Raw genomic sequence first — 71,865 nt, 5'->3', positions numbered from 1 at the left:
TTGACAAAGGTGAGCATGAAGAGGCACCGGAGATACCGGAGATCAATCCGACTGCTGCAGATGTGAAAGAGTTCAAGGATTGGAACCAAGGAGCCAGAAAAGTTATGTATTGACTCTCTATCAGTATACAAGACACCATGATTGGGCACATACAGGATGGCAAGTCTCCCAAGGAGGCGTGGGACATGTCATTAATGCCATGTCTGAAAATGTTGAAGCAGCACATAAAGATGATGTATGGTACGTTGATTGAGGTGCTTCGAACCACATGACAAGTCATGGTTCAAGGAGATGAAAAAACTTGAAAGACTAGGTTTTGTGAAAACAGGGGATGACACTACTCATCCAATTGCCCATGTTGGAGATGTACCATTGTCTATGCAAGATGGCAAAGTGAAGTACCTTGCAGATGTACTTTATATTCCGAACATAACAAAGAATCTGGTTTTTCAGTTGGCCAGATGATTGAGCAGGGTTTGCAGGTTCGGTTTAACCCTGTGATGGTTGTTATGTTGAAGACTTTAAAGACAAGTGCAGGTTGGTTGCAAAAGGCAACAGAGTGGGCAGAATGTTTACGTTGAATGTAAACATGCCTGAAGTGAGAGCTACGATAAGTGCAAATGGTTCAGGAATTGTTGCAGACACAAACATTTGGCATAAAAGAATTGGACATGTGAATGTGCAGAGAATGAAGTCTATGCAGACTAAAGGAATTATGACAGGGCTGCCAAAATTTAAAGTTGAAGATATGCAGAGAATATGTGAAGCATGCCAATTTGGAAAGCAAACAAAGCATGTATTTTCATGTAACAGAAATGTGAGCAGAAATGCACTAGATGTTGTGCCATTCAGATGTATGGAGTCCTACAAAGACCATGTCTATGGGAGGCTGCAGGTATTATGTGACATTTATTGATGACCACACAAGTAAAGTGTGGGTATACTTCATGAAGGAGAAGGGTGAGGTGTTCACTCACTTTCAGAATTTCAGAGTTATGTGGTTGAAAAGCAAACAGGGAAATATGTAAAGTGCCTAAGGTCAGATGGAGGGGGAGAGTACTTCTCCAATGAGTTCTCTGAATTTCTGAAGAAAAATGGTATTCAGAGACAGTTTACATGCAAATACACTCCGCAGCAAAATGGAGTTGCTGAGCGAAAAAACAAGCACATTGTTGAGATTGCGCGAGCATTGATGGAAGAGAAGAATATGCCGCTATTGGATATTCCCTTGAGCAAAAGGGATACAGGTGTTATAACCCTGCTACATGTGAGTTGAGGGTAAGCAGGGATGTTGTCTTTGATGAGATGAGCAGCTAGTATGCTGCTGAAAAAGAAACTGTTGGGGGCTGATGTGAGTGGAAATGTGGTTGCACAGAATGCAAGTCAGCAATCACAGTCTTTGAGTGGACCAAGAGAGTGCTCATCTAGTGGTTCAGTTGATAGACCATGGAGTGGCAAGCTGCGTCATAATACCAGTCCTGCAAATGTGATTAGTACATCACATAAAGGCAAAGAGAAAGTGGTTGAGCCCCTTAGTATGCCTGACATTTCTGCAAGGCATTCTCATGTTGATGGAGAGTCTAGTGGCTCAGAGATGAGCCGTGATGAGGAGCTTGGGATCCCAGCTATGAGAACACCTAGTGTAAAGAAGGCTATGGAAGCCATGAATGCAAAGCTACGAAGATCTGGGAGAGTGAAGAATCATGTGCAAAGGTTTACCTATGATGGTTATGTAGCACATCACTATGCATACATGGCAAAGGTTGTGCAGGTTGGAGAGCCCACATGCATTGATGAGGCTGTTAGAAACGTGTGTTGGGAGAAAGCTATGGATGAGGAGATGGATGCACTATATGGAAATGTGTGTTGGAAGAAAGCTATGGATGAGGAGATGGATGCACTATATGGAAATGAGACTTGGGATTTAGTGCAATTGCCTGAAGGCAAGAAAGCCATTGGATGCAAGTGGGTGTACAAAGTAAAACATAACAGTGATGGAAGCTTTAACAGATACAAGGCTAGATTGGTAGCCAAAGTTATGCGGAGACATATGGCATTGATTTTGAGGAAACTTTCAGCCCAGTTGCCAAGATGGCAAGAGTGAGAGTTGTGATAGCAGTGGTGCGTCAAAGCAATGGTCTTTACATCAGATGGATGTAAAGAATGCATTCTTGCATGGGGATTTGTAGGAAGAGGTGTATATGTTGCAGCCACCTGGTTATGAGGATGTAAGTCACCCCGAGCATATTTGCAAGTTGAAGAAAGCCTTGTATGGCTTAAAACAAGCACCAAGAGCATGGTCTGACAAGATTTTTGAATATCTTGTCACTATTGGCTTTCATGTAGCCAAGGCAGATTTCTCGCTGTATGTGAGATGCAGTGATAGAGGGGTTGTGCTTGTTGTCATCTATGTAGATGACTTGATCATTACGGGGGACCATGATGCAGAGATCTTTGATGTAAAGATCTTGCTTAGACAGAAATTTGAGATGAAGGATCTGGGGGAGCTCAGATATTTCTTGGGCATTGAGGTGATTAGGTCACCACATGGTATTGGATTACTGCAGAGACAGTATGGCTTGGACATGTTGTCCAAGTATGGTATGACAGGCTCTAAGCCTATCTCAGTGCCATTGGATCAGAATGGCAAGTTGAGTGTAGATTCAGGAGAGATTTTGGAGGATCCCACTATGTATAGGCGCATAGTAGGAAGCTTGATCTACATGATGATCACCAGGCCAGATTTGAGCTATGCTATTGGGTTGGTGAGTCAGTTTATGCAGGTTCCTCGGAAGCCGCATTTGGATGCATTGAGATGCATACTGAGGTATGTGAGGTCTACTTTGCATTGTGGACTATTTTATGAAACTGGGACAGATGCTGATTGGGCTCGTAGTATCTCATATAGAAGATCTACTAGTGGCTTCATGTTTTCTTTGGGGAGTGCTGCTGTGACTTGGAGCAACAAGAAGCAGCCTACGGTTACTCTATCCAGTACATACAGAGGCCGAGTACAAAGGTGCTGCTATGGCAACATGTGAGGTAGCTTGGTTAAGAAAGCTACTTGCAAATTTGGGTCTATCAGTGGATAGACAAGTCATTTTCTGTGACAACATTAGCAGTATACAGTTGGCTAGGAACCCAGTTTTTCATGCTCGCACGAAGCATATAGAGGTCCACTACCATTTTGTCAGAGAGAAGGTTTTGTCAGAGAGAAGGTTTTGGCAGGAGACGTTGACCTTGTTTATGTTAGCACACAAGATCAGGTAGCTGACATCTTCACCAAAGCATTGGGTACAGAGAAGCTCCGCAGATTCAGGGCTTCGCTTGGTGTACATGAGATGGAGTTGAGCTCGAGGGGGAGTGTTGAGATATCGAGCTCATCTAGCAAGGCGGTGGACACTGATGACCCGCCTGAGGGATAGGCCCCACACTTACACCAGTGGCATGGTTGGTGAGATCATGGGTGATATGCGGCTAGTGGGATGACAGGCTGTGTGACAGCCATTCTAGAGACTGGCATAGTTATAGTGCCAGCTCATTTAGTTAGGTTCACACTTTAGAGAACCCTAGTATGTATTTGGTTGAGTACCTTTCATATGGTGTGTACTCTTATCTTTGTATATGGAGTGTTGTGTTGAGTGAAGAAGAAGAAGATTTTCACCCTCTCACCTTGTGTGTTCTCTCTTAGGGTTTTGTGAGTGTGTGTGTGTGTGCTTGCAAGAGCTCAAGCTCTCTTCTCCCCTGCATCTTTTCATGTATATTTGCAAAGGTTGACGGATGGAACTTAGGATAGTTACAGTCGGATTAAAGGGTTGGTGTTCATTTGTGTCATCCGTCGGAGGTCATAGGTTAGTCAAAGTTGATTGATGCCTTTTCTGATCCTTTTACAGTTTCTTCTTGTGTGTCTGTTGGTGGTGTTATAGAGGCCATCACCCAATCACCACACATGCTTTGCTGCCCCAATGAGGACCAAAAAGCTCTTAAGGCTTTGATTTGGATATTGGAAACCGTTTGTAGATCAACTCAAGACTTACAAGCTAATTCTGCATATGATGTCTTCAGAGGAGAGAGGGGAGAAGATATCTCTTAGTTCTAAGGAGGGTTGAGTTGATAGCATTGAGAAATAATAGGGATAATGATGTGTATAAAGCTCAGATGATAGGACTGATTCTAGGGCCTTTAATTCTTGAGGGGCTGCTAGGGAATGGTTTGAAGATGTGCTGTGTGACAGAGGAACAGAGGGGTAATTGGGATTATCTGAGAAATGCATTAAGGAGGAAATATGGGAGGATGGAAAGTCCAAAGGAGCTTTGGAAGGAGCTCAGTAGACTGTAGATCAACTCAATACTTATGGTTGATTCTGCATATGATGTCTTCAGAGTAGAGAGAGGGGAGAAGATATCTCTTGGTTCTTAAGGAGGGTTGCGTTGATAGCATTGAGAAATAATAGGGATTCTGATGCGTATGCAGTTCGGATGATAGGGCTACTTCTGGAGGGAGCAACCAAGGAATGGTATGAAGATTTGCTGATAGAGGAACAGAGGGGTAATTGGGATCATCTGAGAAATGTGTTAAGGAGGAAATATAGGAGGACAAAAATTCCAGAGGAGCTTTGGAAGGAGCTCAGTACACTGTATAAAGGGGAGGAAGAGGAAATTGTTGCTTTTGTAAACAGATTTGAAGGAGTTTGGAGGAAAACCGTGAGGATATTAGGGGGGAGAGTTAGATACCTCCCAATTTATTGAAGAAGGATAGATTTATAGGACTGCTGCACGGGATTATCAAGCATAAAGATGAACTGAAAGACCCTGATACCTGTGCTGAGGCAGCTAGCTTGCATATCAGAACAATGGAAGAAGAGTGTGTGGAGGCAGGAGTTGGCTCATAAAGAAAGGGAGGCAGGTTTGTCAACCAAATATGAACCTGGTACTTGTGGACATGTTATTGAGCAGTTGATGGTTGAAGTTCATGTAGAAAGAGACCGTCGTGCGTCGAGATTCCCAAGGCAGTAGAGATCGAAGATAGAGGTCAGGAGGACTGTGTCAAGAAATCCAGAGGCTAACTGAGCAAATTGGGAATTTGAACCTTATTGTACAGGGTATTCAGAATCAGGTCCAGAGACCATAGGGTGAAAGACCACTAAGAAATAGAATGGAGAACTTCTAGTGTGGGGAGAGGGGGCATATTACTCCACAGTGTACCCAGCCAAGGAGGGAGCTAGAAGGAGTATACCCAATAATTCAAAGTCTTGAAGGGAACAAAGGAGTAGGAAATAGGAAGATGAATAATGGGAACCACGGGCCAGTACAAGGGCAGGTACCACCTCAAGGCCCTTTAGGAAATGTACAAATGCTTAATACCGTTGAAGAAGAGGAGGAGGAAGATGAAGCTGACCTGGTAAGGAAACAAGGGCAAAAAAGAAAAGAGAAAAAGGGAAGGCACCCACGGAGAAGCCAGAGTCCAGTAAGAAAGGAAGAGTTAAATCCAGAAAGAGGAAAATTTGGATGGATGTCTTTCAACTAGGAGAAGGGGAACCCCCTTACAGTCTCTTGCCAGATATGAAGAATAAGAAGGCAAACATTACTTATGGTCAGCTTCTTTTGCAGTTGAACTCAAGCATAAGAAGACAGTGGCATGAAGGGTCAAGGTTAAGACACCTCAAGCTAATGTAGTTCAGTTAAGCAGAGTGTCTAACATTCTGTTTATAGTAGATGTCTGGATTCATCGCAAAGAAGTAAGTAAAGTGTATATAGATGGTGGAGCCCAAGTGTGTGTTATAACAGAGGAAACAGTTCATGACTTAGGTTTTAAAGTGACACAGAAATCCATATTCAGTGTTAAGATGACCAACAGTTCTAAAGTCAAATTACATGGGTGTGATTGAGGCCATGGAGTTGAATGTACTTCGGTAGAAGGTAGTGATTGACATGCATGTAATTCCAGCCAGGGTGGTTGGGGCATATCCTATCATACTAGGAAGGCCCTAGCTTATTGCAATGAGGTCCATACAAGATTGGAACAGAGGGCGTATAGACTTTTTTGTTGACAGATCCAAGGGAAAAAGGATAAGGTATGATCTGAAAACAGGTAAAATTTTGGAGATTGGAGAGAAGTTGGAAACAGAGAGAGGAGCTGATTCAACTTTAGTTGATAGCTGTGATGACTATTATACTAGTTCATTTGAGAAAGATGGGGAATCAGAATTGGACCAAAGCTTGTTAGTGTTGGAGGTAGACATTTGTGGTGTGCATATGATTAACCATACAATAGAGTCAATTTGTGCTCAAGCTCTTCCAAAAGATGAATTGATGCAAATGCTAGAAAAGGATTTGACCAAAGAGGAAAAGGAGCAATATGAAGAACTGCTAGATAGGTATCCTAAGTTGTTTGCTAAGGATTATACTCAGATGAGGGGTACCACTAGTGTTGTTCATGAAATTAAGTTGAAGGAAGGTTCTAAGACAGTAGTTCAAAAACGAAAGAGATTAGGAACAATTCAAAGGAAAATTTTAGAGACAAACGTTACCAAGCTGCTACAAGATGGCTTTATCTATCCATCTTGATGATGATGAGTGTGTGTCTCCTATTGTAATTTTTCCTAAGAAGGGGAATAAGTGGAGAATATATGTAGACTATAAACCGCTGAATGCGGCTACCAAGAGACGTCACTACCCTCTTCCCTTTCAAGATGAGATTCTGGATAAGGTAGCAAGGCATGAAAGGTACTCAGTATGTGATGGATACTATCAAATTAGAATAGCTCATGAGGACCAAAAGAAGACCAGTTTCATTACTCCATGGTGAGTGTTCTACTACAAAGTGATGCTTTTTGGATTGCTTAATGCATATGCTAGTTTTCAGAGTTGGGTGGACAAGATCATTGCCCCATATCTAGGAACTTCTGTGATAATATTCATGGATGATTTATGTGTATATAGTGATAGGTTGTTGCATGTAGAGAAGCTTGATGTTGTCTTTAAACATCTTGATGATGATGGAGCTCAGTTGAACCCAGCCAAATGCAAAATAGCAAGGGCTAGAGTAGTGCTTATTGGACATGAAGTGAGTGAGAATGGAATAGCCCTAGACTCATCAAAGGTAGAGAGTTTGATGCAGATGGAAAGCCCCAAGTTAGCTAAAGAATTGATGAGCTTTGTTCAAAAGCTCAAATATCTATCCATATCTTTCTGTATGCTAGCTGAATTTGTTTACCCTTTGCAAAAGGCTAGTCAGCAAGATCCATTTAAATGGAGCCAGGGTGAAGAGGATGCTTTTGAGAGCCTTAAAGATGAGATGTCTACCCTGCCAACAATAATGTCCCCAGATTAAGTCAACCCTTTTATCTAAGTCTCAATGTTGGGAAACATGCAGTAAGGGCAATGTTTATGCAGAAAAGAACCAAGCAGTCATATATGAGACCTATTTTTTACATCAGCAGGATGACAAAGGGTGAGATTGAGAAGGTCTAGCATGAGTTTGAGCTGCTGGTCTCTCTGGACACTTGTATATGCTACAAAAAGGCTGAAATCCTACTTAATTTATAGACCTTTTGTTGTGCTTACTTCTTGTAATCTTTTACCTCATATCTTAGGGATAACCCAAAGATACAGAAGTGGATCATGGCACTGCAAGAGTTTGATATGAGCTTTATTAAGGAAGACAGTGTGAGGGCCCAATATGGTAGACATGTTAACCTACAAAGAGATACAAGTGAGGCCCAAACAAATTAAGGAAATTGAAAAGCATGTGGTTCCTAATCATAGGTTGCATGAAGAATTGCAGGATGATGTAGATGGGACTCTATACTTGCTTTTGCGTTCCGCATATGTCATGTGATCATTATTATCCATTTGATGTGGTTGGGTGGGTTCTGAAGAGTTTTGTCTCCCAAGATGAAATTCTAGATTGTCTGAAAGCTTGTCATGAAGAGGGATGTGGTGGCCACTATGGGGTTGACATTATAAAGAGAAAGCTATTGACATCAAAGCTTATGTGGCCAAGCATGAAAAGAGACATCCACCATTAGTGTAGGAGCTATCATGAATGCCAAGCTTTTCAAAAGAAGATTCTAGTTCTTGGTCCCATGCATCACATTATGAGTTATGGGCTTTTGAGAAGTGGGGAATAGATGTAATAGGGCCTCTTCTAGGAAGTATAAGTAGAAAGTTATACATCATCACTGCTGTGGACTATTTGACAAGCCAGAGGAGGCTAGGGCAACCAACAATGCTACTACATAGCAGGTCTACAGGTTTGTCTATGAAATGATTTGTTGTAGGTTTGGTGTTCCTTTGGTACTGGTCAGTGATCAAGGGAGGGAGTTCAGAGCTAATTTAGTCAAGGATCTAACCAAGAAATTGGGAATTAAGCACAGGTTTGCCACACCATACCATCCCCAATAATGCAATGGGTTGGTAGAAAGCTTTAATGGAGTTCTACAGAGGTTGTTATTCAAACTAGTGGAAAATCATCCCAGTGATTGGAACATGTACCTCAACAGAGCAATATGGGCATTTAGGGTATCTAAGAAGAATGCAACTAGGTATACCCCATATCACTTTTGTTGAAATATACAAGTGAATAGGGTGTGTGCGAGAACAAGCCCTTAGTCGTAGTAGCAAGAGGCTATAAAAGAGAATCTGTAAATGTGAGAGAACCTGTGAAAAAGTGAGAACTATCTACTGGGAGAGAATAAAGGGTAGCATGAGTAGATTTAGGAGGTGTGGAGATATTATGGGAGAGGTGGAGAGAATCAAGCAAAAGAGGTGGAGTGAATCAAGGAGAAATCAGTGGGATTGAATGCTTGGATGTAAACTCTATAAATTGAGCCATTGGCCTAATGAGAATTTGCTGGTTTTTTATTATCCATGCCTACATTAAACTATCAATTAATTTCTCACTAATCACATCTTAATTATCATCTAATCTCTTTGTTAATGATGTTGATTCTAGCATTTGATCCACCATAGCTCATCACATTGCTGCAAATTTAACATGGTATCAGAGCCTAGCCTAGAATCCATCAATTTGTGAGCCCATTATCTTGCTAATCACCTAGCTAATTAGGATTAGTAGATAATTAAGATTTTTACCTCTTTTCAACTAGCTCTCTGCACCCCTAGCCATAGCTCACTAATCATGTCTTAATTATCATCTAATCTCTTTGTTAATGATGTTGATTCTAGCATTTGATCCACCATAGCTCATCACATTGCTGCAAATTTAACATGGTATCAGAGCCTAGCCTAGAATCCATCAATTTGTGAGCCCATTATCTTGCTAATTACCTGGCTAATTAGGATTAGTAGATAATTAAGATTTCAACTAGCTCTCTGCACCCCCAGCCAGTGGAGGGGCTTGATCTCCCTCCAGGAGCAACATTAGGGCAAGTCCTTCTAGGCAAGCATAGCCAGTCTCTCCCCACAGTCCATCCCATTCAAACAAAATCGCAAACCGCCAAGCATAGCTGCCAATTTTCACTAAATCATTGGCACCACATTTCTAAGGAGAAATGAGATCTCTGCTGCTCCAGATCAAATTGCTCTAATTCATCTTGGCCCTAGGGGTTTTCAAGGGTGCTCTACAAGCTGGTGAAGACAGATTTTGATTTGATCAAGTCTACAGTGAGATCCAAGCTCTTCATCTCAAATCTACAGGTGACTTTGGTAAATCAAAGATTAAGCATTCAATGTTTGGTCAAATCTTATGTTTCTTGGCTTGATCCTCTACTAGACTAATTGCTATTGATGGCTTTGAAAGGATTTGAGCTCATTTAAACTCTAAGGCCTCAGATCTGGACTCCCGCCATACTCTGTTTTTTGCACACAAAATAGAGAATTAATTTACTAATCAATGATTAATCAGTACTAATCACTATATTTTGGTGCAATTGAGGTTTAAATTAACCATCAGGTATCTGATACAGATCCTTATAACTTCATATTGCAATTCGGAGATGGTTTGATACTCCAACCATTCCGTACAAATTTGTTACCCTTGGTTTAATGTAGATTCTGGTAAAATTATGGTGATAAATTTGTGGTAATCATCATCTTGCATTTACCCCTTAGTTAATGCCTGGAAATCACACTCAAATTCAAGATTATTCATAGCCAAAGTTGCATTTGGGAATGTGCATAAGAATGAATGCTATATGCATTATGTATTGGGCACACATGAATGATTACATCATTATAAAAATGGGATCAAACACTGCCCTTATCCAGAATAAGGCAAGAGGTAAGACCTCCTGCATAGATTTGGGTTTGCATTTGCAGAATGACACAGAATGACACAAGATAAACATCAAAAGCCCAAAAGAACTGTCAACAATACATTAAAACATGTTGTTCACATGGAGCAAGAACTGACAGCCGAGGACAAGCTCATGGCCCCCAGCCATGAAAGAAGAAGAAGATCTCTTTCCAAGAGGAGGATCAACACCGAGAAGAAGAGCTAGAGGAAGCATTAAAGGAAGACATTGACGTGTGAAGAGAAGCTGCCACAACAAGAAGACTGAAAGAAGAGGAAGACATGGACGCGTGAAGAGAAGCTGCCCCCCACGACAAGAAGACTGATGAAGACAAAAGAAGATGTGAGGCTCCAAGAAGTGAGGAGCCATGTGAAAATCTCTGAGAGAGAGAGAGAGAGAGAGAGAGAGAAACCCCACAACCCAATGTAACCTGCCCCAACAGAGTAAAACCACCTCTGAGCCACCAATGATGTAGGTCATGTGGTAGATGTATGTGTGAGCACTTTAGTCAAGGTCACGGGCACTTGTAGTAGCCTTGGACACAGAGAGAGAGAGTGTGTGTGTCAAGGACTATGAGTTTACGGACTTGAGGCACTGGTCGTGGACTATCAAGTAAGAAGGAAACTTGGTATAGGGTCTAGGTGTGCTAGGATTATTCACTTGAGGGGAGGGGTGCTAGGCACTGGTCGCGGACTATCAAGTAAGAGGAAAACTTGGTATAGGGTCCAAGTTTGCTAGGAGTATTCACTTGAGGGGAGGTGTTGAAATATACAAGTGAATAGGGTGTGTGCGCGGGAACAAGCCCTTAGCAAGAGGCTGTAAAAGAGAATCTATAAATGTGAGAGAACCTGTGAAAAGGTGAGAAGTATCTACTGGGAGAGAATAAAGGGTAGCGTGAGGAGATTTAGGAGGTGTGGAGATATTTTGGGAGAGGTGGAGAGAATCAAGCAAAAGAGATGGAGTGAATCAAGGAGAAATCAGTGGGATTGGATGCTTGGATGTAAACTCTATAAATTGAGCCATTGGCCTAATGAGAATTTATTGGTTTTTTATTATCCATGCCTATATTAAGCTATCAGTTAATTGCTCACTAATCACATCTTAATTATTATCTAATCTCTTTGTTAATGATGTTGATTCTAGCATTTGATCCACCATAGCTCATCACATTGTTGCAAATTTAACAACTTTGCTGTATGGAGAAGACTGTATGTTGCCAGTGAATGTGATGCTACCACACTTGATTATTTGTTTACAACATAACATGACCCAAGAAGAGCAAGAGAAAAAGAGATTGACTAGTTTATATTCTTTACAAAGAGGAAGAAATTAAATAGTATGAAATGGTCAGTCAGAAAAGAGAATTGAAACGTTTAATGATAAGTTGGGAAACAAAGACCTGAAGAAGGGAATGTTGGTCCTCAGATACAATAATGCTATGGATACTACATTTCAAATCAAGTTTAGAGTCAGGTGGGAAGGGCCTTTTGTTATACATGAATTTTTTCCTAATGGGACTTTTTGTACTTGCCCAATTAGATATTTCCAAGTCGCTTCGCCATGACTCACCGTGAGAAATTGCCACTGCTATTCTAACCGACAAGCTCCCCGTAGCTAAGAAGCAACGAACCTCTTTTGTAATTAGTATTCCCAAATCCCACATGTAAATTTTTAGATCAATACAATGCTGAAAGTTGCTTTTAATACAAGTGATTGATTTGTAATGTAAAAAAGAGGAGGGCTACAAGGGTGTGAGAAAGGGCTGTGTCCGGGGACCCCGCAAGCAGCATAGGGCATTTTTGCACCCTTCTGGCCATCATGAAAAAATATGTACCATTTAATTTTTGTTGGTTTTCAAGTGAAATAAACATGTTTTCCCTTGACGACATGGCCGCAGAATGTGTGTGGTATTTGTAATTGACTCGTGGAGAGAATCTTCAAAACATGGAAATCAAACAAAATGTTAAGTCGTTCCCCATGAATAATAACAGAACTAATGCGTGCAATGTTCCAGAAGGTAGCCCATAGAACAATATCATTAACTTTTGTAGCTTTCGCATTTCAACAAAAATGTTATTGAACTCATTGAATTCGAATGAAATATTACCATCTGTAGTCTTCTTGTTTCCCCATGCTGCAATGCAAAGTGTATCGTTGATGTGGTGGCAATCCCCAATCCTCCATTTTACATCTTCATTGCTCGCTCCTTTGCTACACGATGTACATTTTCCTAAATCCATGTAAATTTTTATATCAATACAATGCTGAAAGTGGATTAAGTACATGTGATTGATTTGTAATCTAGAAAAGAAGAGGGCCAGAAGGGTGCGCATAAGGGCTATCCGGGGGCCCCGCATAGGGCATTTTCGTACCCTTTTGGCCATCATGAAGAAATATGAGCCATTTAATTTTCATTGGGTTGAGTTATACCACGTCAGATTTTAAGGGATTTGAGTTTTAATTTTGATCAAAAAAACCTTCAAATTTTAGGAAAAAACCTACAAAAATTTGAGTACGTGATTGATTTGTAATCTAGAAAAGAGGAGGGCCAGAAGGGTGCAAAGAAGGGATGTCCACAAGTCCCGCATAGGGCATTTTCGCACCCTTCTGGCCATCATGAAGAAATATGTGCCATTTAATTTTTATTGGCTTGAGTTATACCACGTCAGATTTTAAGGGATTTGAGTTTTAATTTTGATAAAAACCTTCAAATTTTAGGAAAAAACCTACAAAAAATCTCAACGTAAACCCCCATGCACTACTTATACCGAGGTTTAATGCTATGAAGCTAGAAGGAACGGTGGGTCTCTAAGCTATTCCAAGCACTCCAAGGTTCATGTTCTATGAGATAGCCAAGCCAAAAGCTGTAGATGTAACCGTTTTGTTAGCAACCATTCCAGTTTTGGTTCTAGAAAGAATTACTCCATCTTCCAGGTTGATGCTTCTCGTTTCGAGAGAGACTGGTTAAGATACATATCACGAGCAAAGGCCTCCGTGCTTAGTTTTTCTAGCGGGCGTTCGCTCACTTGTTGTTGAATAGTTTGATGAGTCTTAGACTCCCACTTCTCGGTTGGTCCGCATGTGTAATAACGTCTACAAAACTCCTTTGAGTAGTTGTAGTAGGGAAGTCAAACTCTCCAACTTCTTGGTCCATATATGTCTCTTAAGAAATGGATTCCTAGGAATAGGCCTCACTCAAGCTAGCATCCTCGCTATAGCTCAAATGCTCGGTTTCTAGGATTGCTTGGCTCTTATGAGGTCTCAGGGATTGTGAAAAGCGTGCAAAGATTTCTCTTAAGAAGGTGCTCTTGATTCAGTGCCGTTCAAGGTACTCTTCTCAAGCATGGGATTGAGTCCGAAAATCCTTCTTGACCTCGTGTTTATGTAAAAGTGGTCAGCTTAGGCCACTGACACAAGTCAAGCAGTGGTCTTGGATATTCTGGATTTAGTTGAATTTTTTAAGATTTTGTGTCTGTTGGACTTGTGAACGTGCGTTCCGAGTAGGTACGCACGTGGCTAAGTAAGTTGGGAACGTGTGTGGCCAAGTTAGACTTGTGAACATACATTCACAACAACGATAGGAACATGTGTGAGGAACTGAGAACATGCATGGTCAGGTGAAATCAATGGATTTGTGAACGTACATTCCGAGATAGGAATATACATGGCTAGGAAAGTTAGGAACGTGTGTGGCCAAGTTAGACTTGTGAACATACATTCACAACAACGATAGGAACATGTGTGAGGAACTGAGAACATGCATGGCCAGGTGAAATCAATGGATTTGTGAACGTACATTCCGAGATAGGAATATACATGGCTAGGAAAGTTAGGAACATGCATGGCCAAGACTTATGAACGTACGTTCATATGTGAGAACATGCATTTTCACTTTGGCACGTACATATGGAATTCTAACACGTGTGCCACTTGCAGTGGTGGAAATCAGGACCACGTAATAGTCAATTTTAACCGTTTTTTTTATTATGAGCATTTATGTAAAGAATAATTTCTAACCCTTCCTTAATGAAAATATTATACAAATTTTCACTGTCAGACTTGTGAATGTGCATTTGGACTTGCGAACATGCCCACATCCATGTCAAGCACGTATGTAGGCAAAACTAGAGAGAAAATTTTTGTGTTTTGGTCTAAAAATCCAGATTTTGCGCAATGATTCATCCTCAATGGAACATATTTTTGGATTTTTGATTTGATAGCATGCTTTGGCTTTCCCTAACCTATCTGATGATGTGCACTATGTAACCTAATATTTTTTATACAAAAATTAATGGTGAGATTAAATCCTAAGATAAACAAAAACTCAAAAAATTAAAAATATAAGAAGAAATCAACCGAAATCAAAGGAAATAGAACTAAACACTAACTTATAACTATGCAACTCAAGCCCGAAGGGTTGCTCCATTTCATCAAGGTGAACAAAATAAACCATTAAACATCAACAAACAGAAGTTAAAAACTAGTGGATTTTACACTCCAATCGAGCTATATCAGTACTCCAAATGCAAAGTATAGCAAGAGATTCCTAAGCAAAGGCACTCCCTTGGCAACGACACCAAAGATGTTCATGGACTCAAGCCTTGCAAGATAGGGAGAAGGAGAGGAGAATGCAAAGGTCATACCGACTTGCACCTTAAGCCATTCTTGGTGGAGTAACTCTCTTGTGGAGAGCTAGGGTCCTCAACCTTGCCCCTTTGTTGTTACCACAAAAGAACTTTGCAAATGGATGGGAAGCAAAGAGAGAGAGAACTATGAGGACCTTGCCCCTTTGTTGTTACCACAAAAGAACTTTGCAAATGGATGGGAAGCAAAGAGAGAGAGAACTATAGAAAACTCAATCTCTACTTCGATACCGCGATGAGTGAAAGCATGAGAGAGTAAACAAGAGAAGGAGAGAGGGAGAAGAGGACATACATCAATACCATCACTCACCACACAATCCCCAAGCATGCATGCAACAAGGAAGAAGAGAAACCTAGCTCAAGCTCAATGCTGATTGGAACTGGTTTAGAGCCATAGTAAGTCTTCTTACAAGTAGTTAGCAGGAGGTTTCTCTCTCTCTTCTCTATCCGTAGGTAGTGCAAAAACCTTCTCTCAAAGTCCATAGGTGGTGCAACAAAGACCTCACTCCCTCTCTCTCTCTCTCTCTCTCTCTCTCTCTCTCTCTCTCTCTCTCTACAACAAGCAAGTATGAGGTTCTAGTAGCACACAATCACACTATGTTGACTTACTATTTATGTCATCTATACCAATTTTTCCAAGTTCTTTTTGTTTCCTAGGAGAGCTACTTGTCCGATAATAGCAACATGTGAATCAAGTTGGTGCCAAGAGACTCTACAAGAACGATGACAACCTACTATGTAAATACCATTCATATGTGCAAGAGGCAAATAAACCCATGGTTGGGTAACCATGAAGTCGTCTCTCCTTGTATAACATGATATATTGCATTGATGGACAACTCTTGTTAAAGATGATGGAAAGCCTATGGGAATCCAATTACACAAATCAAACTCACAAATCTATGGTAATATATTTACAAGAACAAAAGTATTCTTCCAAAGGACATGTTCCTTAGTCTTATAATTATAATTTTTGAAGACGAAGTGTGCTAATTCTCCACTCACATGCATACATATTTATCCATATACATACATATAATCTGCATATTACATAGCTCTAAAAAAATCAATTTTGAAAAAAAAAATCTGAGATTACACCACTAAACTAAATCCAATGACTCCACATTTCTTGTTTTTTCCTTTTAAAAATGCAATTTATATGGTGATGAACATCAGGTATTTTAAATGTAAAAAACTTACCTTACTTAAGGTTATCAATAACTACAAACTTTTTCATTGATAGCACATAATAAGTTTGTGTGTGTGTGTGTAGTGTGTGTGTGTGTGTGTGCGTGTGTGTGAGAGAGAGAGAGAGAGAGAGAGAGAGAGAGAGTATATAGGCATTCCAATCTCCCTCCCTAACAACAGTTTTGTATGATCCTATCCCCTCAGACTGTCCATCCTTGCACAACTTTAGTAGAAACTGTGGCTATAGCTTCAATCGTCCTTAATGTGAATATGGGATGCTTCACCTCAATCTCGCCTACTTTGTGATGGCCATCTCCCCTCAAATTCTCCCTCCTTGCATGATTTAGTTGGAACTGTCTGGCTATGGGTGCGCCAAATAACCAACCAGGCATGGAACCTCCCAACTCAACTGCAATCTCCAAATGTTGTGCACCAGCAAACTGATAACTAGGATGTCCTACAATAAAGATGGACAACGAACAGCCCCCAAAAAGATGCAGCTACACAACAAACGGCCATGTAGATGACAAACATCCATGGACCTGGCAATTGGGGCAAACACAAACGGCCATGCAGATGACAACCATCCATGGACCTGGCAGTTGGGGCAAACATACAGGAGCTCATTTCTCCCTGAGAAAAAAAGTGGCAGTACATATGCAAGAGGGATGGAGTACTTCTACTCAGCTCAGATGAGGCAATACAAGCAAGTAGGGCCATCGAAATCCAACACCACCTCCACATCTTCTCAACCAGGTCCTCCCTTCTAGTACAACTAAAATAGAACAATGCATGTTAATCTACAAGGAGGATATGGTGATCTCTACATTGCCTGGTGGATATCTTGCTGGCCACTATTGCACTACCTTCAACTTACCTTGAACCTCATAATGCTCATTTAATATCTTCATCCTAATAATCAATGTCTTGCTGGCCACTACTGCACTAGCTTCGATTTACCTTGAACCTCATATTGCTCGTTTAATATCTTCATCCTAATAATTACTCGTTTGAGCGCCTCCCTCATGTGTCGTGATGTTTTGAGAGTACAGCCAACAACACAATAATCTGTGACTCAAGTTGTTCAAAAAGCTTCTAACAATAGTATGTGGAAAGCAACAAAAAGGAGAAAAAAACCCGCATAATGCAATGAGGACACACATAGCAAGAGGTATAAAGAAAAATCAGCCTTGAAACAAACATGTGTTGTACTTCAACCTTCTTAGATCCGATGGACCATTGCTGATTTGCAATTTCACTATCATACTTTGTATAAAGTAAGAGATCACATCAAGTCAACTTGGGGCTCACACTTCATCAAAACTGAAAGTTGAAATTGCACAAAAGATTGGCACTGACATGCCTAAGTCGACTTAACAACTTCAACAAAATAGCAATGTATCGTGCCATTGCACTTTCAAACTCAATAGCCATAAAAACTTAAATTGACATATAAATAAAGGAAGCAGATGGATTCGAGGTGGTGGTTCTCTTGCATGCGATCGGAAGACAGACAAAAACTGTACACAGGTATTACCACTGTGCTCACCTTAGCATTATTAGCTAGAGCTGCTCAAAATTATGCAGGGAACTCATTACACAAGACACCTCTATAAACTAGCAACATGAACAGCAAGCAGCACCAACTACAAAAGGAAATGTTAGTCGATCAAGGACATAATCAATCAACCTTGCATGTTTGTATTGAGTGAACTGATGCAAAACGCACATAATATTTCTTTTACAATGCTGCAATTCAGCGTACATCAGAGAATAATGTGCAACAAGAATAACACTGATACTTCTTTCAAGTTAGAAATAACCAACCCAAATTCATAAACGGAAACGTGCTTCTGCATTCAAAATGATTTGATTGCTTATCAAAGATTTTCTATCACACTTCTCTGAGGAAGCCAGAGATCTTACAAAACCTCAAACTTTGCAAAGGCAGCTTCGGATCCCACCAATGAGGGATCATGTGCCTTGTGGAATAGTCTTCCTTCCAAACTGATGGTAATCTCTCTCTCTCTCTCTCTCTCTCTCTCTCTCTCTCTCTCTCTCTCTCTCCCCCCCCCCCCCCACAATCTCCTTACCTTGAAAGTGGTATATCAAAATTCAACAGATAACAGCCATATGCAATGCCCACACCAGCAACCAACGTTGCCATTGTTTTGAAGCAAGGACCTGTTCGTGCCAACCTTTTCTTCAATACCTTCAAATGCTTCTCTGCAGTTTTCAACATCAATTCCAGCTTTGGATCTGCCTTTGCATTTTCCAACGCTGCATGATTCTGACAAAACAGGTTTTATAGGTGTAGAAGGTATCAACATCACAAGCCTAGAAAATCGCCAAGGATTACAGCAGCCTCCCAACTTTGAAGAAGCTTTACAAAGTTATTTAAAGCACGATACAAAAACTTCAAAATTATATTATATTCTATTGAATAGGGGGGGGGGGGGGGGGTCAGCCAGCTTCGACCCCAGTGGCGGTGTTGGTCTTGGTATTTTGTGGCAATTCATTTGTGTCATTGTTGAAGTTATTAGTTAAGTGCTCCAACCTTGATTGGATATTATATTATATTATATTGAAAATGGGGGGGTCAGCCAGCTTCGACCCCAGTGTGGTGGTGTTGGTCTCGGTATTTTGTGGCATTTCATTTGCTTGGATATTATAATATAGTGAATGGGGGGGGGGTCGGGGGATTGGCCATCTTCAATCCCAATGTGGTGTTATTGGTCTTGGTATTTTATGGCATTTCATTTGTGGTTTGATTGTGTTATTGATGGCGTTATTAGTTAAGTGCTCCAAGATCGGTGCTCTTTCTTACACCTTGCTTGGAAATTTACTTGGTACAAGCTTTGGAAGTTAAAATTACAAATTTCCTAAGATTAGAAAAAATAACTAAGAGAAATTAATATTATTAATTAATGATCCGATTATCTTTGTAGGTTAACCTATATCAACACCATGGTTTGTAGATTATCCATAGTCTAGGAAAAAATAACACCATGGTTTCCTAAGATTAGAAAAAATAACTAAGACATTAATATTATTAATTAATGATCTGATTATTTTTGTAGGTTAACCTATATCAACACCACGGTTTGTAGATTATCCATAGTCTAGGAAAAAAAAAGGTTTACCTTCAATCTTATGATGTTGACATTATTCTTTAAATCATCAAGTAGATTGAATCGGTCAACAACGGCTCTCCATTCATTGCACATAAAGCTCAACACTTTGATACTCCCTTTCAGTTTCTCCAAGTGAAGCTTTTCCTGCAATGTCATAAAAGCTAAGTACTCAATATATGTAAAATTCAAAGAAGTAGGCCATCGAGCATGTAGATAGTTCTCTATGTTTACATTACTAGCTAAATGTTGAATATAATGCCCCAAAAAAATAAGACATAGCTGTAAGGGTGCTTTTCTCTAACCCATTGCTTGAAACAATCCGTGTTCTCTGATAAGCACCAGATAAACATATCGCATGCTTCATGAATCAAGGCAGGTACATCTGAACATAATAAAACATCTCAAAGTTAGGCACAACTCTCTCTCTCTCTCTCTGACCTTCCAGTTCCAGTTTCATTTTCTAGGTCATCTTTATTTTTCATTTTCTGGGTTTTTTTATCCAGACATTGTATCAGATCCACCATGATGTAACTTTTGGTCTCATAGGTCATTATGGCCTTTTGAAGACATTAATATAACATTTCATTTCATTTCATTTCTCGCATTGATTGTGAGAGGCTATTTTCTAGACAGTGACATACTGGCACAGATTATGGGTGCTCCCACCAGCCAAATACCCCAGGCTCACCCTAGAGTCCTCGAGACAAGTGGAATTGTTACGACCTTGTGTTTTTCCCTCTGGACAACAAGCAGGTGGGCACAGGCACGGGCATGGGATGGACAGTGTGAACAGGCATCAGTTGGATATGAAAAGGAAACTCATGTGTGTGGCCAACCCAAGTGTGAAAGGGGACAAAAGGGAGTTTTGAGTTTATAACGTTTTTAAACCTTAGATGACTTAAATATTATTATAATTATAAGCATGCATTTTGTTATTTTGCTTTTGGCGTTTTTGAGAAAGCGAATCGGATCCTTATAAAAAGGCAAAAGGTGGCGCATGGAGTATGGTGCATCCCCTTGATCGAGATCTGGCACGTGGTATAACGGGTGCTGCTGCGCGTATGTGTGGTACTGGCGGCTGCATGTACGTGTGGTACAGGTGAGCGCTGCTGCGCGCATGGGCTACAGCCAGGCGGGCTGCAGCCAGCAAAGGGGCACCAGGCGGCTGGGCTACAGCCAGCAACTTGCGACCAGGCAGGCAGCAACGGGCGCCAGACAGTTGCAGCCAGTTGGGCAGATTGCAGGCGAAACAGGGGGGGGGGGGGGGGGGGGGAGGCGCTGCTGGACAGAGACAGCCGACCACTGTATAACCTCTCTCTTTCATCATAAGAGCCCGGTGTGTTTTCTCTTTTGTGTACCATGGAAGTACGAGAGACTTTGAACAGGAGAACAAGCTATAGATGCACAGGACAATGTTCATGGGAGAGATGGTGCGATTTCTCTTCGTGTCGAACTTATATGTGCTCAGGGATTTGCTTACAGGTTCTCTATTTTTTCTCTCACCTAGTGCTATGGAAAACAACCCTGGGTTTTTGGCACCGTGATTGGATGGTGCATATGTGGGTTTATCTGTCATGGAAACAGGACATTGGTTTTCGAGAGGAAACAGGACTTTGGTATCGAGGAAACAGGTCTATGGTTTATCGGATACAGGTCTTTGGTTTCATGTGGAAAGCATGTCTCTGCATTCATATGAACAGAATCTGGTTTTCTCGAGGTTACATGCAAGCTGTGACTATAGGGAAGAACATATGGTTTGGTATAGCCCTATTGCTGGCTGCGAAAGGGTTTGAGGGATCCATGGTAGCGAGCAAGGAGGCGTTGTACAAGTGTGCCTTCTTTATGGAATGCTTTGTTGTAATAACAAGAGTTCATATTTGGAAGTCCTAGGTGACAGCTTCAAGGGATCCTATTGGTGGAGGATTCTACAAGTTGTACTTTGTACTCAAATTTTGATCAAGTAAAGAAATACCGCAAGGGACGCCACTGCGTTTTGGGACCAATCAGTGTCCTTGTACTATTTGCAAGAGCACTCTAGCTCCCCCTATTTGTTTCCTTTTCCAAGTTCCCATGGGTGATGAAGTGTTTTATGCGCGGACGTTTGTTTCACCGCCCGTCAGATTTCTGAAGGCCGGCTTCATGGTTCCATTCCCGGGATATCGTCGACTTTCTCAAGGAGGCGAGCCCGTGGTTGTCACATCAAAAGCTTCAACATGTGGAAAGTGGAAAGGAAGTACACGAGACAGTGCAGGATTGTGTGTCTTTGCCTATATGAGGTGAAGAGCAAAAGCTAAAGATGAAGCTCAGGAGAAAAGACACCAAGGACAGGAAGTAGTCAACCAAGAACAAGACAGCAATTGAAGTGTTATGGTGCGAGAGATGGGTTAAAGGCTATGGCTTTCGATAGTTTGTCACCGGTGGTATCTTCACGAAGGCTTCATGGGTTCGGAAGGCAGCTTCTTTCTATGTTTATCAGTGGTGATCTACTATGCTTCGTTGGGACTTGTGCTTACCACGTGGGTGGAGTGCAAGCAGGTTTTGGGTGCCTGTCATGTACACAGTGTGTATCTACCGTGTGCTACACGCACACAAGACTAGCTTTGAGGTTTGGGAAAGCTTGGAACTATGCAGGCTAATCGGCGAGCTGAGTTAGGGATAGACTAACGGACGGGCCCCAAGTGTGGACGCCTGATGACTGGCCAAGAGCCTATAAAAGTGTGGCCAAGGTTAGTCATTAGTCACATAGAGTCTCACGTGCCTTTGTGAGAGCTCTATGGTCAGGAGCTTGGATCTAGTGCAGACGTGCAAGCAACAGTCTCGAGGCCCGCAAGGGTAGCTTCGTGGCGGTATGGGACGTCATGAGGTAGAGATTGGTCGGTACGTTCATCTAGTTAGCTCAGCTCGTGGCTTGGTGGGGACAACCAAGACTTGTGGGCTTGCCCACGGCTGTCAAGGTTGGGAGGTGAGTCAGGCCTACACTCCCTTCACATTTGTTTGGTTTGTTTGCAGGTTTCGAGTCTTGTACCAAGAGCGTTCTACGAGGTGATCCTATGGGGATTTGACAGTGGTATCAGAGCAAGCCTCGTGAACAAGCAAGTCCGTAGGTAGAGAAGATGAGGTCTAAGAAAAGGTATGAGTTCATGAAGATTGCTGTTTTTCTGAGTATACTGCTGTTTTTTCAATTTCAGCATGTTATTTTGGAACCCATGTTAGGGTTTGGTCTCATAAGGGTTATTTGCTTTGCAAAGAAGAACGGCTAGATGTGTTCTTGCAACTGTATGAACAGTTTGAAGAGAAAGAGAAAAAGAAAAAGCCTGTCGGCTATGTTCGTAAAAGAGAGAGAGAGAGAGAGAGAGAAAGAGAGAGAGAGAGAGAAGTGACGTCAGGGTGTTGTAGCGCAGCCCTGAAGCTTTTGTGCGCAGCCAGGGCAGGTGGTACACGCAAGCAGTCGCTGGCGGGCTGGTACTCGCAACCAAGTAGGCGCATAAAGCTCAAGCGGCCCGTTGTATTCGCAATAGGCGCAAGCGTGCAAGTTTGTGCGCTGGTGGCCGGTTCTATCCGTACTAGGCGCAGGCGCGCAAGGTTGTGCGCTGGCGACAACCGTATGCAGGCGGCAAGTTCGTGCGTAAGCAGCAGCAGCGCTGGCGAGTGGATGGACGGGTGGCAGGTCGGCAGCACTACGTGCTGCAAAAAAACGCGCGCGCGCACACACACACACAAAGCCAAGGGTACCGGTGGTTTTTTTTTAGCTTTTGTTTTTTTTTTTTTAATCACCTATACTTTTAGCGTTTTCACCTGCACCTAAGGGTTTTATTTAATCCACACTTTAGAAGAGGGGTTTTAAAAACCCACTTATTGCTTTGTAAGTGTTTTTTTTTTAAACCAAAAAATATTTTTTTTTATTTTTTTATTTTTTTTCAAAACAAAAAAACACGAAAGCAAAAGCTAAGTTAGCTTTTGGGGAAGCCTATATATTCCTATCAAGAAGGCTTCTTGCCACACATCTCTCAAGCTCTCAAGCTCTCTAGCACTCTTATTTGTGCAAGATCAAACTTTTCTCTCACCTTGCCCTCTTCAAGATGTCGACCCAAGAATCCGAGTTGGAGCCCATTCCCAAACGTGAAGACATGCCAGCTCTACGAAAGCCACCGATGGCGATCTTTTCGACGATTTTGTTTCAAAATCAGATTTCCAAGAGTTTAAAGTTGCTCTCGAAGCTTCTTCCTCAGAACGTCAAGCACAAATCGCCGCGCAGATGCAGGCTTTACAGAACTCCATCTCTTTGTTGACCACTACCCTATCTACTCTTTCGGGTATGGATACTTTGGCATCTGCTTTAGGCTCCAATATTACTCCGAAACAGTTTGGGGCAAGCAAAAGCAGCGTACCAAGGAGATAGTGGACACTAGGCTACATAAGTGGCAAGTCCATTTTCAGTTTCATCCGTATGATGATGGAATTCAACTTCGACCCCAGCGAAAAAAAAATGTCTCCTTAAGGCTTTGAAGCTCAAGAAGAAGGGACGTTGCTTCATCTGCGAAGAAAAAGACATATGCGTAACGAGTGCCCGAAGCAAAAGGGTGCAAAGAACAACGCAAGATATATGCGTAACGAGTGTCCGAAGCAAAAGGGTGCAAAGAACAACGCAGGACCCAAGCCAAAGACAGCTAACTAGTTGTCTTTGACAGGTACGTCAATTACTGTACTTTCTCGCCCTAGTTCATGTTCTAATTGTCTGTTCAACTCTAAAGTTTTTGGCGTGCATGATCTTCTCTGAGTTTATGGAGAAGTGAATGGCCATAGAATCCACATTCTTCTATACCCTGGCAGCTCACACAACTTTGTTAATTACAAACTTGTGTAGAAATTGAGTCTTGACACAACGCCCAACAATCATACCTGCCTACTTGCGGGTCGGCAAGCATGGGATCCAAAGGTGGAGACGCTACCGATCCGGATTCAAGACTACAAAGATACTCTAGAATGCTATATTATGCATCTAGAGCATGTAGACTTGTTATTAGGGATTGAGTGGATTAAGACTCTTCAAGTCCAGATAGATTGGTCTCGTCATACTTTTTCTTTTAAACATAAGAACACCCAGTATAGTATCTTAGGTGATTGTATACATCCCTCTCAAGGACCTCTTGTACATACAGTTGATTTTGAAAATATAATGGATTCTTCCTTGTATACTGCTTTCCATTGTGTCTTTGTTGGGGTAAAGGCATAATGCCCACCCTTATAGTGTGTACAAGCCCATAAGTTATAGTACATAGTACACTTAGTACTTTTAATGTACTAAGTGCACTATGTGTACTAGTGCAATATACATGTGTGATAGGGGAGTCACACACTCATGCCTCATGAGTTGACTTATCCCCACAACTCTCTCTCTCTCTCTCCCTTGTTCTCTCTGTGTATGTCTCCCACATGAATCTCTAACCTAACCCTAATTCCTGTTTCTCCCACACAACTGGTATCAGAGCTTGAGGGAGGTTTGCCCAGCCAATCAGGCGCATACCCAAAAGCTCCTCGTTGAAGAAAGCACGGTGACCAGCTTCTGTCAAGTTGCACTAGAGGGAGGTTTGCCCAGCCAATCAGGTGAATCTTCGTAGAAGGTCAGCCCACACAAGGCGAAGTCGTCGGCTGGCTACTTGAGTCGGCGGCAGCTAGGCGATTCGGCTGGCGAAAACGCGTATTAGCGCTGGGCGTTACACACGTAAGCCAAGGACACGGAGACGGCAACATTGAGTCGCCAGAAGCAGCACCGGCTCACCTTCGCTTATGTAGACCCCACGCCTGCTAAGCTCGACTACAAAGCAAGGCAGCATACGCGTATCAGCTGCTGCAGCACAGCAGGCGCTTCTCCATCAACAAAAGCAGCCATCCGTACATCAGCTACAGCTACAGCTACAGCAGCATCAACAGCAAAAATCGACGCCTCCTTTTCTGCAACAGCATCAACAGAAATTCAGCCTGCAAATTGAAGAAAAATCAAAAAATTACAAGGTATTTTCCTCAATTTTTTTTTGGGATTTGCAATTGAGCAAGTACAATCAACAATTGAGCAGGTACAGGTGTCGAATTGCTCAATTTTGAGCAAAATTGGCAAAATTGGGTGACATTGGTCACAATCAGGATCAATTTGCAGGAAATTGGTCACAATCAGGATCAATTTGCAGGAAATTGGATGTCGAAATTTGGGGCTTTTGATGTAATTGTGCAATTAAGCATTCATACATGCAGTATGATGTGAAAAATCGCACATTTGGGCAAAATTGCAGCAAATTGCAGTGCAAATCAAGGGGCTTTTGTGCCGATTTGGTTGATTTGCATGCAGGCAATCGCATTTGATGCTGTGGATAATGTGTTGATTCCTTACAAGCACTCAATGTGCCTGTAAATCAAGGGGGTTTCATGTATTTGATGTAATTGTGGCCAGGGGGAAGCATCGTGAACACTCTGGATGCCTTCATGTGCGTCGATGTACCATGTATGATCAGAAATTGATCTTAAATCAAGGGGCTTTTCAAGTTTGTATGCTTGTTGAGCTTGGCAAAGCAGCAGGCAAGACATTTATGCCTTGAATCCTCAGAAATCAGCTTGCAGTCAAGGGGCTTTTGCCCAATTTCTGTTCGGGACTGTTGTATGCAGTGTACGGGACTGTAAAAGTCTGATTTTCACTCATCTGGACAGCCAGGAGAGCATTTATTGCTATTGTACCTGCTGGTACAGATTTGGCACAGCTTTGTGCAAGTTTTGGCATGGCTGTACACTGTTTTGAGTGACCAAAAGGTTCAATTTCAGCTGCTGTACTTGCCGGTACAGGTTTGGTACATCATTTGTAAGCACTTGGTACTGTCGTACAGTACTTTGGAAGGGCAATAGAGCACATTTAAGGTGCTGTCCAAAATCTGCAGCAACCAGATTTTGGTGATTTCATCACATAAAGTGGGAGAAAAGTTGCAGTTGTGCTTCCGCAGTGGGAGATAAAGCTTGGGAGAAAAAACTGTGAGCACTTTGTGTGCTTTTGGTGCAGTGTTTGCACATTTTGCAGGGAGTCAGGCATTGACAGGTTGCATTTTGCTATGGCAACCACAGGTGAGAGCTCTTCATTGCTTCACATCAAGAAGCTTGAAGGCTCGCATAATTATGATATTTGGCAAACCCAGTGCTACAATGTGTTGCTCCAGAAAAAGCAGCACAAGCCTATCAAAGAAAGGGGTGTGATGCCCGATTCTCTTACTGCTGAAGAGTGGGAAGATATGGATGAGCTGGCAAGATCTACTATCATGTTGTCTGTGTCAGACTCATTACTTTTCAGCATTCGTGAAGAGAAGACAGCTTGGGGAATGTGGCAGAGATTGCAGGACTTGTATGCCCAACAAAGTGCCTCAAGCAAAGTGTATTGGTTGAAGAAACTCATAGGTCTTCAGATGAAGGAAGATTTGGGTGATAACCATGCATGCAAGATACTTGGCAGAGGTGATGTGAGGCTTGTGTTTTCAGATGGCTCACAGCTTATGCTCCATGATGTCAGGCATGTGCCTGAGATCAAGAAGAATCTGCTTTCTACTGGACAGCTTGATGATGCTGATTATGTTACCACATTTGGTCGTGGAAAGTGGAAAATTAGTAAGGGCTCACTGGTTGTTGCCAGAGGCTCTAAGGTGGACACTCTTTATTTCATGCATGCAGGTGTTTGTCACCATGCTAATGTAAATGCAACCGAGCTGCCGGAAATCTCTATGTGGCATAGCCGGTTGGGACACACGAGTGTCAAAGGAATGGAGCAATTGTCTCGTTTGGGTTACTTGCCTTCTCTAAAGTTTTCAAGTTTTCAATTTTGTGAGCATTGTATATATGGTAGGCAACTACAGTGCCCCCACAAGAAAGCTCTTGGACAGAAAGATGCTCAGTTAGAGCTTGTGCATACAGATGTATGTGAGATGCCTCAGCTTTCTTTGGGAGGGGCAAAATACTTTGTGTCTTTTATTGATGATGCCACACGCAAGGTGTGGGTTTATCCTCTTCGTTTGAAGAGTGATACATTCTCAGTGTTTGAGAAGTTTGTTGCTCTTGTTGAGAATCAAACTGGCAAAACACTGAAGGCTTTGCGTTCCGACAATGGTGGAGAGTATATGTCCAAACAGTTTCAGGACTTTTGTGATGCTAAAGGCATCAAGAGGGAGCTCTCTACTCCTTATGATCCTCCACAAAACGGGACAGCAGAGAGGATGAACAGGACCATTCAGGAGAAGGTCCGTTCTATGTTGTCACATGCTGCATTACCTCATGGTTTTTGGGCTGAAGCTGTTATGACAGCCGTTCACCTTATAAATAGGCCACCTAACACGAGGCTTGGTGGGAAAGTGCCAGAGGAAGTATGGACAAGGAAGCCTCCGTCATACAAGCACTTGAGAGTGTTTGGTTGCGTTGCGTACGTGCACATACGCAGGGAAATGCGCACCAAACTTGATCCTAAGTCTCACAAATGCATATTCCTAGGATATGGTGACAGAGGTGAAATGGGGTATAGACTTTGGGATCCCATGAATAGAAAGATCATACGCAGCAATGATGTCATTTTTGATGAAACATGCATGTATAAGGAGCCTGCAAGGCAACAGGAGCCTGGCAGAGTCATCTTTGATGATGATGGACATCATGGACAACAACAAAGGGCTGTAAATCAGCCATTACAGCAGGAAAACCAGCCCTTAAATGGTGCTGAAAATGGTCCAAATGGACAGCCAGAGATGGCAGAAGATATCCCTATGGATATACCACAGTTAGAGAATATACCGGGCATGATTTTTCATGCCTTATGGCATGGAACAGGAGCCACCAATGGGTGATATGCAGGCTGGACAGCAACCTGCAAATGATGGTCATTGGGTACGGAGGTCCACTAGACCCTCCAGAGCCCCTGACAGGTTTGTTCCAGGGGTTGACTACTTGATGCTTACTGACTGTGGGGAGCCCTCATGTTATAAGGAGGCTTTACAGAGGGCAGACAAGGCTCTTTGGGAGCGTGCCATGATGTCAGAGATGGATTCTCTGCACAAAAATGGAACATGGAAATTGGTGCATTTGCCTGCAGGCAAGAAGGTTTTGCCTTGCAAGTGGGTATACAGGCTCAAAGTTGCACCAGATGCAAAGCCAAGATACAAAGCCAGGTTAGTGGCTAAGGGCTTCAAGCAGGAATATGGTGTGGACTTTGAGGAGATCTTCTCTCCAGTGGTCAAAATGACCACACTTAGAGCTGTGTTGGCTTTGGTTGCGCATGATGATCTGGACTTGATTCAGATGGATGTGAAGACTGCTTTTCTTCACGGTGATCTCCATGAGGAGATATATATGCAGCAGCCAGAGGGTTATGCAGTGAGTGGAAAGGAGAAGCTTGTATGCAAGCTGAAAAAGAGTCTTTATGGGCTCAAACAGGCACCAAGGGAATGGTATCACAAATTTGATACATTCATGAAATCCCAGAAATTCAGGAGAAGTGACATAGATCACTGCTTGTACACCAAGAAAGCTTTGGATGGCAGTCTATTGATCCTCATCTTGTATGTTGATGATATGTTGATTGCCGGGAAATCTCGTAAAGAGATGGATGCCTTGAAGAAGAGGCTGCATGAAACCTTTGATATGAAGGATTTGGGTGATGCAAATCACATTTTGGGTATGCGGATACTTCGGGACAGAAATCAGCATGTGTTGTATTTGTCTCAGAAGGAATACATTGGCAAAGTTTTGCAGAGGTTCAATATGGACGGGGGGAAGAAGACTAGTACTCCTTTGCCTCCATATGTGAAACTCAGTGCTATGGACAGCCCACAGACGGATAGAGACAGGGCTGATATGGCCAAGATTCCGTATGCTTCAGCTTGTGGCAGTCTCATGTATGCCATGGTTGCTACATGGCCGGACATTGCATTTGCAGTGGGAGTGGTTTCTAGATACATGGCCAACCCTGGCAAGAAGCATTGGGAAGCAGTGAAAGGTGTCATGAGATACCTGAAGGGCACACAGGATTTGTGCATTTGCTTTGGCAAACAGGATGCATTAGTGCATGGTTACACGGATTCGGATTATGCCGGTCATCCAGATAACCGGAAGTCTACTACCGGTTATGTGTTTACATTCACAGGAGGTGCTGTGTCATGGATATCCAGGATGCAGAAGTGCACAGCCTTATCTACTACAAAGGCCGAGTATATTGCAGCCACAGAGACTTGCAAGGAGACATTATGGCTATCTCGGTTAGTGGTTGATTTGGGTTATACAGGGGATATTCCATTGTTGCATTGTGACAGTCAGAGTGCCATCCAGTTGGCAAAGAACCCTGTCTTTCATGCAAAGCCGAAGCATGTGGATGTGAAGTATCACTTCATCAGAGAGGTGATAGAGAACAAGCAAATTCAGCTTGTTAAGATTCATACTAATGACAACCCGGCTCATCTGTTGACGAAGAGTTTGCCTCCGGAGCGGTTTGCTCATTGCAGACACTTCAAGGTAGGTCCATACGTACGGTACATACGGTACGGTACGAGTACGGTACGCAGTACAGTACGGTCTTCGAGCAAAAGTACGTAAAGTGCGTCAATATAATATATATATAAATTAGATCCACTAGTACATATCATTGAATGTCATTCATGAAACATAAACTTTGAATGGTTTAAACTTTAAACATTGAACATTGAAAGAGTAGAGATTCAAGAAGGAAACAAATGAACATAAGGTAAAATCATGATTACAGAAACTCTGAGCATGCGCAAAGCGCTACAAGTAAAGAAACCGATACAAAGGACACGGGGGAAAAAACCTCTCCTAAAGAGAGTAAAAAGTGCCCCGGTCAACCTAGGTCCTGCAAAGGCTACTCATCATCATCAACACCTGATGATGAAGCTGAATCAGATGGGACGTCTCCATCGGTAAGGACATTCCCATCAGAATCATACTCAGGCTCTACATAGGGTACTCCCTCATGATCATCTAGCATCTCCTCTGTAGCTACTGTCGATGTCTCCGCATGTGATGTGGTAGATGTGCGTCGTCCTCGTCCTCGACGAGTCCCGCGCCTAGCGCCTCGTCTACCTCGCCCGCTCGACTGCACAACATGCGCATCACCACTGGGCTCAATGTCATACGCCCTGGAAGAAGCCCGAGTCACCCTGCGGTCTATACTCTCCAGCTCTCTGTGCAACATGCGAATTATCTCCTCCTGCTCGTTTCTCAATGCGGTCTGCGCCTCTTCTGCGGTAGCAACGTGCTCCAGAGATAGAGGATCAACCTGTCAACAACAATAAACATGTTCAATGCGAATTGTCTGTGACCATGGCATGCCAAAAATGCTGGCAGCTCTGAGCTGCATGCATCATAATATTGTTACTTGTATATACTAATGTCTAGACTCTATGACACAATCAGTCACCTGCATAGGATGCTCAAGTTTCTTAAGATTTTGAACCAATCGAAGATTGGCTCGGCAATAAACCAAGCGTTCCAACTGGCTGGTCTTGAGTTTATTGCGGATCTTTGTATGAATAAGAGAGTAGGCACTCCAATTACGCTCACACGCACCAGCTGAACAATCCTACAAGTAATAAAAGTCTTAAAGTAATCAAAACCTATTTATTATCACACATCGTTTTCCAAATTCCATTTAGGGAGTTATTGTCACTCACTTGAGAGAGGACGCGCAATGCCACTTGTTGGAGTTGGAATGATTGATAACCATAAATCAACCACCAGTTAATCGGGGCCTTTGCCTCGTCTTCCTTGTTGCATGAGGTTCTGCTAAAAGCGGCACCCAAGCTATGCATGTAGGATACCATGGAGTTGTTTACCTCTGACTGCTGCTCCTGAGGATAGGTTGCCTCCAAGTACATGTCGCGCATGGTAAGAAGCTCTGGATTGCTTATGGTCTCATCCTTTCGATAAAGAGGATGAAGGAGTGCAGCCATGCCATGAATTGGGCGAGACATGTACTCCCAACGCGTCTCTATAATCTGATTCAGTTCTCTAATTCTAGAGAGGAAAAAAGAGTCAAGACCAAAGTTATAATAAGAGCAATTTAAAATGATTGGTGCGATAAACATGTGACGTGCACTTGACAATGGCTTACCTGTCTTGAGACACCACTGTGGACCGACTAATCTCTAGCCGCATCCTCCTAAACATGTGGTAGAGGAGACCCATGGTAGATCCCTCCATGTCTGTCATGCGCAAGAGAAAGAAGAGCGGCTTCAGCAACTTGACAATCTTTGCTGTCTCCTCCCAAAAATTCTCGTCCAAGATCTTACGTTGGACATACTTTGTAGGCTCTGAATTGCAATGTCGTGGATCTTTCCACGTTGGATCAACCACAGTGGCTTGTAGAGGATCATGGAGCCTCTGCAAACGCTCCAAGACCATGTATGCATAAGCGAATCGAGTCTTGGAAGGCCGTACCATATCAAGCCCGGGGCTCTTGCTGCGAAAGAGCGCCAATGCTTTGTGTTTTTTTCTGAAAAAGGTGGTGATGCGATTGGCATCCGCCAACACTGGCTGCACCCAAGTAAGCTTCCCCACATCCTCCATTAATAAATCCAAGCAATGTGCAGCACATGGAGTCCACACAATGCTTGGGAACTCACCTTCTACCAACTCTCCCATCCTCCTACAGTTGGAGGCATTGTCAGTGACCACCTGTACAACATTTTCTGGACCCACCTCTATGATGGCTTGCCTAATGTGCTGATATATAAATTCAGCTGTAACACTCTCACCTGCCTTACCAGCATCCACCGCACGCAAGAAATAGGTGCCAAAACATGATGATACAAGAATGTTTATCATGTGGCGCCTTCGGATGTCGGCCCATCCATCAGACAAGATGGTGCATCCAAACTTTCTCCAGCTGTCCCGTATTGGTTGCAGCGCCACATCTATCCTGGCTTTCTCCTCATCTAGCATGCGTGTCCTCATTTGTTTGTATTCGACCCCGTGCCAATCCTCGCACGAACCCACAGCGGCTATTGCTTGAACCATCTTCTTCCATTGGTCCGTGCGAAGCACATTGAAGGAGATATTGCATTGTATAAGTGCGTGCAATCTCTATCTCGGCAACCCTTTGCCGCTCCTTTACCCATGCGGTGCTAAAGATGCGAGATGGGAGAGTGGTCTGCTGTTTAGAAGAACTATCACAATGCATGTCGGAACCTGCACCTTCCTCCATAATGCTCTCCTCTACTCTTGCCCTCTTTCTACTAGGCTGCCCCATTGCACTAGAGGATCCTGTAGCAGCCGTTGGATTAACAAATGCAGCTCGAGGAGGAAGAGGATCCAACAAATCCTCGTCTTCAGCTGCCATGGCTGCAACCTGTGAAGCCTTCAAATTTTGCTCGGCTATCACCTTATTTGCTATGTCGCGTGGCACAGATTTGCAAGCTGAAATGCCATTGCCACCGAGACCCGATACATGAGAGATGAGGCGAGTAACTGAACTTTTGAAGTCACCTCCACAATACCGGCATCTCCATTGGTTGCTCTTCTCATCATCTTGGAGTGTGTGAAGCTTCCAATAGGCATGTCGTTTCTTGCCCATGGCACACACAGAGAGAGAGAGAGAGAGAGAGAGAGAGAGAGAGAGAGAGAGAGAGAGAGAGAGAGAGAGAGGTCACAGGTGTGTGTGTTATTTTGGAATTTGGATGTGTGTGTGTACAGTGTACACGCTTGTCACTATGTGTGTGTGTGTGACATGTTTGTGTGTGTGTGTGTGTGTGTGTGTGTGTGTGTGTGAGAGAGAGAGAGAGAGAGAGAGAGAGAGATTATTCAACCTTCAGTCGTGTGTGTGTGTGTGTGTGACATGTTTGTGTGTGTGTGTGTGTGTGTGTGTGTGTGTGTGTGTGTGTGTGAGAGAGAGAGAGAGAGAGAGAGAGAGAGAGATTGCTTGCAGCCTTGCTGAGTGTGTGTGTGCGCGCCAGTAGTCTGCGCGCTGCTGGCTGCATGTGCGCGTTTTTTTTTTTCATTTTTCTTCCCGTTTTTTTTTTCTCTCTCCCGTTTGTTTTTCCGTTTTTTAATTGGGCCCGTTTTCTGCAGCCCGCCGAACCCGTTTTTTTTTTGTTTTTTTTCTACTTTAAGGTTGGCCCTTTATTTGGGCCATGCCTTATAAATAATAAAGGCTAATGAGCCCAGCCCAGCCCCGCCCCAAAAAAATGACCACCGACGCTCAGCATTAAAGAGACGCCGCCGACCTCCAACACGTGGAAAAAAAAATAGCACACGCCCTTAACGTTCCGTACGTACAAAAACGTACGTACGTCTAGAACGCCTCACATCCAGGTGTACGCGTACCTGACCCAACCCTGAGACACTTGATGGGCATTGGATGAGGCCATTTTCAGCCTTGATATGGCCTTGTATATTATCATGTACATGCTGATTTTTTTTTTTCCTTTACTTAAGGGCACTTTGCCTTTAAGTGGGAGGTTGTTGGGGTAAAGGCATAATGCCCACCCTTATAGTGTGTACAAGCCCATAAGTTATAGTACATAGTACACTTAGTACTTTTAATGTACTAAGTGCACTATGTGTACTAGTGCAATATACATATGTGATAGGGGAGTCACACACTCATGCCTCATGAGTTGACTTATCCCCACAACTCTCTCTCTCTCTCTCTCCCTTGTTCTCTCTGTGTATGTCTCCCACATGAACCTCTAACCTAATCCTAATTCCTGTTTCTCCCACACAGTCTTGATTCCACTTTCTTCATTTCTCATACCTTCTATGGATGTCAATGAATTATGTGTGTTTAAAAGCAAAGAATTAAAGAAGATACTTGATTTGTTTCAAGATGTATTTCCTAAGGAACTGCCATCGGACTTACCACCTGAAAGAGAAGATGAGTTGGCCAAACAACTCGAAGATTATTTGAGGATGGGCCAGATCCGTCCAAGTAAAATCACCTTGGGGTGCACCGTGCACTTGTGTTGCTTAGGAGAAAGAAGGACAACACCTGGAGAATGTGTATAGATTACAAGAGATTGAACAAGATCACAATTAAGAACCGTTATCCTCTCCCTAGATCAGATCAAGGTAGGACCAAAACGTACGTACGGATCCGATCCGTACCGCACATCCGTACAGTACGGGGATTCGTACGTACAGATCGATCCGTATGTGATTTTTTTTTTTTTTTTTTTTTTGTGGGATTTTCGTTGTTCGCCTGCGATAAACGTTTTTTTTTTTTGGGGTTTCGCATTCTTTTGGGTTTCGCCGATAGCGTTGGACTCCGTACTGCCGCCAGCGCCAGCGCACACCTTCCGGTACAGTCTCTCTCTCTCTCTCTCCCCCTCCCCGCTACTGTTGCTTCGCCATCTTCCGTGTTCTTCTGCTCTCGCCTCCCTTTGTTGCCACCCTTCGCCATCTCCTGTGTTACTGGGCTGTCAGCGCCCTTTACCCACTTTCTTCATTTCTCATCCCTTCTATGGATGTCAATAAATTATGTGTGCTTAAAAGCAAAGAATTAAAGAAGATACTTGATTTGTTTCAAGATGTATTTCCTAAGGAACTGCCATCCGACTTACCACATGAAAGAGTAGTAGATCATCGTATTGACCTGGTCTCTAGTGCTCACCCTGTGAGTATTCCACCTTACAGGCTGAGCCAAGCTGAGGAAGATGAGTTGGCCAAACAACTCGAAGATTATTTGAGGATGGGCCAGATCCGTCCAAGTAAAATCACCTTGGGGTGCACCGTGCACTTGTGTTGCTTAGGAAAAAGAAGGACAACACCTGGAGAATGTGTATAGATTACAAGAGATTGAACAAGATGACAATTAAGAACCGTTATCCTCTCCCTAGATCAGATCAAGGTAGGACCAAAACGTACGTACGGATCCGATCCGTACCGCACATCCGTACAGTACAGGGATTCGTACGTACGGATCGATCCGTACGTGTGATTTTTTTTATTTTTTTATTTTTATTTTTTGTGAAGTTTTCGTTGTTCGCCTACAATAAACGTTTTTTTTTTGGGCTTTCGCATTCTTTTGGGTTTCGCCGATAGCGTTGGACTCCGTACTGCCGCAAGCGATAGCACCTGGACTCCGTACAGCCGCCAGCGCACACCTTCCGGTAAAGTCTCTCTCTCTCTCTCTCCGTCCCCGCTACTAATGCTTCGCCATCTTCAGTGTTCTTCTGCTCTCGCCCCCCTTTGTTACCACCCTTCGCCATCTCCTGGGTTGTTGGGCTGTCGGCGCCCTTTACCCACTATCTTCATTTCTTATACCTTCTATGGATGTCAATGAATTATGTGTGTTTAAAAGCAAAGAACTAAAGAAGATACTTGATTTGTTTCAAGATGTATTTCCTAAGGAACTGCCATCGGACTTACCACCTGAAAGAGTAGTAGATCATCGTATTCACCTCGTCTCTAGTGCTCACCCTGTTAGTATTCCACCTTACAGGATGAGCCAAGCTGAGGAAGATGAGTTGGCCAAACAACTCGAAGATTATTTGAGGATGGGCCAGATCCGTCCAAGTAAAATCACCTTGGGATGCACCGTGCACTTGTGTTGCTTAGGAGAAAGAAGGACAACACCTGGAGAATGTGTATAGATTACAAGAGATTGAACAAGATGACAATTAAGAACCGTTATCCTCTCCCTAGATCAGATCAAGGTAGGACCAAAACGTACGTACGGATCCGATCCGTACCGTACATCCGTACAGTACGGGGATTCGTACGTACGGATCGATCCGTACGTGTGATCTTTTATTTTTATTTTTTGGGTGGGATTTTCGTTGTTCGCCTACAATAAACGTTCTTTTTCTGGGGTTTCGCATTCTCTTGGGTTTCGCCGATAGCGTTGGACTCCGTACTGTCGCCAGCGATAGCACCTGGACTCCGTACAGCCGCCAGCGCACACCTTCCGGTACAGTCTCTCTCTCTCTCTCTCCCCCCCTCCCCGCTACTGTTGCTTCGCCATCTTCTGTGTTCTTCTGCTCTCGCCCCCCTTTGTTGCCACCCTTCGCCATCTCCTGTGTTGCTGGGCTATCGGTGCCCTTTACCCACTTTCTTCATTTCTCATACCTTCTATGAATGTCAATGAATTATGTGTGTTTAAACTTTAAAAGCAAAGAATTAAAGAAGATACTTGATTTGTTTCAAGATGTATTTCCTAAGGAACTGCCATCGGACTTACCACCTGAAAGAGTAGTAGATCATCGTATTGACCTGGTCTCTAGTGCTCACCCTGTTAGTATTCCACCTTACAAGATGAGCCAGGCTGAGGAAGATGAATTGGCCAAACAACTCGAAGATTATTTGAGGATGGGCCAGATCCGTCCAAGTAAAATCACCTTGGGGTGCACCGTGCACTTGTGTTGCTTAGGAGAAAGAAGGACAACGCCTGGAGAATGTGTATAGATTACAAGAGATTGAACAAGATGACAATTAAGAACCGTTATCCTCTCCCTAGATCAGATCAAGGTACGTACGTACGGATCCGATCCGTACCGCACATCTGTGCAGTACGGGGATTCGTACGTAAGGATCGATCCGTACGTGTGATTTTTTTATTTTTTATTTTTATTTTTTGTGCGGTTTTCGTTGTTCGCCTGCGATAAACGTTTTTTTTTTGGAGTTTCGCATTCTTTTGGGTTTCGCCGATAGCGTTGGACTCCGTACTGCCGCGCCAGCGATAGCACCTGGACTCCGTACAGCCGCCATCGCACACCTTCCGGTACAGTCTCTCTCTCTCTCTCTCTCTCCCCCTCCCCGCTATTGTTGCTTCGCCATCTTCTGTGTTCTTCTGCTCTCGTTCCCCTTTGCTACCACCCTTCGCCATCTCCTGTGTTGCTGGGCTGTCGGCGCCCTTTACCCACTTTCTTCATTTCTCATACCTTCTATGGATGTCAATGAATTATGTGTGTTTAAAAGCAAAGAATTAAAGAAGATACTTGATTTGTTTCAAGATGTATTTCCTAAGGAACTGCCATCGGACTTACCACCTGAAAGAGTAGTAGATCATCGTATTGACCTGGTCTCTAGTGCTCACCCTGTTAGTATTCCACCTTACAGGATGAGCCAAGCTGAGAAAGATGAGTTGGCCAAACAACTCGAAGATTATTTGAGGATGGGCCAGATCCGTCCAAGTAAAATCACCTTGGGATGCACCGTGCACTTGTGTTGCTTAGGAGAAAGAAGGACAACACCTAGAGAATGTGTATAGATTACAAGAGATTGAACAAGATGACAATTAAGAACCGTTATCCTCTCCCTAGATCAGATCAAGGTAGGACCAAAACGTACGTACGGATCCGATCCGTACCGTACATCCGTACAGTACGGGGATTCGTACGTACGGATCGATCCGTACGTGTGATTTTTTATTTGTTTTTTTATTTTTTTTTTGTGGGGTTTTCGTTTTTCGCCTGCAATAAACGTTTTTTTTTTTTGGGTTTCGCATTCTTTTGGGTTACGCCGATAGCGTTGGACTCCGTACTGTCGCCAGCGATAGCACCTGGACTCCGTACAGCCGCCAGCGCACACCTTCCGGTACAGTCTCTCTCTCTCTCTCTCCCCCCCTCCCCGCTACTGTTGCTTCGCCATCTTCTGTGTTCTTCTGCTCTCGCCCCCCTTTGTTGCCACCCTTCGCCATCTCCTGTGTTGCTGGGCTGTCGGCGCCCTTTACCCACTTTCTTCATTTCTCATACCTTCTATGGATGTCAATGAATTATGTGTGTTTAAAAGCAAAGAATTAAAGAAGATACTTGATTTGTTTCAAGATGTATTTCCTAAGGAACTGCCATCGGACTTACCACCTGAAAGAGTAGTAGATCATCGTATTGACCTGGTCTCTAGTGCTCACCCTGTTAGTATTCCACCTTACAGGATGGGCCAAGCTGAGGAAGATGAGTTGGCCAAACAACTCGAAGATTATTTGAGGATGGGGCAGATCCGTCCAAGTAAACTAACCTTGGGGTGCACCGTGCACTTCTGTTGCTTAGGAGAAAGAAGGACAACACCTGGAGAATGTGTATAGATTACAAGAGATTGAACAAGATGACAATTAAGAACCGTTATCCTCTCTCTAGATCAGATCAAGGTAGGACCAAAACGTACGTACGGATCCGATACGTACCGCACGGGGATTCGTACGTACGGATCGATCCGTACGTGTGATTTTTTTTTATTTTTTATTTTTATTTCTGGGATTTTCGTTGTTCGCCTGCAATAAACGTTTTCTTTTTTTGGGATTTCGCATTCTTTTGGGTTTCGCCGATAGCGTTGGACTCCGTACTGCCGCCAGCGATAGCACTTGGACTCCGTACAGCCGCAGATCATCGTATTGACCTGGTCTCTAGTGCTCACCCTGTTAGTATTCCACCTTACAGGATGAGCCAAGCTGAGGAGGATGAGTTGGCCAAACAACTCGAAGATTATTTGAGGATGGGCCAGATCCGTCCAAGTGAAATCACCTTGGGGTGCACCGTGCACTTGTGTTGCTTAGGAGAAAGAAGGACAACACCTGGAGAATGTGTATAGTTTACAAGAGATTGAACAAGATGACAATTAAGAACCGTTATCCTCTCCCTAGATCAGATCAAGGTAGGACCAAAACATACGTACGGATTCGATCCGTACCGCACATCCGTACAGTACAGGGATTCGTACATACGGATCGATCCGTCGTGTGATTTTTTTTATTTCTTTATTTTTATTTTTCGTGAAGTTTTCGTTGTTCGCCTGCAATAAACGTTTTTTTTTTTGAGGTTTCGCATTCTTTTGGGTTTCGCCGATAGCGTTGGACTCCGTACTGCCGCCAGCGATAGCACCTGGACTCCGTACAGCTGCCAGCGCACACCTTCCGGTAAAGTCTCTCTCTCTCTCTCTCCTCCTCCCCGCTACTGTTGCTTTGCCATCTTCTGTGTTCTTCTGCTCTCGCCCCCCTTTGTTACCACCCTTCGCCATCTCCTGTGTTGTTGGGCTATCGGCGCCCTTTACCCACTTTCTTCATTTCTCATACCTTCTATGGATGTCAATGAATTATGTGTGTTTAAAAGCAAAGAATTAGAGAAGATACTTGATTTGTTTCAAGATGTATTTCCTAAGGAACTGCCATCGGACTTACCACCTGAAAGAGTAGTAGATCATCGTATTGACCTGGTCTCTAGTGCTCACCCTGTTAGTATTCCACCTTACAGGATGAGCCAAGCTGAGGAAGATGAGTTGGCCAAACAACTCGAAGATTACTTGAGGATGGGCCAGATCCGTCCAAGTAAAATCACCTTGGGGTGCACCGTGCACTTGTGTTGCTTAGGAGAAAGAAGGACAACACCTGGAGGATGTGTATAGATTACAAGAGATTGAACAAGATGACAACTAAGAACCGTTATCCTCTCCCTAGATCAGATCAAGGTAGGACCAAAACGTACGTACGGATCCGATCCGTACAGTACAGGGATTCGTACGTACGGATCGATCCGTACGTGTGATTTTTTTTTATTTTTTTATTTTTATTTTTTGTGAAGTTTTCGTTGTTCGCCTGCAATAAACGTTTGTTTTTTTTTTTGGGTTTCGCATTCTTTTGGGTTTCGCCGATAGCGTTGGACTCCGTACTGCCGCCAGCGATAGCACCTGGACTCCGTACAGCCGCCAGCGCACACCTTCCGGTACAGCCCTCTCTCTCTCTCTCTCTCCCCCTCCCCGCTACTATTGCTTCGCCATCTTCTGTCTTCTTCTGCTCTCGCCCCCCTTTGTTACCACCCTTCGCCATCTCCTGTGTTGTCGGGCTGTCGGCGCCCTTTACCCACTTTCTTCATTTCTCATACCTTCTATGGATGTCAATGAATTATGTGTGTTTAAAAGCAAAGAATTAAAGAAGATACTTGATTTGTTTCAAGATGTATTTCCTAAGGAACTGCCATCGGACTTACCACCTGAAAGAGTAGTAGATCATCGTATTGACCTGGTCTCTAGTGCTCACCCTGTTAGTATTCCACCTTACAGGATGAGCCAAGCTGAGAAAGATGAGTTGGCCAAACAACTCGAAGATTATTTGAGGATGGGCCAGATCCGTCCAAGTAAAATCACCTTGGGATGCACCGTGCACTTGTGTTGCTTAGGAGAAAGAAGGACAACACCTAGAGAATGTGTATAGATTACAAGAGATTGAACAAGATGACAATTAAGAACCGTTATCCTCTCCCTAGATCAGATCAAGGTAGGACCAAAACGTACGTACGGATCCGATCCGTACCGTACATCCGTACGGTACGGGGATTCGTACGTACGGATCGATCCGTACGTGTGATTTTTTATTTGTTTTTTTTTTTTTTTTTTGTGGGGTTTTCGTTTTTCGCCTGCAATAAACGTTTTTTTTTTTTGGGTTTCGCATTCTTTTGGGTTACGCCGATAGCGTTGGACTCCGTACTGTCGCCAGCGATAGCACCTGGACTCCGTACAGCCGCCAGCGCACACCTTCCGGTACAGTCTCTCTCTCTCTCTCTCCCCCCCTCCCCGCTACTGTTGCTTCGCCATCTTCTGTGTTCTTCTGCTCTCGCCCCCCTTTGTTGCCACCCTTCGCCATCTCCTGTGTTGCTGGGCTGTCGGCGCCCTTTACCCACTTTCTTCATTTCTCATACCTTCTATGGATGTCAATGAATTATGTGTGTTTAAAAGCAAAGAATTAAAGAAGATACTTGATTTGTTTCAAGATGTATTTCCTAAGGAACTGCCATCGGACTTACCACCTGAAAGAGTAGTAGATCATCGTATTGACCTGGTCTCTAGTGCTCACCCTGTTAGTATTCCACCTTACAGGATGGGCCAAGCTGAGGAAGATGAGTTGGCCAAACAACTCGAAGATTATTTGAGGATGGGGCAGATCCGTCCAAGTAAACTAACCTTGGGGTGCACCGTGCACTTCTGTTGCTTAGGAGAAAGAAGGACAACACCTGGAGAATGTGTATAGATTACAAGAGATTGAACAAGATGACAATTAAGAACCGTTATCCTCTCTCTAGATCAGATCAAGGTAGGACCAAAACGTACGTACGGATCCGATACGTACCGCACGGGGATTCGTACGTACGGATCGATCCGTACGTGTGATTTTTTTTTATTTTTTATTTTTATTTCTGGGATTTTCGTTGTTCGCCTGCAATAAACGTTTTCTTTTTTTGGGATTTCGCATTCTTTTGGGTTTCGCCGATAGCGTTGGACTCCGTACTGCCGCCAGCGATAGCACTTGGACTCCGTACAGCCGCAGATCATCGTATTGACCTGGTCTCTAGTGCTCACCCTGTTAGTATTCCACCTTACAGGATGAGCCAAGCTGAGGAGGATGAGTTGGCCAAACAACTCGAAGATTATTTGAGGATGGGCCAGATCCGTCCAAGTGAAATCACCTTGGGGTGCACCGTGCACTTGTGTTGCTTAGGAGAAAGAAGGACAACACCTGGAGAATGTGTATAGTTTACAAGAGATTGAACAAGATGACAATTAAGAACCGTTATCCTCTCCCTAGATCAGATCAAGGTAGGACCAAAACATACGTACGGATTCGATCCGTACCGCACATCCGTACAGTACAGGGATTCGTACGTACGGATCGATCCGTCGTGTGATTTTTTTTATTTCTTTATTTTTATTTTTTGTGAAGTTTTCGTTGTTCGCCTGCAATAAACGTTTTTTTTTTTGAGGTTTCGCATTCTTTTGGGTTTCGCCGATAGCGTTGGACTCCGTACTGCCGCCAGCGATAGCACCTGGACTCCGTACAGCTGCCAGCGCACACCTTCCGGTAAAGTCTCTCTCTCTCTCTCTCCTCCTCCCCGCTACTGTTGCTTTGCCATCTTCTGTGTTCTTCTGCTCTCGCCCCCCTTTGTTACCACCCTTCGCCATCTCCTGTGTTGTTGGGCTATCGGCGCCCTTTACCCACTTTCTTCATTTCTCATACCTTCTATGGATGTCAATGAATTATGTGTGTTTAAAAGCAAAGAATTAGAGAAGATACTTGATTTGTTTCAAGATGTATTTCCTAAGGAACTGCCATCGGACTTACCACCTGAAAGAGTAGTAGATCATCGTATTGACCTGGTCTCTAGTGCTCACCCTGTTAGTATTCCACCTTACAGGATGAGCTAAGCTGAGGAAGATGAGTTGGCCAAACAACTCGAAGATTACTTGAGGATGGGCCAGATCCGTCCAAGTAAAATCACCTTGGGGTGCACCGTGCACTTGTGTTGCTTAGGAGAAAGAAGGACAACACCTGGAGGATGTGTATAGATTACAAGAGATTGAACAAGATGACAACTAAGAACCGTTATCCTCTCCCTAGATCAGATCAAGGTAGGACCAAAACGTACGTACGGATCCGATCCGTACAGTACAGGGATTCGTACGTACGGATCGATCCGTACGTGTGATTTTTTTTTATTTTTTTATTTTTATTTTTTGTGAAGTTTTCGTTGTTCGCCTGCAATAAACGTTTGTTTTTTTTTTTGGGTTTCGCATTCTTTTGGGTTTCGCCGATAGCGTTGGACTCCGTACTGCCGCCAGCGATAGCACCTGGACTCCGTACAGCCGCCAGCGCACACCTTCCGGTACAGCCCTCTCTCTCTCTCTCTCTCCCCCCCTCCCCGCTACTATTGCTTCGCCATCTTCTGTGTTCTTCTGCTCTCGTCCCCCTTTGTTACCACCCTTCGCCATCTCCTGTGTTGTCGGGCTGTCGGCGCCCTTTACCCACTTTCTTCATTTCTTATACCTTCTATGGATGTCAATGAATTATGTGTGTTTAAAAGCAAAGAATTAAAGAAGATACTTGATTTGTTTCAAGATGTATTTCCTAAGGAACTGCCATCGGACTTACCACCTGAAAGAGTAGTAGATCATCGTATTGACCTAGTCTCTAGTGCTCACCCTGTTAGTATTCCACCTTACATGATGAGCCAAGCTGAGGAAGATGAGTTGGCCAAACAACTCGAAGATTATTTGAGGATGGGCCAAATCCGTCCAAGTAAAATCACCTTGGGATGCACCGTGCACTTGTGTTGCTTAGGAGAAAGAAGGACAACACCTAGAGAATGTGTATAGATTACAAGAGATTGAACAAGATGACAATTAAGAACCGTTATCCTCTCCCTAGATCAGATCAAGGTAGGACCAAAACGTACGTACGGATCCGATCCGTACCGTACATCCGTACAGTACGGGGATTCGTACGTACGGATCGATCCGTACGTGTGATTTTTTATTTATTTTTTTTGGGTGGGGTTTTCGTTGTTCGCCTACAATAAACGTTTTTTTTTGGGGTTTCGCATTCTTTTGGGTTTCGCCGATAGCGTTGGACTCCGTACTTTCGCCAACGATAGCACCTGGACTCCATACAGCCGCCAGCGTACACCTTCCGGTACAGTCTCTCTCTCTCTCTCTCCCCCCCTCCCCGCTACTGTTGCTTCGCCATCTTCTGTGTTCTTCTGCTCTCGCCCCCCTTTGTTGCCACCCTTCGCTATCTCCTGTGTTGCTGGGCTGTCGGCGCCCTTTACCCACTTTCTTCATTTCTCATACCTTCTATGGATGTCAATGAATTATGTGTGTTTAAAAGCAAAGATTTAAAGAAGATACTTGATTTGTTTCAAGATGTATTTCCTAAGGAACTGCCATCGGACTTACCACCTGAAAGAGTAGTAGATCATCGTATTGACCTGGTCTCTAGTGCTCACCCTGTTAGTATTCCACCTTACAGGATGAGCCAAGCTGAGGAAGATGAGTTGGCCAAACAACTCGAAGATTATTTGAGGATGGGCCAGATCCGTCCAAGTAAAATCACCTTGGGGTGCACCGTGCACTTGTGTTGCTTAGGAGAAAGAAGGACAACACCTGGAGAATGTGAATAGATTACAAGAGATTGAATTAAGAACCGTTATCCTCTCCCTAGATCAGATCAAGGTAGGACCAAAACGTACGTACGGATCCGATCCGTACCGCACATCCGTACAGTACGGGGATTCGTACGTACGGATCGATCCGTACGTGTGATTTTTTTTATTTTCTTATTTTTATTTTTTGTGGCGTTTTCGTTGTTCGCCTGCGATAAACGTTTTTTTTTTGGGGTTTCGCATTCTTTTGGGTTTCGCCGATAGCGTTGGACTCCGTACTGCCGCCAGCGCCAGCGCACACCTTCCGGTACAGTCTCTCTCTCTCTCCCCCCCCCTCCCCGCTACTGTTGCTTCGCCATCTTCCGTGTTCTTCTGCTCTCGCCTCCCTTTGTTGCCACCCTTCGCCATCTCCTGTGTTGCTGGGCTGTCAGCGCCCTTTACCCACTTTCTTCATTTCTCATACCTTCTATGGATGTCAATGAATTATGTGTGTTTAAAAGCAAAGAATTAAAGAAGATACTTGATTTGTTTCAAGATGTATTTCCTAAGGAACTGCCATCGGACTTACCACATGAAAGAGTAGTAGATCATCGTATTGACCTGGTCTCTAGTGCTCACCCTGTTAGTATTCCACCTTACAGGATGAGCAAAGCTGAGAAAGATGAGTTGGCCAAACAACTCGAAGATTATTTGAGGATGGGCCAGATCCGTCCAAGTAAAATCACCTTGGGGTGCACCGTGCACTTGTCTTGCTTAGGAGAAAGAAGGACAACACCTGGAGAATGTGTATAGATTACAAGAGATTGAACAAGATGACAATTAAGAATCGTTATCCTCTCCCTAGATCAAATCAAGGTAGGACCAAAACGTACGTACGGATCCGATCCGTACCGCACATCCGTACAGTACAGGGATTCGTACGTACGGATCGATCCGTACGTGTGATTTTTTTTATTTTTTTATTTTTATTTTTTGTGAAGTTTTCGTTGTTCGCCTGCAATAAACGTTTTTTTTTTTTGGGGTTTCGCATTCTTTGGGGTTTCGCCGATAGCGTTGGACTCCGTACTGCCGCCAGCGATAGCACCTGGACTCCGTACAGCCGCCAGCGCACACCTTCCGGTACAGTCTCTCTCTCTCCCCCCCTCCCCGCTACTATTGCTTCGCCATCTTCTGTGTTCTTCTACTCTCGCCCCCCTTTGTTACCACCCTTCGCCATCTCCTGTGTTGTTGGGCTGTCGGCGCCCTTTACCCACTTTCTTCATTTCATATACCTTCTATGGATGTCAATGAATTATGTGTGTTTAAAAGCAAAGAATTAAAAAAGATACTTGATTTGTTTCAAGAAGTATTTCCTAAGGAACTGCCATCGGACTTACCACCTGAAAGAGTAGTAGATCATCGTATTGACCTGGTCTCTGGTGCTCACCCTGTTAGTATTCCACCTTACAGGATGAGCCAAGCTGAGGAAGATGAGTTGGCCAAACAACTCGAAGATTATTTGAGGATGGGCCAGATCCGTCCAAGTAAAATCACCTTGGGATGCACCGTGCACTTGTGTTGCTTAGGAGAAAGAAGGACAACACCTGGAGAATGTGTATAGATTACAAGAGATTGAACAAGATGACAATTAAGAACCGTTATCCTCTCCCTAGATCAGATCAAGGTAGGACCAAAACGTACGTACGGATCCGATCCGTACCGTACATCCGTACAGTACGGGGATTCGTACGTACGGATCGATCCGTACGTGTGATTTTTTATTTTTTTTTTTATTTTTTTTTTGTGGGGTTTTCGTTGTTCGCCTGCAATAAACGTTTTTTTTTGGGGGGTTTCGCATTCTTTTGGGTTTCGCCGATAGCGTTGGACTCCGTACTGTCGCCAGCGATAGCACCTGGACTCCGTACAGCCGCAAGCGCACACCTTCCGGTACAGTCTCTCTCTCTCTCTCTCTCTCTCCCCCCCTCCCCGCTACTGTTGCTTCGCCATCTTCTGTGTTCTTCTGCTCTTGCCCCCCTTTGTTGCCACCCTTCGCCATCTCCTGTGTTGCTGGGCTGTCGGCGCCCTTTACCCACTTTCTTCATTTCTCATAGCTTCTATGGATGTCAATGAATTATGTGTGTTTAAAAGCAAAGAATTAAAGAAGATACTTGATTTGTTTCAAGATGTATTTCCTAAGGAACTGCCATCGGACTTACCACCTGAAAGAGTAGTAGATCATCGTATTGACCTGGTCTCTAGTGCTCACCCTGTTAGTATTCCACCTTACACGATTGGCCAAGCTGAGGAAGATGAGTTGGCCAAACAACTCGAAGATTATTTGAGGATGGGCCAGATCCGTCCAAGTAAAATCACCTTGGGGTGCACCGTGCACTTGTGTTGCTTAGGAGAAAAAAGGACAACACCTGGAGAATGTGTATAGATTACAAGAGATTGAACAAGATGACAATTAAGAACCGTTATCCTCTCCCTAGATCAGACCAAGGTAGGACCAAAACGTACGTACGGATCCGATCCGTACCGCACATCCGTACAGTACGGGGATTCGTACGTACGGATCGATCCGTACGTGAGATTTTTTTTATTTTTTAATTTTTATTTTTTGTGGGGTTTTCATTGTTCGCCTGCGATAAACGTTTTTTTTTTTTGGGGTTTCGCATTCTTTTGGGTTTCGCCGATAGCGTTGCACTCCGTACTGCCGCCAGCGCCAACGCACACCTTCCGGTACAGTCTCTCTCTCTCTCTCTCCCCCCCTCCCCGCTACTGTTGCTTCGCCATCTTCTGTGTTCTTCTGCTCTCGCCCCCCTTTGTTGCCACCCTTCGCTATCTCCTGTGTTGCTGGGCTGTCGGCGCCCTTTACCCACTTTCTTCATTTCCCATACCTTCTATGAATGTCAATGAATTATGTGTGTTTAAAAGCAAAGAATTAAAGAAGATACTTGATTTGTTTCAAGATGTATTTCCTAAGGAACTGCCATCGGGGACTTACCACCTGAAAGAGTAGTAGATCATCGTATTGACCTGGTCTCTAGTGCTCACCCTGTTAGTATTCCACCTTACAGGATGAGCCAAGCTGAGGAAGATGAGTTGGCCAAACAACTCGAAGATTATTTGAGGATGGGCCAGATCCGTCCAAGTAAAATCACCTTGGGGTGCACCGTGCACTTGTGTTGCTTAGGAGAAAGAAGGACAACACCTGGAGAATGTGTATAGATTACAAGAGATTGAACAAGATGACAATTAAGAACCGTTATCCTCTCCCTAGATCAGATCAAGGTAGGACCAAAACGTACGTACGGATCCGATCCGTACCGCACATCCGTACAGTACGAGGATTCGTACGTACGGATCGATCCGTACGTGTGATTTTTTTTATTTTTTTATTTTTATTTTTTGTGGGGTTTTCGTTGTTAGACTGCGATAAACGTTTTTTTTTTTTGGGGTTTCGCATTCTTTTGGGTTTCGCCGATAGCGTTGGACTCCGTACTGTCGCCAGCGATAGCACCTGGACTCCGTACAGCCGCCAGCGCACACCTTCCGGTACAGTCTCTCTCTCTCTCTCTCTCTCTCCCCCTCCCCGCTACTGTTGCTTCGCCATCTTCTGTGTTATTCTGCTCTCGCCCCCCTTTGTTACCACCCTTCGCCATCTCCTGTGTTGCTGGGCTGTCGGCACCCTTTACCCACTTTCTTCATTTCTCATACCTTCTATGGATGTCAATGAATTGTGTATTGTTTAAAAGCAAAGAATTAAAGAAGATACTTGATTTGTTTCAAGATGTATTTCCTAAGGAACTGCCATCGGACTTACCACCTGAAAGAGTAGTAGATCATCGTATTGACCTGGTCTCTAGTGCTCACCCTGTTAGTATTCCACCTTACAGGATGAGCCAAGCTGAGGAAGATGAGTTGGCCAAACAACTCGAAGATTATTTGAGGATGGGCCAGATCCGTCAAAGTAAAATCACCTTGGGATGCACCGTGCACTTGTGTTGCTTAGGAGAAAGAAGGACAACACCTGGAGAATGTGTATAGATTACAAGAGATTAAACAAGATGACAATTAAGAACCGTTATCCTCTCCCTAGATCAGATCAAGGTAGGACCAAAACGTACGTACGGATCCGATCCGTTCCGTACATCCGTACAGTACGGGGATTCGTACGTACGGATCGACCCGTACGTGTGATTTTTTATTTTATTTTCTTTGGGTGGGGTTTTCGTTGTTCGCCTGCAATAAACGTTTTTTTTTTTGGGGTTTCGCATTCTTTTGGGTTTCGCCGATAGCGTTGGACTCCGTACTGCCGCCAGCGATAGCACCTGGACTCCGTACAGCCGCCAACGCACACCTTCCGGTACAGTCTCTCTCTCTCTCTCTCTCCCCCTCCCCGCTACTGTTGCTTCGCCATCTTCTGTGTTCTTCTGCTCTCGCCCCCCTTTGTTACCACCCTTCGCCATCTCCTGTGTTGCTGGGCTGTCGGCGCCCTTTACCCACTTTCTTCATTTCTCATACCTTCTAGGGATGTCAATGAATTAGGTGTGTTTAAAAGCAAAGAATTAAAGAAGATACTCAAGATGTATTTCCTAAGGAACTGCCATCGGACTTACCACCTGAAGGAGTAGTAGATCATCGTATTGACCTGGTCTCTAGTGCTCACCCTGTTAGTATTCCACCTTACAGGATGAGGCAAGCTGAGGAAGATGAGTTGGCCAAACAACTCGAAGATTATTTGAGGATGGGCCAGATCCGTCCAAGTAAAATCACCTTGGGATGCATCGTGCACTTGTGTTGCTTAGGAGAAAGAAGGACAACACCTGGAGAATGTGTATAGATTACAAGAGATTGAACAAGATAACAATTAAGAATCGTTATCCTCTCCCTAGATCAGATCAAGGTAGGACCAAAACGTACGTACGGATCCGATCCGTACCGTACATCCGTACAGTACGGGGATTCGTACGTACGGATCGATCCGTACGTGTGATTTTTTATTTTTTTTTTTTATTTTTTTTTTGTGGGGTTTTCGTTTTTCGCCTGCAATAAACGTTTTTTTTTTTGGGTTTCGCATTCTTTTGGGTTTCGCCGATAGCGTTGGACTCCGTACTGCCGCCAACGATAGCACCTGGACTCCGTACAGCCGCCAGCGCACACCTTCCGGTACAGTCTCTCTCTCTCTCCCCCCCCCTCCCCGCTACTGTTGCTTCGCCATCTTCTGTGTTCTTCTGCTCTCGCCTCCCTTTGTTGCCACCCTTCGCCATCTCCTGTGTTGCTGGGCTGTCGGCGCCCTTTACCCACTTTCTTCATTTCTCATACCTTCTATGGATGTCAATGAATTATGTGTTTAAAAGCAAAGAATTAAAGAAGATACTTGATTTGTTTCAAGATGTATTTCCTAAGGAACTGCCATCGGACTTACCACCTGAAAGAGTAGTAGATCATCGTATTGACCTGGTCTCTAGTGCTCACCCTGTTAGTATTCCACCTTACAGGATGAGCCAAGCTGAGGAAGATGAGTTGGCCAAACAACTCGAAGATTATTTGAGGATGGGCCCGATCCGTCCAAGTAAAATCACCTTGGGGTGCACCGTGCACTTGTGTTGCTTAGGGGAGAGAAGGACAACACCTGGAGAATGTGTATAGATTACAAGAGATTGAACAAGATGACAATTAAGAACCGTTATCCTCTCCCTAGATCAGATCAAGGTAGGACCAAAACGTACGTACGGATCCGATCCGTACCGCACATCCGTACAGTACGGGGATTCGTACGTACGGATCGATCCGTACGTGTGATTTTTTTTATTTCTTTATTTTTATTTTTTGTGGGGTTTTCGTTGTTCGCCTGCGATAAACGTTTTTTTTTTTTTTGGGTTTCGCATTCTTTTGGGTTTCGCCGATAGCGTTGGACTCCGTACTGTCGCCAGCGATAGCACCTGGACTCCGTACAGCCGCCAGCGCACACCTTCCGGTACAGTCTCTCTCTCTCTCTCCCCCCCTCCTACTGTTGCTTCGCCATCTTCTGTGTTCTTCTGCTCTCGCCCCCCTTTGTTACCACCCTTCGCCATCTCCTGTGTTGCTGGGCTGTCCTTTCTTCATTTCTCATACCTTCTATGGATGTCAATGAATTATGTGTGTTTAAAAGCAAAGAACCAAAAAAAAAAAAATACTTGATTTGTTTCAAGATGTATTTCCTAAGGAACTGCCATCGGACTTACCACCTGAAAGAGTAGTAAATCATCGTATTGACCTGGTCTCTAGTGCTCACCCTGTTAGTATTCCACCTTACAGGATGAGCCAAGCTGAGGAAGATGAGTTCGCCAAACAACTCGAAGATTATTTGAGGATGGGCCAGATCCGTCCAAGGAAAATCACCTTGGGATGCACCGTGCACTTGTGTTGCTTAGGAGAAAGAAGGACAACACCTGGAGAATGTGTATAGATTACAAGAGATTGAACAAGATGACAATTAAGAACCGTTATCCTCTCCCTAGAGCAGATCAAGGTAGGACCAAAACGTACGTACGGATCCGATCCGTACCGTACATCCGTACAGTACGGGGATTCGTACGTACGGATCGATCCGTACGTGTGAATTTCCTTTTTTTTTTGGTGGGATTTTCGTTGTTCGCCTGCAATAAACGTTTTTTTTTTTTGGGTTTCGCATTCTTTTGGGTTTCGCCGATAGCGTTGGGCTCCGTACTGTCGCTAGCGATAGCACCTGGACTCCGTACAGCCGCCAGCGCACACCTTCCGGTACAGTCTCTCTCTCTCCCCCTCCCCTACCCGCTACTGTTGCTTCGCCATCTTCTATGTTCTTCTGCTCTCGCCCCCCTTTGTTGCCACCCTTCGCCATCTCCTGTGTTGCTGGGCTGTCGGCGCCCTTTACCCACTTTCTTCATTTCTCATACCTTCTATGGATGTCAATGAATTATGTGTGTTTAAAAGCAAAGAATTAAAGAAGATACTTGATTTGTTTCAAGATGTATTTCCTAAGGAACTGCCATCGGAATTACCACCTGAAAGAGTAGTAGATCATCGTATTGACCTGGTCTCTAGTGCTCACCCTGTTAGTATTCCACCTTACAGGATGAGCCAAGCTGAGGAAGAAGAGTTGGCCAAACAACTCGAAGATTATTTGAGGATGGGCCAGATCCGTCCAAGTAAAATCACCTTGGGGTACACCGTGCACTTGTGTTGCTTAGGAGAAAGAAGGACAACACCTGGAGAATGTGTATAGATTACAAGAGATTGAACAAGATGACAATTAAGAACCGTTATCCTCTCCCTAGATCAGATCAAGGTAGGACCAAAACGTACGTACGGATCCGATCCGTACCGCACATTCGTACAGTACGGGGATTCGTACGTACGGATTGATCCGTACGTGTGATTTTTTTTATTTTTTTATTTTTATTTTTTGTGGGTTTTTCGTTGTTCGCCTGCAATAAACGTTTTTTTTTTTGGATTTCGCATTCTTTTGGGTTTCGCCGATAGCGTTGGACTCCGTACTGCCGCCAGCGATAGCACCTGGACTCCGTACAGCCGCCAGCGCACACCTTCCGGTACAGTCTCTCTCTCTCTCTCTCGCCCTCCCCGCTACTGTTGCTTCGCCATCTTCTGTGTTCTTCTGCTCTCGCCCCCCTTTGTTGCCACCCTTCGCCATCTCCTGTGTTGCTGGGCTGTCGGCGCCCTTTACCCACTTTCTTCATTTCTCATACCTTCTACGGATGTCAATGAATTATGTGTGTTTAAAAGCAAAGAATTAAAGAAGATACTTGATTTTTTTATTTTTTTTTGATTTTTTTTTCGAGAAAAGATCCTTTCATTAGTTATGTAAAAAACGCCCGTAGGGCTACAAAAGAGATCTCTCCTGCTCCTAACAGAGAGAAGAGCAGTGAATACATCATGGCAGCCCGGGAGACTCTCCCTAGGTGCTGCAAAATACAAGCATCAGTCTAAAGGACTGAGCGGCTAAATCATACAATGGGGGGGGAAAGAGCCAAACAGGTGGCCTGTAGTGCCAACGGGGGGATCCCGTGTGTAGGGTGTAGAACGGGCCGCAGCGCCAAGTGGTATGAAAGGCCTGGCGCCGTAAAATCGCCTCACCCGAGTCTCCCCGGATGCGGTCGTACTGTCCTCGCAGGGTGTGGATCAACTCCTGCCAAATCCCCCGAACAGTCTCTGCTGGTGGCTCTAATCTCCCCTCAAAGGCCGTGAAGCACCGGGCCCTCCAGGTGAACCAGATGGTGAGGCTGCTGAGGAGCTCCCATCGTAAATCCCTCTCCTGTGTCCAGCTGGCGGACGAGAAATCTGGTGCCGGAACCAGGCGAGGCTGGCCCCTAATAAATCTGATGGCCTGACTGCCCTGCTCCATCTCATAGCCCATAGCAGGCCCTGACGAAGTCGACCAAGCAGCGGCACCCCACGTAAACATACCCTCTGGAGAGAGGGGGGCTAGAATACGCAGCATCCGCAGCCAAATCTGCTGTGCCTGAGGGCAGTCCCAAAGGCAATGTCTCTGTGTCTCCATAGGGTGGCCGCATCGGACGCAGGCCGCCGGAAGACCGCTGTAAACAAGCCAAGTGCCAACTGCTGAGCCCCTGTGGGCGACCAGCCACTGAAAAGCCGAGATCCTGCGGGCCTGTCGACTAGCCCAGAGCCGAGCCCAGAAATCCTCCAGGAACTCCTGTGATAGTCCCTGCAATCGCCAATGCCCCGCTGCCGCTGGAGAAACCGTCCTCCTCGCCGTCAAAATATGCCGTCCCAGCCGAACAGTATACTGGAAAAATGTGATCTCTGTGGCCTCAAGGGATGCGTAAGGATCATGCCACTCGTACTCTCCGGGGTCCCACTGTAGCCGGGCCAAGGGGCGCGCTGCATATGCCCATATACGCCAATCCGGGAGCACGTCAGCAGGGTCGGGGTCAATATGCCACTTCCGAGAAGCGGCAGCCACTACCCGAATCCTCTGAAAGGTGCACTCTGCAACCAAAGGCGACTCCACCTCCACTCTCTGGAGTCGGCCCTCATCCTGAATCTCATAATAGAGGCATCTTCCATCCTCAGTGCTAGCTCTGACAGCAATCAGGATCTCCAACTGTGTGAAGGCACCCATCCACCGTGGGGCCACTGGCTCGAGAGGTGTGAACCACTCCTCTGTAAGTGCCTCCTGAATATCATCCCTCATAATCAACCCCCCTCTGAAGTGACTCAGCCTCTCCACCTGGGTCTCCTCTGGTAGACTGCAGAAAGCCTGCCAGTCTCCAAAACTACGAGCTGGGCCTGCCGCTAAAGGTCCCCAGGCTAGACGAGGCCGAGAACCCAGCATATGACCCTGCTCTGTACGAACCGCTGGGCTCCAGATGAGCGGCTGCCTGGCCCGCTCCTCAACACAAGACGGAGGCCGCTGAGAGAGCCCCGGTCTCAGCAGCTCCCAAGCTCTCAGGATACTCAAAGCAAATCTGTCCTCCCATCCTCTACTGAGGCCTGTCCTCCTCATCTCTATGAATATCCAGCGAATCTCTGGTGCCCAAGTACCCCCTGCAGGAGGCGCCCGGGCCTGCAGTCGCTGCAAGAGGAGCTCTTTCCAAGGCTCAGCGCCTGGAAGCAACCCCCGAACAATAAGCTTCCCCAATAAGGCTCTACTCTGATCGACTGGATCTATAATGCCCAAACCGCCCTGAGCCAGCGGAAGTGTAATAACTGCCCATGCAACCTTTGCCCGAGCTGGCTGACCGTCTCGCCCAGACCACAGAAAGTTCCTGATCAGCCTCTGTACCTGGCTGATGCAAGAGCTCGAGAAAATCCAGCAAGACGTAATGTACCACAGTCGCTAACAGCACCTGATTTGCCACCACCACCCTCCCAGCCAAGGATAGTCGAGCTGTACTCCAATACAATAGCTTCTTCCGAATGCTCAGAAGAAGCGGGGCAATCTGCTGCTCAGGTGACAAATCGAGGCCAATCTGGCATCCCAAATACCGCACTGCTGTGCCGGGAGGAATCCATCTAAAACCGGGGTCCGGACTCCATGCCGGAGTGGGAGCACTACTGATCCAAAAGGCCACTGTCTTGCGCCAATTGATCAATGCTCCCGAAGCTGCACTAAAAACCTGGAGCGACTGCTCTGCCCGAATAAGATTGGCCTCTTGGCCATGCAAAAATAAGCCCGTGTCGTCTGCAAACTCAGCATCAAGCAAATCCTCCCCCCGGACTGGGAGCTGAAGTCCTCTCAAACCAACCTCCTCTGCCGTCAAATACATACTCATAGCCTCCGCAAAGAAGAGAAAAAGGAAAGGGGCGAGAGGACACCCCTGACGGACTGATCTGGTCAGCTCAAAACTCGGCCCCCGACCTCCTGCAATCAGCACCTGGCTGCGAGCTGTGGAATACAAAGCTGCCACCCCTCTGATCCATCCTGGCTCAAAGCCCAGGCGTAGCATAGTGCCCTCTAAGAATCCCCAATCAACTCTATCGTATGCCTTCTCAAAATCGAGAAGCATCACGACCAAGTCCTCGCCAAGAAACCTAGCTCGGGCCGTCGCCTCCCAGAAAGTAAAGATGTTGTCAAGGATACTGCGCTCCTTGACAAATCCTGTCTGAGTAGCATGAATCAACTCCCCCAGGAAGGGCTGGATCCTCAAACTCAAGGCCTTTGCCAAGACCTTGTATACAGTATTGAGGATCGTAATAGGCCTCCAATGCCGAATGTCATCCGATACTCCCTCCCCCTTGGGGATAAGATAGATCAAGCCCTCTGAAAAGCTCTGCGGCATCACCCCAGTGTCCAAAACATGCTGAAAGCCCCTGCGGAGGCCTGGCCCCAAAAGGTCCCAATAGCGCATAAAAAAGGCCGGCGTCAATCCGTCCTCCCCTGGGCAACTATGTCGCGGCAGGACCCTCAAGGCCTCGGCAAGCTCAATCTCTGATAGAGGCGCACCTAGAACTGTGCGCATATGGTCTATGACCCTCCTCTGCACATGGGCCCACACAGTCTGTCTGCATACATCTCGATCCTCAGTGGCTGGCTCCGCTGAAAGCAAGTCACGATAAAAAGCAGTGGCAATGGCTCTGATCTCCCCGAGCTCAGTAGCTATAGATCCATCCGGTCTACCAAGCTGGCGAACCCCTGCTCGCGCATGACGGGGTCCAGTGATCTCAAAAAACTCCCCAGTCACTCTATCACCAAGCTGCGTCCACTGAGAGGCCTGACGACGATAGTAAAACTCATGTCTCTGCTCCTCTGCCTCTCTAACCTCCTGGCGTGCCTGGCTCAGCTGGGACGCCACCCACTCACATGCAGGCTGCTGCTCCTGAAGGCGCTGTAGCGAAGCAAGGCTGCGTCTCAGCCGTTGCTCCCGCTCGCGAATCTCTCCCAGTCGTGTCAAAGCTGCAGCGTGTAGAAAAGAGCTAAGATCAATGAGTCCCTGGGCACACTGGCCCGCTGCATCCTGGTCAGAGCACTGACTATCATGCCAGATCCTCTCAATGTCCTCAGCGAGACTGGGGTCTGCAAGTACCCTCTCTGGGATCCTCAACTGCAAGCTGGGCTCCCGTGTCCCCTCCTCCAAAGTCAGTATAACTGGCGCATGATCTGAAAATGAGGTGCCAGCAAGAATGCCGACGGAGCCCCCTCGCTCCCCCAACCAATCGCCCACATAAAAGCGATCAATCCGAGATAGATTAGTCCCTCCCTGCCGGCGATCCGACCGAGAGAAACTAAGACTGTCCTGAGACCGGGAGAAAGCCCATGCTGCCATGCATCAGTGATCCTCAGTGTCATACAAAACCGGTCCCAAGCTGCAAGCTCCGTGCCGTGCACTGTAACATGACTGCCTCCCACCCTATCTGCCGGGTCCTCAAGCATGTTGAAGTCTCCCCCAACACACCAATGTGCGGCCTCTGGCAATGCATCTGTAACCTGAGTCCAGAACTCTGCTCTGGCACTAGCATGATTGGGCGCATAGATGTTGAGCACACCCAATAGCTCATCATGCATCCTCAGAATGACATACTGTGCTCTACCAGGCACAATGATCCCTCGATCCACAATGGCCTGCCGCCATGCATCTGCAATAACCATGCATACTCCTCCCTGTCCACCCAAAGGACCAAACCCTGCAGACCAGAAAGTGTCCCATCTACCAGGCATCACCGAACCATATCTCCGGATCCTGCTCTCACCCAAGTGGTGCTCCTGCATCATCAGAATGTCAATGCTGCCACCAACCAGGCATCTCTGTAGCTCCTGCCTCAAGCAGCCTTGATAGCGTATAAAGTGTGCTCCGCCAAGGCCCTGTACATTCCATGAGATGATCCTCATGGATGTCCTACTGAGGTGGATGCTGTCTCAGCCGTGCGGCGGGCCTTCGCAAGCGGCTTCGATGGAGAGTAGTCCCCATCCGAACGGCTGCGAGTCTGCCCACCCGGTGTACTGCAAGAATCCCGGATCAGGCGCCAGTGGCTGTGACCCATGGCGACTGCCTCCTGCTCTGACATAGTAACCTCGTGAATACTCACATATCCTGGGTCGCGTGCCAAATCTGCAACTATGCGCACGACCAAATGCCGAATCCCGGATGTATCCACACCCCCGGGATCCAAGACAAAATGAGCCAACTCCCAAAGTCGGCCTAGCACATCTGTAACCTCCAAATCGCTCATGTGATGAGAAAACTCAACTGCCTGAGTCTTCAACGTGCTGAGAGCGAGCTCTAGAGTCCACTCCCGGTCACAAGGTCCACATAGAGGGAACGAGAAGGCCACCGCTAAGTCTAGTGCCTCCTCCCCGCGGGCCGGAGGTATCACTACATGCACTCGGATGGGTGCTGGCTCATGGGGGCCCTCTGCTCCAAAAAGCCGTGTGAAGGTATAATCAAACGCCGCCGAGCGCTGTCGAATGCCGAGGCGACTCAGCCGACTGCGGATAGATGAAATCCGTGAGGCCCTAATCGGCATAGGTCTCCTCTGTGATGCTCGAGCGAGGTCAGTGCTCAGCGCCCTCCGGACTGCAGGTGAGCGCCAGGGAGCTGCCAGGACCTCCCGGGAAGGCGAGGCGGGCGGAGGGGGAGGAGGGGGAGGCGAGGGAGGAGGAGAGGGAGCCGCTGCCGAGACCGGAGCGGGGGCGGGAGGAGGCGATGGTGGAAGCGAGGCGGTGGGAGGGGATGGGTGTGGGGGAGGTGAAGGAGGGGGAGCTGGCATCTCTTGGTCCTCGGTCGCTGCAGGGGTCTCCTCCTGAAGGGGAGCAAATCTGTTCCTCACGGGAACCCAGTGAGGCTGAGACTGTGGCTGCTGCTGCAGCGGTACCTGGGCGTGCTGCTGTGGCTGTCTCCCTCGACGGCGCCCCTGTCCAGGCTGCCACTCCGAGGTCTCTGTGGCCTGAGCAGGTGTCCCTGAGGCAGCCTGCCGAGCCGAATCTGTGGGCGGGCCATCCGTGGCCTGCTGCTGTGGTGAGGGCCGAGGTCTCCTGCGAGGGCAGGCCTTGGCCAAATGACCGACCTGCCTGCAAATGAAGCACTGGTTCGGGAGCCCCGAGAACTCCACTCTCTGATCTATCCACCCCCCCCCCCATCCTAGGTAGCTGAATGACCTTAGGAAGGGAGGAGATGTCAGATACCAACACTCTGACCGAAGGTAGCCCAGCTGCTCTGGCCACCACTGAAGCTGCTGAGGGGCCCGTCTCAAGAACCGAGCCCACCAATGCTCCGAGCCTGGAGAGGAGCGGAAGATACTCCCAGCGGAGACCAGGGAAACAAACTGTAATATGGAAGAGGCGCTCTCCCTGCTCCGCCGCAGCTGGGTCAAATCCATGCTGCCAAGGCCTGAAGAAAGCCCGAGCACCCCTGATATCCAGAGGACTCATGGCAAGGACCTTGGCAACGCTCTGGGCGGCCTCGAACTCGATCTGATAATGTCCCCGGCCCAAGAGCTGTACATCAAGGATCTTGCCCACATCTGCAAGAAGGCGAGCCTGAAGTAGATCCCTGATCTCCCCTCTGCTGGGCGAGTGCCGACTATACGGCAGATGGTGGAGTGAGCCTGAAGGCGTTCCACCTCTACGGTGAGGCTCGCTTCCTCTTCCGGCGAAAGAGAAAGCCTGATGGGGATGACCTCGGGGGCGGGCGAGGGGGCTGCGGAAGAGTCCCTCTGAGGCGAGGCGGGAGGAGTCTCCATCAGAGTCTGAAGCTCAAGCGAAGGCGAGGCGAAAGCGGAAAACCTGCAAGAAGCGGGCTGCACACCAAGAGGCGGAAGGACGGATGACGATGAGCGGAAAAAAAAAACAAAAACAAAAACAAAAACAAAAACAAAACCCCCAAGGGGTGAAAAGCAGCACGACAGAGGAGGGAGGGGGGGGGCGGCGCAAAAAGGGGAGGAGAGGCCCAGAGGGGGGGGGGGGGGGGGCGGCGACAACGCGAGAAGGAGGGGGGCGGGGCGCTGCTGAAAGGAGGCGGGCGAGAGGAGGCGAAGAGGCGGGGGGCCGAACAGGCGGCAGCGGGGGGGGATGACGAACAGGCGGCAGCGGGGGGGATGGCGACCAGGCGGCAGCGGGGGGGGATGGCGAAATGGCGAAGAGGGGAGGGGGGCGAACTGGCGAAGAGGGGGGGGAAGGCGCAGCGGCGAGGAAGGAGGGGGGGCGGCGCAGCAGCGAGGAAGGAGAGGGGGGCGCAGCGGCGAGCAGAGGGGAGCAAGCGGGGGGCGGAAGGAAAAAAGGCGCGAGGAGGGGGGGGGGGAGCGAAGGTGCGCAGAGCAGGGTGGAGGCGGGAGCTTCAGCGAGCGAGCGAATTAACGATAACGAGCAAGAAGATACTTGATTTGTTTCAAGATGTATTTCCTAAGGAACTGCCATCGGACTTACCACCTGAAAGAGTAGTAGATCATCGTATTGACCTGGTCTTCTAGTGCTCACCCTGTTAGTATTCCACCTTACAGGATGAGCCAAGCTGAGGAAGATGAGTTGGCCAAACAACTCGAAGATTATTTGAGGATGGGCCAGATCCGTCAAAGTAAAATCACCTTGGGATGCACCGTGCACTTGTGTTGCTTAGGAGAAAGAAGGACAACACCTGGAGAATGTGTATAGATTACAAGAGATTAAACAAGATGACAATTAAGAACCGTTATCCTCTCCCTAGATCAGATCAAGGTAGGACCAAAACGTACGTACGGATCCGATCCGTTCCGTACATCCGTACAGTACGGGGATTCGTACGTACGGATCGACCCGTACGTGTGAATTTTTTATTTTTTATTTTTTTTTGTGGGGTTTTCGTTGTTCGCCTGCAATAAACGTTTTTTTTTTGGGTATTCGCATTCTTTTGGGTTTCGCCGATAGCGTTGGACTCCGTACTGTCGCCAGCGATAGCACCTGGACTCCGTACAGCCGCCAGCGCACACCTTCCGGTACAGTCTCTCTCTCTCTCCCCCCCCCTCCCCGCTACTGTTGCTTCGCCATCTTCTGTGTTCTTCTGCTCTCGCCCCCCCTTTGTTGCCACCCTTCGCCATCTCCTGTGTTGCTAGACTGTCGGCGCCCTTTACCCACTTTCTTCATTTCTCATATCTTCTATGGATGTCAATTGTTTAAAAGCAAAGAATTAAAGAAGATACTTGATTTGTTTCAAGATGTATTTCCTAAGGAACTGCCATCGAACTTACCACCTGAAATAGTAGATCATCATATTGACCTTGGTCTCTAGTGCTCACCCTGTTAGTATTCCACCTTACAGGATGAGCCAAGCTGAGAAAGATGAGTTGGCCAACCAACTCGAAGATTATTTGAGGATGGGCCAGATCCGTCCAAGTAAAATTACCTTGGGGTGCACCGTGCACTTGTGTTGCTTAGGAGAAAGAAGGACAACACCTGGAGAATGTGTATAGATTACAAGAGATTGAACAAGATGACAATTAAGAACCGTTATCCTCTCCCTAGATCAGATCAAGGTAGGACCAAAACGTACGTACGGATCCGATCCGTACCGTACATCCGTACAGTACGGGGATTCGTACGTACGGATCGATCCGTACGTGTGATTTTTTTTTATTTTTTTTTTGTGGGGTTTTCGTTGTTCGCCTACAATAAACGTTTTTTTTTTTGGGATTTCGCATTCTTTTGGGTTTCGCCGATAGCGTTGGACTCCGTACTGCCGCCAGCGATAGCACCTGGACTCCGTACAGCCGCCAGCGCACACCTTCCGGTACAGTCTCTCTCTCTCTCCCCCCCCCTCCCCGCTACTGTTGCTTCGCCATCTTCTATGTTCTTCTGCTCTCCCCCCCCTTTGTTGCCACCCTTCGCCATCTCCTGTGTTACTGGGCTGTCGGCGCCCTTTACCCACTTTCTTCATTTCTCATCTCTTCTATGGATATCAATGAATTATGTGTGTTTAAAAGCAAAGAATTAAAGAAGATACTTGATTTGTTTCAAGATGTATTTCCTAAGGAACTGCCATCGGACTTACCACCTGAAAGAGTAGTAGATCATCGTATTGACCTGGTCTCTAGTGCTCACCCTGTTAGTATTCCACCTTACAGGATGAGCCAAGCTGAGGAAGATGAGTTGGCCAAACAACTCGAAGATTATTTGAGGATGGGCCAGATCCGTCCAAGTAAAATCACCTTCGGGTGCACCGTGCACTTGTGTTGCTTAGGAGAAAGAAGGACAACACCTGGAGAATGTGTATAGATTACAAGAGATTGAACAAGATGACAATTAAGAACCGTTATTCTCTCCCTAGATCAGATCAAGGTAGGACCAAAACGAACGTACGGATCCGATCTGTACAGTACATCCGTACAGTACGGGGATTCGTACGTACGGATTGATCCGTACGTGTGATTTTTTTTTATTTTTTATTTTTTTTTTTGTGGGTTTTCGTTGTTCACCTGCAATAAACGTTTTTTTTTTGGGATTTCGCATTCTTTTGGGTTTCGCCGATAGCGTTGGACTCCGTACTGCCGCCAGCGATAGCACCTGGACTCCGTACAGCCGCCAGCGCACACCTTCCGGTACAGTCTCTCTCTCTCTCTCCCCCCCTCCCCGCTACTGTTGCTTCGCCATCTTCTGTGGTTCTTCTGCTCTCGCCCTCCTTTGTTGCCACCCTTCGCCATCTCCTGTGTGCTGGGCTGTCGGCGCCCTTTACCCACCTTTACCCATCCACCCTTGCTCAGGCCCCCAAGGCAACAACATAACTCTCTCTCTCTCTCTCTCTCTCTGAGCTGAAATTTTATGTAGGTGGCTGAAATTTCTGAGATTTTATGTATTTATGCAGAACATGCTAACAAAAAAGGATCAAAGAAAAAGTGGTTTGATAATAATCTCAAGGATAAGGAAATCAATGAGGGAGACCTTGTACTTATGTATAGACTCCACAATATATATATATATATATATATATATATATATATTAGAAAAGGACCATTTTGAGTCTGCAAAATAACACCTCAAGATACTATGCATGTTGGAACCCTTGACGGGCTTGAAACCGTTGGATTCCTTCATGGTAGTAAATTTAAAAAGTATTATGGTCCTCTTACCAAAGAAGCCTTGTGAGCTACACATGATAAAAAGGCAACCAAGGAAAAAGCAAAATTAAAGATAGCTCAAGCTCGATAAGATGCTAAAGAAAGGTAAATCCGACAGCAGCAGCCGACAAGAAGCTATTCTGGGATCTGCACAAGCCTTTGTGGGAGAAGTTGAAGGAGACACAAAGGAGCACATAGCACCTCTACAAACATCCATTCAATTGGCTAGCCCTTATAGTAAAGTGATTTACAATGCATTGCTTGATACGAGGGCTAGTCACAATCTAGTTTCCTTCAATGCATTGCTCTTGATATACGAGGGCTAGTCACAATCTAGTTTCCTTCAATGCATGGAACCAGTTGTGAAAACCCCATCTCGTAGATACCTCTTTTATGGTGAAGGATATCCATGAGGAAGCAAGGTTCTTGGCCTACTACAAATAGAGTCATATTTTGATGGCAACAAGCACCTAGTGGGAAACTTCCTAGTTATGCCTACCAAAACATTACCTGAACCGATAATACTTGGTCGCACATGGATGAAGGCTACTGGATGTATGATTGTTTGGTCAATAAGGCATGTCTCTCTGGGTAAAGCCATAGATGGACATTCTAGTCATATAAACCCCTGCCAACTCTCACTCTTGTTGAGAGTCACACAACAAGGAGAAAGCTTCAACATCCACAAAATCTAAGGAAACCCCCTCGGCTTCAGCATTCATAGTTCAAGAAACTCTCGATTATTTTATCTCCATGAATTGCTCCATCTTGGCCTGCGCAGATAGCCCTAACTGTTGTGCTAAAGTGATAACCTTGCCAGAAAACTGAAGCACTGGGGATCCGTTCTATCTGAGTCCATAGAACTTATCTGCCAGACCGATCATCTACTGGGGTGGGAGGAATCTGGTCTTCAGGTCATGGACAAAGGTATCCCAGCTAAAAGCTGTGACACCTGTAGTCTGGTCTGTATAAAGATTAGACCAATGGTGCCACCAAGTGATTGCCTCACCAATGAGATGGGGAGCCGCTATGTGGACTCTATCCTGAGGATCTGTGATCCTAGCTAATGGAAAATGAGCAGTGAATTGATGAATAAACTGATTTACTGCTAAATGATCACACTTACCATCATACTTACTGAAATTAGGTTGACTTCGAATGACAGTAGTTGATGCTGCGGACTGCTGGCTGGTGAAGAGAGGTGCTAGTATCTAAGATGAATGGCCTCCTTTTCCCTTTGGTGCTCGAGTAACATACGTTCTCGATCGAGCTCTCGTTAGTTCTCCCGAGCGGCGAGTTCAGCCTGACGCCGATCTTCGTCGATCCTACGTTGAGCTTCCTCGTAGTCCCGTCTTTCTGCTTTTTCTTGTTGTTTTCTTGCTTCTCCTTTTTCTCTTTTTCTTCTCTCCGTCTGGCCTCGTCTTCTCTTCTTTGTTATTCCATTTGAAAGAAGAGGGAGATGTAGTCGGGGACTGCTGGAGGCGGAGGGGGACGTGCTGCTGTTGCCTCCAAGAGCTAGAGACGCTCCATGAGCAGTTAGTTCTGAGCTCTAAGAAGAGCTATGGTGTCTGCTGTAGTCGGAAGAGCAAGGTCTCCTTCGGGAGAGACTTCTTCCGATTGATGGGTACTCTGCTCTGTAGACATGATGCTGAAGTTAGTGGTCGTGCTGAAACGCAACCTGACCATCCAAGGATGCCCTCACGCTAGGATACGGTGTGTGTGGACAAGCTGAATCAAATACCAATGTAACATGCAACGGAAGTCTTCGTATTGGAGGATCTTGTCACACAAATGCTCACACCATCTTCTCTGTATCCTGAGTTCGCGAGTTTAGCAATCCACTTTAATACTTCAAACTTTAGAGAGATATGAGAGAGAGAGAGAGATGAGAACTGTACACCATATGGGGTCCCGAATTACCCACTGAAGGGCCCCCTATCTCGTTACTGAGATAATATTTGCTTTATTATCTTTAAAGAGACTAACAGTGTGACTGACGATAAGCCAAACGCAAGACCTCTAAAGACCAAGTGTTGGGCTGAACTATGCACTACTGTAGAAGCACCAAAGATGTCCAATCTCGAGCCTATGCACTCTTCCCAATGGTATGAGGGAGGGATGCAAAGCTAGGGCTGAGAGAGGGGCTGTTTGGGACTGTTCTAGATTGTATATGAATGCTGTAAATGAGTATGAATGCTACGTTTTACCTTCACCAAGTGGCTGGAGCAAAACGATGAATGAATGAATGCTGAAAACTGCATGGATGCAGAAAACGTAAGGCTTCCTGATGGCTGAATGCTGAGAACTGATGGCTGAATGCTGAGGACATGCGCGTTTGCTGATGGAGGGCTGAATGAACAAGCGTTGATGCTCCTCTTGCTGAAGGATGATACGCTTCTCCAAAACGCATGGATCTGAAGTGGAGGCAAGGCTGAATGGGATGCGCCTGAATGCTCCTTGGCTGAATTATGAGATGAATGAGAGAATGGGTCAAGCCCTCCTATTTATACTAGTAATGTTGCTAGTCGGTTGGCACTAGATGCTAGCCGACTGCTCTATAAACATTAAATGCTTAATGATGATGCATAAATGCTGAAAATGATGAAAAATTTACCAAAAAAATCCTAGATAAATCTTGGATGCTATCTGAGGTTCCTGCAATGGTCTAGATGCTATGCATGAATGATGTGCAATTTGCAGGATGCTTTCTAATGCAAAACCTAGGGTTTCTACTGACTCTATATGCATGAATGCGTCTCTTTAAGTGGGTTAAGGGACTTAGACTGACTGACTGACGATGGTTGAGAATCACCTACGTAGCTCGTGCCTGAATTATCCTAGACTGAGGATATACAATGGGGTCACGGCGTACGACAAATATCATCCTACTGGGTTCTAATAATGTGCAGATGCTGCACTACTGATGATGAGCCAGTTTGTCACCATGCACTACAGTGCAGAGTGCATGTGACAGTACTAATCCTCAGGATGAGTGGCCCAATCAAGCACGGTTAGGAGAGCCCTCGGATTAGGAGGAAGCAAGCTAATACATTCAGTCACCTTTTTGTACCATACATTTATTGGAGGTGGCAATTCTCATAGCTACTCTCAAGTTATCGCATGACTAGAAGTTGTGGCGGATTATCCCATATGCAAGAGCATGGGAAGTCGAAGAGCCATATATAGGGTGTGGTGGCACCTTGTCATATATATCTCCTCCGACTGGTTTTTTTTTTTTTGGGGGGGGGAGGGGGGGGCAAACGGCTGGGAGATAGGAGCCCAGTTGCTCAGTGCCCTAGGGTGGTGTGCGTGCTGCTGATGCGTGACTTTGACATGGTATCAGAGCTCGACCTATGTGGTCCTGGGTGGTCCTAACCACTGTTTGATCCAGGTGCTCGAATTGAAGGAGAGTGCTGGAGGTGGCAATTCTCGTAGCTACTCTTGGGTTATCACATGACTAGAAGTTGTGGCGGATTATCCCATATGCAAGAGCATGGGAAGTCGAAGGGCCATATATAGGGTGTGGTGGCACTTTGTCATAGATATCTCCTCCGCCTAGGTTTTTTTTTTTGGGGGGGGGGAGGGGGGGGGGAGCAACGGCTGGGAGATGGGAGCCAGCCATCGACGTTGCTCAGTGCCCCAAGGTGGTTGTGCGTGCTGCTGCTGCTGCGTGACTTTGACAACATTGACACCAACTAAATTTTCATTCTTCTCTCTCCTCTATCTTAATCATGTTTAAATCAGCATCTATTCTTAAATAAGCTTAGGGCTATGGATATGTATAGCAAGGCTTATGCGCAACCTACAGTTGGAAGGTTGGCTAGAGCCTAGCTTGCACCCCTCTTAGGGAGTTTGTACTAATCACTTGTGTTTTTGTTTAGGAGATCCATGGGGTTGTAACAAAAACACAAAAAACCTAACTCAGCATATGCAAACGCTACCTAGGATTGACTCGAACGCTTTGATACCAATGTTACGTGCATGGTAATATGGCAGACTTATAATCGATGATTAACACTACGTAAAGACATGGATAAATGCTAATCAAACACACAATAGAGAAGACCAAGGCCTACACTATTGTATATTGCAATGAATAAATATATATTACAATGATAAACATAGATCTGAATTGTGCATGACTAGTGATGCATATGCAAAAGGTTACTGGCTGCTCTTCATGTGCAAAAGCACACAAGAAATCTTATCTTCTATGATCCAGATGTCGGCCACTGCATGAAGGATGCACCTCAGAACTGTGCCTCTAAATCAATGTTGAATGCTTGAAAAAATGAATGCTCTATTGTAACCTTTGACCTCCTTTATATAGTGATCTAATGGCAAGTTGTTTTCAGGTTGACCATCCATTTTCAGGTCACTGAAAATCATCAAAAATACCATAAAACATGGACCACGTCCTTGGAACCTATTGGGCTAGCTAGGTTTAGAACAATCCCATGACCCAGCCCTGCCAGTGCTCGAGGCCAGAAGGCTCTAGAGACTCCCACTAAGAAAGCACATGACTAGACAGAGGCTTAAAAGTAGCTTGTCCTGTTGTACTTTGGTTTCTCAAACCACGTGTTAGCCTGCATGATTAATCACTTTAGGACACCTTTGTTAGCTGTTAAATTCTCCCCCCCCCTCCTCCCCCACTATCATGCAGTTGTACATAATAATTTTCTTAATATGTTGTATTGTTTTTGCTGATGTGCTTTTCTCTGAAATTATTTCTCCTCCCTTATTTTACATTAGCAACTACGGAGAAAGCGAGCTGACCTTCACAAGCAGATTCAAGACATAACGGCAGCAATTGTTGTGCTACAGCCCTTGTTCCTTTGCTTCTACGAGGTCCAGCTAAGGCAAGTTCTTTAACTAAAGGATAGATCCCCTCAAACCTTTCTGTTGCCTACACCAGCAAAACATCACGAAAAAGTGTTGTATCATGAACTCCACCACACAAAAATAATAGCAAAAATACGGGTACATCAAACAAATGATCACAACAAACAGAAAATTCTAGTACCTTTGTCCGAGCTCCAGCAGATGGAAAAGTGGCATGCATTAGAGAGTTTAATGCAGCTGGCGGAACGAGCCTCTCCCCTTTCCTTGATGCACCATTTTGAAGAATCGGTCGGGCTTTCTTTAAGTTAGTGAATAGTATGCTGCAAAAAGCAATTTAGTCAAATTTCCAACATTTATAAATCTGAAAGCAGCTCCCTCGAAATATTGGATAGAACTACAAGCTCCAATGATTGATGAAATGAAAGCCCCGACAAAAAATGATCCGTGTAATAAAACTTAAACTAAGTTACGTTTTTGCTTCTGTACTAATAGTCGTGTTTTAAAAATATAAGAGCAAATGAAAAATGAAGGCAGCAGTAAAAAAGTCAAATGCTCACAAACAAGCACATCAACATAAAGACTACAAAAGCGTACAACAATATAAAGGTTTCATTTTAAACAGAAAAAAATATCCAAAAATAGTAGCCAGAGCACCACTTATTGTTGATGAACTTTGGCATCTAATGACGCTTCAAGGTAAATGAAAAATTTGGTGGCCTCAATATGCAAGATGGCAAAAATGTCTTTCCGTCTAGAAAAACAATGAGGCTTTAAAAAACAATAGTAGAACAATAATAAAAAGAAAATAAGAGAAAACTTTGGGTGCCCAACACTCAAAAAAACAAGGTTAATGGTTGGGTGATACAAAAGTGTCTTGTACCTTTCAGCAAACTGCAAGGCAACATCTCTTGATGCTGGTGTGCTGGCTTTGCCACAAGCAAGTGGCAAAAGATTTTGCACCCAAACCTGCATTCCAACTACCAAATCTCCTTGGGAGACCTGCAGCCATAATTCAAGAGTAGATTGCATAAAGTAACCTAGTGCCTCAAAGTAACCTTACTAAAGCTTCAAAACAAATAGAGAAAGCTATGTAGTACATGAACAACAAGCATCTACCTCTTTCTTCCTTGCTTTTGACAGCTACATGAAAAGCATCAAACAATGGCCAATTCCACTCACCTGTCCATAAGCCCATGCCAGCATTGCTAGCTTTTCTTGGCCTTGAAACTGCAGGCTGGTTCTCAGAGCTGCAGCTTTGTGGAGCAATGCCTCAGGTCTTTTACGTAGAGTGAGAGCTATAACCACCAGCACACCTACCTGCAAGCAAAATGACAAGTCGCAACCATAAATCTTCATCCACATAGTTAGAAAACTTTTTGAAACTTGGAAAAGAAAGCGTAATCATTGCCTTTGTCTTGGATGGCAAAATGGGCATCCCCTTCGAACCCTTAGTATTGCTCTGATGGGGTTGCATATCATTCACAATGTCATTCAATCCCCAAATGACAAAATCTCCAAGGGCATCTAAAGGTTTGGCTGCTAGCCAATCAAATGCAGTTTTAATAACAGACTCGTTGACATAGCACAATGGTACCTGAAACAACCAAATAGGAGAAAGAGTTTTTCACTCAGCATTCAAAGAAACTTCAACTGCCTAATTGAATTCCAACCTGTTGAATCTGCATAAATAAGAGCTATGCCACTTCATGCAGAGCTACTTTCACTTTTCTCGAGAAAAAGAGAAATTTAAATAGTACGATTAAACTCAAAGATAAATGCAATAACAAAGAATTTGTGAGCCTACTTACCTCTACAGCCTTGACAAGGGATGATTCTTTCAAGATTTTATTCCATCCAAATTGTGTAGGAGTGACTAAATTGAAGGCCCTACCAAAATAATCTGCAAAGCGCATTAACTGCACATCGGGCAACTCGGCAAATGATTCCTGGATAACAAATCCCAATACAGAGTGAGTCATCCATTATGCTGGTCATATGCCAGACATTGATATTGTATCCTTGACTAACCCCCTATAAATGTTGACTCCCAAATAAAAAGAGGCTGATGAAGATCAATGCTTGCTCACATCAATTAAGACATTACTGCATAAAATGTAGCCTTTCACCCCCCCAAAAAAAATGACACTTTATTTCAAAAGTTAAATGTTAAAATTTGAACCTTTTTTCCAAATTAAAATTCTACTAGGACATAGATCAAACCCTGAATCATCTATTTTTTATTAGTAGGATATTCATGCATATAATGTTCTAATGCAGATCAAGCCCTGTAATAATCAAATTGTCAATTGATATGAAGAAATTACACAGGACTTACTGAAATTTGGGTTAAGAAAGAGGCCAGGTCAGACGCGTCGATGGCTGAAGCTGCCTCTGCAACTGTGACTTTAGGTTTCTTCGGTTTTTTAGTCTTAGGTTTTTTCTCAAGCTCGCCATTGGGCGCTTGAGGGTTTTCCTCTGCATCGTCGTCTAAATCGCTGTCAGACTGCGGCAGCCGCACAACCACGGAGGCAGCCTGCTCTTGGTGGAACGCGCGGAGAAGGGCCTCCCTGTGGGCCCTCTTCTGCTCGGCTTCCTTCTCGAGGGCCTGGAAGACCCGGCTCTCCGGGCCATTGCTTGGGTCAGATACGGGGACCGTTGATCTGGATCTGGCCGCCGCCTCGTGGCGCTTGGTCTTCTTGGAACTGGTCACTTTCTGCCAGCCATGGCTACTGATTACACCGCCGTTCTCCACGACTGGGGCGCCATAGGGGCCAAGACCTCCGTTGGTGCTGGGTTCATCGGAGAATCCAGTGATGTCCATGTCTGGAAGGTCACAATATGCAAAGGAGGAGGAGAAAACTGTGTGAGAGAGGGATGAAACTGTGCGAGAGAGAGAGAGAGGGCACGAGGGTAGCTTCTAAAGGGGAAACGAGAGGTAGCATCCAAGCATGCACAAAACCGTGCGCGAGCGTGGGATCCAGAATCGGGAGAAAGGCCGCGTAGCCGCTGGCGTTAGGCGAAAAAGCCAGAAGAGAAGGTTAAAAGTGGGCCGTGCAGTCTTACCAATTATCCTGATGGGCGGCGGCGGGACCACTTGACCTTCAACCGACCCCTCCACACTTCGTCCGCCCACCAACCCCCGCCCATCCTTGAAGTTTGGCCTTTATGTAAAGGGTCTCTCACTTCTCTCTTCTGGCAATTGTAAGTTTGGCCTTCTATAAAACTTATCTCTTCTCCCAATTCATCGATCCACATCGTGGTTGTTGTAAGTCTTGCCTTGTGTAAAGGGTCTCACTTCTCTCCTCTGGCAATTCATCAACTCACATTGTGGTTGTAAAGGGAAAAACATGAAAGGGGATGAGCCTTTCAACAGCATAGTTGAGCCAATGAAACCATGTAGAGAGAAAGGGTGTGTGTAGGGGTGCTTTGAACTTCAAACCACATCATGTGGGCGGCCCTCAATTGAAGGGTCTCTATTTCTTCCGTATGGAGGTGTATCGTAGAAACCTCACTTGCCTTAGGTTTATGCTTTCAGGCTTTGTTTTTAATCCTATCACATACTCAATAGCAATATTGAGAGGGACTAAACTATACATAGATACTCTGCCAAGGGAACATTAGTGCTCTTCCTCTTTTACAAAATAACATCAATAATGTAAAACATGCTCCCACATGACCTCATATCTTCCTATCCCTTTTGTTGAATGCAAAGTCACCTTTTACACCAACATAAGCCACCAACCAACACTTTGCCTACTCAAGTTTCATTACTCCCCCTTCACTTCTTACCTACAAGATTAGGTGCCAGCCATTATTTTGATATATCTCGCCTTTTCTTTCCTTATGTACAAAAGTGTAAAGCATTTAGCTCCCTTTCAAGGGTCCCTTGTAACTTTTGACTTTGTAATGTGTCCGTATGAAAGTAGTTAGTGCAATAAGAGTGTACATACTTTGATTTTTAATTGAGTTGTGTTGTTTTGAACGTGTCCTTGATTTGCCATTAACAAATGATTGTGTACTTGAAGATAAAGAAAATGGGTAAAAAGACACTTTAAAGGTGCTCATAAAAGTTTAAATAAATAAGCAATCATTTGGCCAACTCAAAAGAAATCTAGAGACGTACATACACTCAAAAGAAATCTAGACTCATACTTATCCTCGTCTTATTATTACAATTTATCCTCTCTCTAGATTTTTACTAAGCTCATATCCCTTGAAAATGTTATAGAGTTGGGATGGATCCTCACAAAGCACTAAGTCCATGTTAAAATATGTTATGTCTTGAAAAACAAGGGTTATTGGAAACTTATCTTTAAGCTAAAGTTGTTTGTATAACATTTATGTTGAAATTGAAGCTAATCCTCATTGTCACTCCCATGATCATTGTTGTCACAATATCGTGGTCGCTCATCCCACGGGTAGAGTCATAAAAGCAATGGTAAGCATGTGACCTCCGAGACTCGAGTCTCACATCGTTCCCCGTAATAGACTCGAGTCTCACATCGTTCCCCGTAATAGATTGAGCACGTAAACTCTTGTAGTGAATGGAGGTGTGAGAACATTAATCATATGTCTTTTTAGCTAAAGGGCGATTATATCTCACTTTAGCATACTTATATAAATCATTTGACATTGTTTTTTCTAAGGCTCAAATTAATTTCATATGGTGAATTTTCCAAGGGAAAACATGCTTTCTAATTTTGCATGTCCTTACGTTAAATCTCATAAAAAAACCTTATTAAGATCTTGTAGGCCTTATTTTAAAGCATTTTTAAATCCTTATTAGATCTTACAAGTCTTAACATTTTAAAACTTCAATAAATATGTATTTACAAGTTTCTTTCTTCTTCTTCTTTTTAACTTACAAGTTTTGCAAAACTAAACAAATTTCCTTCTTCTTCTTCTTCTTCTTTTAACTCAAGGTATGCAAACAAATTCTCATAGCACTTATATGTGGCTCCTAGAGCATTTGGGACGATGCCTTTGCATCTATACAAAATGTTTGATTACTTTTTCAACGATGCCCATGTTCAACAGAACATATCATGCATTTAGTGTGGTCCATGACACCACATCTTGAATGAAAAGCTTGATTAACTTTCTCACTATACTCATGTTCATCATATCCATTTGGTGTCGTCCAGTAGTAGTTCTTTGCTTTATACCCCTGTATGTAGCCACCACAAGCATAAAATCTATAAAGAAATATCACATCATTACGAAGAAGCCGCGACGTTTTAAAAAGAAAAACCAATCTAAATCCATAAAAAAAGCAGCATGTCCAAATCTGGGAGTTGGATGTAGTTCGAGCGACGGCAAGAAGGATGGTAAATCCTCTCAGTAGTTACATACTATATCTAGCAGGGCTACCTCTTAATTTCGCAAAGTTTAGAGAGGTAACTATTGGACATACGGAT

At 45.0% G+C, this 71,865-nt stretch overlaps 2 protein-coding genes across 2 annotated transcripts; both read right to left on the bottom strand.

Annotated features, from left to right (window-relative positions):
* Positions 1-17,766: 17,766 nt before the first annotated feature.
* LOC147626730 (uncharacterized) lies at positions 17,767-69,488 on the bottom strand. The gene is made up of 10 exons (XM_086816752.1): positions 68,784-69,488; positions 68,257-68,394; positions 67,857-68,042; positions 67,628-67,765; positions 67,329-67,447; positions 66,630-66,768; positions 66,383-66,512; positions 19,523-19,602; positions 19,230-19,364; positions 17,767-18,376 (listed from the first exon to the last, which is right to left on the bottom strand). Exons 1-10 carry the CDS (start codon positions 69,267-69,269, stop codon positions 18,176-18,178), a joined length of 1,752 nt encoding a protein of 583 aa, XP_086672878.1. The 5' UTR covers positions 69,270-69,488; the 3' UTR covers positions 17,767-18,175.
* LOC147626731 (uncharacterized) lies at positions 29,957-32,567 on the bottom strand. The gene is made up of 4 exons (XM_086816751.1): positions 31,357-32,567; positions 30,917-31,259; positions 30,664-30,825; positions 29,957-30,522 (listed from the first exon to the last, which is right to left on the bottom strand). The coding sequence occupies exons 1-4, from the start codon at positions 32,259-32,261 to the stop codon at positions 30,106-30,108; spliced, it is 1,827 nt and encodes a 608-aa protein (XP_086672877.1). The 5' UTR covers positions 32,262-32,567; the 3' UTR covers positions 29,957-30,105.
* Positions 69,489-71,865: the final 2,377 nt, after the last annotated feature.

The sequence above is a fragment of the Cibotium barometz genome, chromosome 22 (assembly GCF_041138505.1).
Source record: "Cibotium barometz isolate CiBa-2024 chromosome 22, ASM4113850v1, whole genome shotgun sequence".
Lineage (NCBI taxonomy): Eukaryota > Viridiplantae > Streptophyta > Polypodiopsida > Cyatheales > Cibotiaceae > Cibotium > Cibotium barometz.
Note: the sequence above shows the minus strand (reverse complement) of the source record. Positions and strands in the feature narration are given on the sequence as shown.

What these genes read in the sequence shown, in the direction of transcription:
- LOC147626731 (XM_086816751.1), bottom strand. Translation starts at nt 32,261, where the DNA reads ATGGTTCAAGCAATAGCCGCTGTGGGTTCGTGCGAGGATTGGCACGGG. An exon ending in ACAGTGGTGTCTCAAGACAG is followed by an intron (nt 31,260 to 31,356) that starts GTAAGCCATTGT and finishes TTTCCTCTCTAG; the next exon opens with AATTAGAGAACTGAATCAGA. An exon ending in AACTTGAGCATCCTATGCAG is followed by an intron (nt 30,523 to 30,663) that starts GTGACTGATTGT and finishes TGTTGTTGACAG; the next exon opens with GTTGATCCTCTATCTCTGGA.
- LOC147626730 (XM_086816752.1), bottom strand. Translation starts at nt 69,269, where the DNA reads ATGGACATCACTGGATTCTCCGATGAACCCAGCACCAACGGAGGTCTT. An exon ending in TTTTGCCATCCAAGACAAAG is followed by an intron (nt 67,766 to 67,856) that starts GCAATGATTACG and finishes TTTTGCTTGCAG; the next exon opens with GTAGGTGTGCTGGTGGTTAT. An exon ending in GCCTTGCAGTTTGCTGAAAG is followed by an intron (nt 66,769 to 67,328) that starts GTACAAGACACT and finishes TGCTTTTTGCAG; the next exon opens with CATACTATTCACTAACTTAA.